Here is a 72,089-nt window from a genome sequence, read left to right on the forward strand (position 1 = left end):
GAGTACCACTAAAAACATGATAGTCACATACTGTGAAGGCCATACCACCTTGGTGAAAATGAAATTTGTATTCTTCATACAAATCCATCATGATCTCAGCTATACACTACCATTCTTGAAGCCAGAAAGGGGTTTTATTATAATCCCAAAAGCTGCTTATAGAATTATTAATTAAGCAAATACTTTAAAGCCATGCAAAATAAATTTAATTTTTATTTATTATATTTTTAAAGATTTATTGTTCTTTATTTTTTGTAAAAATATTTTTCCTACATGTGTGATTGGATCCTCTAGAACTAGAGTTACAGATGTTTGTGAGCAACCTGACTTGGGTGCTGGAAATGGAATTCAGATCCTCTGTAAGACCAGCAAGTACTCGTAACTGATGAGCATTTCCTCTAGAATAAATATTTATTTTTTTCTTATTACTTTTAAGATGAAATCTAGAACATGAGGCAGACAAAGTGATTATCTTGGTTATTATTTTAAGAAACAAGTTTGAAGAGGAAAGGTTCACTAGAAGCCTTTCTTTGTTACTGTTACCTCTCTTTGTGTGAAAGATGTAGTGGATGATGCGTATGTATAATGTGTACATGAGTGCGTGTATGTCTGTATTTGTGTGTGTGTGCGCGTGTACAAGTGTCATGGGGCAGGTGTGGAGGTCAAAGGACAATTTGGGGTTTCATATCAGTTTTCACCTTTTTGACACAGCATGTCATAACCATCATTTATCCTGCTTAGCTGATCCTTGAGCTTCTGGGTTTTCTCCTGTCTCTACCTTCCATCCCTACCTGGGATTACATACAGATGAATGCCACCATTCACAGCTTTGTGTCAATTGCTTTAACCAGTGAGCCATTTTCCCTAGAAGCATTTCATTTATTCATTCATTAGTGTTCTTTTGAACCTTCTGCTGTGCTTGGAACATTGTACTTGAGTGTATCTCGTGCTGGACAAACTTCATACACATTGCCTCAAAGCAATTTTTCCCTAAAAATTGTCATATTTAACTTAATGATGAAATAAAGGCCTTAGCTGTGGTATTCATCATGAGCAAACCCAGCACAGAGAATTTCTTTCCTTCTATATACCTTTGCTGTCTGGCTGAGGCTGAGCAGCCATGCCTGCTTCCAAGTTATTCCTGTTCTAAGATGATCCTTCCATTTCTGGAATCACCAGCTTGATAGCAATAGAGCAAAGCATAATCACTGCTAGAATGAAGGCCAAGAGCCTTTAGCAGCACTGAGGCTCGGCTTTGAAATATCCTGTAGGAAACATTCACTCCTGTAGATTTCCAAACATATAAGCACAAGTTCTCCAAAGACAGTACTGTTTGTAAAGAAGCATTTAAAGGACGTGTTGAAAATATCTTCACAGAAAAACTTAAGTTTATAACAGATTTGATGGAATATAAATGTGCTGTTTTACATATGATTGGTAATTTTCTTAGGGTGTTCACATTTTAGAGATTTATCTTTTGAGATCCCAGCTTGCTCTTACAAAAAGGACATGCTGAAAATTTTGCTGAACATGAAGTCATACACCTCAATTATTAATTATAATTATCAACAGATTATCAAATGTAACCCAATTTGTCATCATGGAACAAATGATGGAATGTTCTTGAGCAGGGACAATCTGGTAGTGTTTCTGTCATATCAAATAGGGACACATGACCTAACAAATGACACTATTTTTCACTACTAGGGACTGACTGTTTCTGTACCTTTGATTTTATATGATGTTGAACAAGTATAAAAATCTAAAGAAATTTAAAAGAATAAACTAAACCAACTCAGATCTTGAAGATTTTTGTGTATTTCATATGTAATTAAATAGAAATACATGCAAATACTTGTATGCATACACACATATTAATTATTCCTCAAAAAACCTGCAATCTATTTTTAAAGATTATTTTCAATGGTTTCTTATTATTTCTTTAGAAATCACATCTGATATTAACAACAATAATTTAAATTATTTGTAATATTATCATCTTCATTTGGGGATTTTATAATTTGTTTCCTGATTTCAATCGTATTGCTTACTTTATATTTTAATATCACCTGTCAATATAGCCTCTCACCAATATTCCAGCACTATCTTCTGGTATATTTCTACAATTAAGATTTGTTGCCTCAAACCAGACAAACACTTTAAGGCTGTTGATCACTTTGCTATTGATCTTTCTGAGGGTTCATCAGTTGATCCCACTCTGCATGTTAGAGAATGGATTCCACTGAATTCCATCAGTTGTAGATTCTAATTCCAACAAAATATTGCTGAATTAGAAGCCAGCAAGTCTTGCCACATGTTCTTTACATGCATAACACCCATCAGGTGCAAGAAAAGCAGCAAATATACACCAGAGATAAGAGCTTACAACAGATGGCAAGAGGCTGCAGTTGACCTGCTTGGGCTACAGTTACTCACTAATAAATGTATAATTAGACTTCCAGCAAGTTCGGTGAAAGAGAATCCTGGGATTTTACATTAAACATTCTCAACCCAAGCTTCTTGGAGTATACAGAAAAAAAAATTACTCAAATCATAGACCAAAACAGAAAGTTTTATTTAGTACCTTTAAAATATGGAATTCACATGAAAACATACTTCTAAATTTCTATATGAAGCAATGTCCCTACTAGGTAAGTAGGGACAACAAGAAACATCTTCTTTCATATCGGAGAAACAATTTCATATGTAACAGTGATTATTATCTTTGCATAATGATATCCAAGCCAAACAACAGTTTTCTGAGGAATTCCTGTATAATTTAGAAGGAACAGTACACAATTGTGATTGTATTTAAATTCATTTTGTCTGACTTTATGAACAGAAGCCAATTTGAATAGATAACATTCTTAATTGTCAGACTGGCAGTTATTAGTGATGCCAGCAGTAATTCACATATTTGCTTATAAGTTTGGCTATTTTTGTCTATGAATTAAATGAGTGGAGATACACTCCTGGAATGAAATTTGGTGATATTTACTAATCTAATTTTCCTGAAAGATCATCTAGACTAAATCCACCAGATGCCAAAATAAGGTACTTTACACGGATAAAAATAGAGAAAACTTGGGACCTACTAACTGCCTTGAATAGGTAATAGTGCCATTAGCTAATAATGACTGTAGGAAAAGTTAGCAAAGCTATTTGACATAGATAAAAAATATGATCAATTAGTATTTTGTAATCAATGATTACTGGAAGAATTACAACTCGTCATGTAATTGATACTAACCTAATTTTCAGAACTGCTTGATAGGAAACAGTTGGGAGTATTCTGGACATAAACTTGAACATATGGTTTTATTCTGAGTGAGATCTTCTTTATGTGTGTGTTACCTGGAAATCTGTTCTCTGGGCAAACATTTAGTGCTCACATTAACAGAATGACTATTTCCACAAATCTGTTAGTGTTCAGAATTTATTTACTAATGAATTTTGAAAATGTCTGAGAGAAGAATAATTCTCAAATGATAGATGATAAAGCGCTACTTTGCTATGCATTTTCCCTTTGGAATACAATAGAGTAACAGTGCTGAATATATTCTGTGCTTAATAATTTCTAGACATTTTCTAGAATGTTCATTTAAATTTGATGTTCTCACTAAGAGCTTTATAAATAATAAACATGAACAATATAATGAGTTAATGTTATAATTACTATCAAGAAAAATGTTCACTATGTGAGACTATCAGTAAATAATTTCATATCTCCTGAGTTTAAAAAAATGGTGAGGATATGTGTTTCCTTTGTCTTCTAAGGATGATAAATTCCCATTGTGTATTCTTCTGAAACACAAACCATCAGGTAGAACCAAGGAGCACATAACCTGAAACAAGAAGTTTCTCCAAAACTTGCCATGGTTTTTCAGGTAATGATAAACTTCAAATGTACCTCAGTGAGTTCCTCAGAAAAGATTTTGTGGTGAACAGTTACCCATAAGTCATTTCAAAGAAAGAGCTTCCGTTAAGAAATCTGAGACAAATGGTTACAGATTGGGTATTTTTCTGTAATTGTGATCCAATTTCACACTAATGTTAAGGTCACAAAAGCTCAAAGAGTTTCTGACATCCCTGATCTCAGTCTCCAACAGATGAGAAGGGCCTGTGCCAGTGCAGATTGCAGTGAGACTCTCCCAAACTGGGGGCATTATTGTTTAAGTGTCAGCAAGATAATGTCCTCCCAAAATATACAAAGATTATGAATGAAGCAGAAGAACACAGGCTTCAGTTGCCGGGCATGGGCTGCTGGCTTTGTGAAAAGACATGCACCTTCTAAACTTTTTAAAAATAAAACAGAGTTTGCTGTTTTTAATTGTCCATGGTTGGACAACTAGTTCTAAAAATTAAGAGAAGTAGAACAAATAGATTAGTTTATAGTGGGAACCATGACACCCAATGGTGGCAATAGAGCTGGTTACTCTGAAAGTCTCTTTAAGCTTATGGGCCCTCTTCACAGAAGTATAAAAAGAGAAAATGGGGTTCGGTCTTTTTGAAGACACTAAGGCTACATATAACAACTTCTAGGCAGGAAGTATTGTGAAACTCTGAATATATGAAAGGGATCTGATAAATCAATCTGTTTCTCCTTCACTCTCTTTGCATCTTTCTACCTCTTTATTGTACTCTATCACTTTAAAAACCTTAGTCTCAGAGTCGAGCTAGTTACTGTAGCAATTTTGTGTTAGAGACTGTCACTAAAATACCTAGATTAGAAGAAAATTATAAAACTTATTTTAAAATAATAAACAAAAGCACATTTAAGATGAAATAGCAAAGGGATATAGGAATGTCACTGATCTCTTCCTGAGTCAGAAATAATTACCTTACTTTGGTAAAATGTCTTAAAAATTCATCTTTCTGAGCTAGCTTTATACTGCTATAACCCTAGCACTGGGGATATAGAGGCAAGAGGATCAAGAGTCCAAGGACATCATTAGCTTTGTAGTAAGTTTAAAACCAGCCTGGGCTACATGAACAATAGATCTTAATAGCAATAATTAATAATAATATTTATTAATAATATTTAAATTAATAACACTAATAATAGCAACAACAAGAAAGAAAATCAGTCAGCTCATTGAACTCTAGTTTTCTGAGGAAACCCAAGCCCATGAGAACAGCATCACTCACCAATTGCCTTTACTTGTGCCCTGAAGCTCAAATACTTACTTCTGTTGCATCAGAAACATTGAAAATAACCTATTTAAGTCAAAGAAAAGGACATACAAGATGGAAATATCTTCTGCTAAAATTGACACTCAAGGAAATATCCAAAGCAGAACAGATAAATTTATAATACATTTAGAATTAACCCCCCTGTTCTTTATCTTTTAATTAATTATTTTTGTAAAGAAATTATAAATAAAAATCATCATACAGTGAAATCAAACAGACCCAAAGCCTATCTATCTATCTCAATGAATTTCCTTACAGTTAGAACAGCCATTCTGAAGTTGTTCAACTAACACATCGGATTTCACACTTTTATTATGAAATATATTTGTATGAGCTTTTCTCTCACCCAAACATGAAAAGTCCAGGACATAGTTAAAAACAATTACCTTTATATCCTGTGGAGGCCCACAAAGGTTTCCTAGTGAGAACTGAGCCGCTTTACCCAGCAGAGCTGCATTAGAGGATTGCTTGACCATGTGCATGGTTACTGGGTGATTGGAAGGGTCTACACTTGGCTGAGCTAGGGGGAGGTCTTTTGCTCCATCCCTTGGGATTCCTATAAATAGCCCTTTAGAAGAGACAGAAGGGACCAGTGGATAAGGATCCAGGCCCTGCTGAGGCTATCCTGTGTTTTTATCTGTTTCTCTCCCCCTCTATCATTCTATCTAAATCTCTTATCCCTCACTTCTCAAGAATACCCTGGGGTAAAATGTGGAAGCTAGTCTTCTAGATGGCCTTCCACAATATCCTTTTTCATAACTCAAATTTCTAATACCTGCATTTTTTTCTTCCTCATCACCTAATATTTAACCCTTTCTTGTTCTCCTTTTTACATGTTACACTGTGCCCACATCTGCATTTGCTTATGTACGTGTCATGTATTTATTACAGACCAGTATCCATATAGAAGGGAGAACACATTTTGTTTCGTTTTCTGAAATTGTGACCTCTATATAATACATTCATTTTTTTGCAAACTTTGTGTTTCATTTTTCTTTAGAAATGAATAGTATTCCGTTTTATATATGCCAGATCAAACACAGGCTTTCATAGTTGCTATGCCAGCTTACTCTAAAGTGTTCAAACTGGCTGCAAATGCACCAGTGACAGTGATGTCTGTAGCTGTCTGAGTTTGGGGGGTCAGACCTGGGCCCTAGACTTCCCTCACTTTCAATCATTGATAGAAGGAGTTAATGTGACATATGAATACTATTTGAAAGCCTGAGGCTGTAGTTCAGTTGGTAGCTGCTTACCTACCATGAACTACATCCAGTGTTTAGTTCCTAGCACCGCATAAGACCAGGTATATGACTATAATCCTAGTTCTTAGCAATCAGAGTCAGGAGGATCAGAAGTTCATGGTCAACCTTGAACTGCATAGTGGCTTTCAAGCTAACTTGTACTGCATGAGACCCTGTCTTAAAAAATAGACACCATTTTCAATGAATTGTGTGATGTGTAAAAACTTCAGAACTCCAGCTATGTAGTGTGCAACATTGGAGATTATCTGACATCCAATTCACCAATCAAAAATACGTTTGCCTGATACAATTATTTTCTGAAGATCCCAGGTAAATATAACAAGAACAAAAATTTTGAGACAGGGTCTCAATATATAATCTTAGCTGGCCTGGTAGTTGCTATGGAGACCAGGTTGGCCTTGAACTGATAGAGATCCATCTGTCTCTGCTTCTTGAATGATGGGTTTAAAAGTGTACACCATCACTCTAAAGAAACAATTAAAATCTTTAAATCATTTAAACACTAATAGTTTAGTAAATTCTTCATCAGTGTTTAGTAAACATTAAAATTTAGTAAAATTAAAATTAAATTAATTAAAAATTAGTTAAAATCTAGTAAACATTAGTGTTTAGTACACTCTTCATCAATCTTATAAATTAGGAAAGAAATGTTTATTTTAATATCTTGGCTTCGAACTTTTAAAGGCCAGTTGCACAATCCATGGACATTTAAACCACTGCTAATAAAAACATTTCCCTGTTGTTGTTGTTGTTGTTGTTGTTGTTGTTGTTTTCAATTATAGGTCTGTGTAGAAATTTGGACCAAAAGATAAGTCAGTCTATTTTGGAAATGCCCAGAAGCATCTATGTTTCTTAATTCACATTTAGTGACAAATATATTTTTTCTGATCTTTGGGAATATACCCACAGAAATCACAATGGCTTCTTGGCTCATAAAAATTTTTAATTTTTTAATTTTAATTAATAATTGTTCAGTTTTCCAAAATGCCTATTCTTATTTTACTGTAAATACAAACCAACAAAACGTGGCATAATTCATTCACAATATTGTTGTTTCCTTTTATACACATAGAGTATTATTGATATATAGAACTCATTTCAGTGTATTTTACTGTCCTTGGTTTTAATTAAGGTATGCTTTGTGTTTAAATGAAATTCCCTGGGAAATCTGAGCAATTTGATTTTAGATAGTTACCAGACTTTGTTCCTTAAAATGGAACTAGTAATAGAATTGAGAAACAAAAGACTTTAAGAAATGTAAGTTTTATCTACTACACTGTATTAAAAAGAAAAAAAATTCTTCTTATTTCATGTTCATCATTTTGCAGACTTATTAGATAGTGTAAAACCTTGAATATTTACACCCAAACACTTGAAAATACTTGCTTATTGCTAGAAGTCAGCTCATATACCTCAAATCTCTGTTTCTTAGTGTCCAGTAAGAGACAGATAAATTACACATAATTGTAACATAAGTATTAAGTCCCATGTGCTGGAATCTTATTTTAGATATCACTTAACTTCATGACTAATGATATAGAAGCTACTTTAATTATTTTATTACTGAGAAAACTGAGTCTTGGATAGGTTAGGTAATGTGCCCATGGTTTAACTGCTAGTAAGTATATTTCAAAGTCAGTTCACCTAATCTACAAAACATGTTTGGCTTGACCACTGTCCTTCCATAGTTTAAAATATAGATTAAGAATTTCAAAGTAAACAAAATAAATCTCCGGCATATATATATATATATATTACATTTCTACTTGAAATGATAATGATAATGATGGAGTGTTTCACCACTGAGCACTCACAGCTGGGTCTAGTAAGAACATCTTGCTCAGGCACGTACAGTTTCCATGCGGTGAGAGAAATCCTTAGAATCTGAACTTTATATCTTCAGAGGATGTGGGAGCTTTTTCAGTTTTCCATCAGACTGAAATATCTGGACATTTACTTTCAGCCAGCATGATGATAGCCCTTTAGGGATAACCATTCTCATTTTGCACCAGCACCTCATAGCTATAAAAATAATTCTTCAGCCACTGAAGAGACAAGCATAGGGAACTGCAGGAAATCAGAAGAACAAAGGCAAAAATGGGTGGGTGTCGCTACTGCTGTGCCTTTAACACCTGGAGCTGCTCCTGCCCTGTAAGAGATAGTCAATATATTATCTGATACGAATGATCTGACTTGTGAATTTGGGAAAGGCACAACTTCCTTTGGTAATGTGGAAATTTAACCATTCCTCTCAGCAGCTGGAGGACTGACTCACATCCCGTACTTTACTTCCAGGCCCTTCTGATCTTCACTCAGGTAAACCTCATGCCGTTCATCTGCTTCTGCACATCTTTAGATAGCAACCTCTGAAAATCATAGCCCCTCAGCTCAGTGAAAGGAAACAGTGTCACATTATCCAGCCCCCCATGTCACATAACCTGATGTTGACTCCTACATTTCAGAGACCTCCCTAAACCTCCCTAAGTATGAAACTCTGAGAGAACAGTTGTTTAAGAAAATAACAAATTTTCTAATCTTTGAAAATTGTGACTATAAAAACCTTCACATAAAAAATAAATAAACATGGCTCACAAATTATTTTTGGGTAAATAGTTAAGTGAGAGCTGCTTTTCCAAAGCACCCACCTCTGCTCCCAGCTTATTCTACTAGACACATCCATGCACTAACACTCTTGCCCTAACTTTGTACACATGATTCTAGGTGGCCATCTTCATTTATTTACAGCTGTAGCACTTACTCATTAATATTTAATTGGCAGATTTTTGAGGCATGGGAAACATATACAAATAATTTTTAAAAACCCTGAAGAGCTATGATTGGTAAAGTAGAGTCAGTATACACAGATTGACAGGGCTGTGGTGGGTGCTGAGGAGTGATAAGCAGGAGGGTGGGTGGCCTGATCAGATCTGAGTGTTGCCAAGATCACGATGCCAGGCATAATGTGGTGGTGACCCATCGTTCATGTCAAGTCACTGCTAGCAAGAAGGCTGTTTTTATAGCTCAACCAAGAGAGAATGAGAAAACGTCCCATCACAAAGGTCATCAGGAAAAAGCCCACAGCATATATTTCCTTTCATTCAGGTTCAGCAAATGACCATATTAGACTGAGATATTCAAATTGCAGGACATAGTTATATAATTAATAGAGCCCATAGGCATCAAGCATTATTAACTCATCTCATTCACTCCTTAGGAAGTATTAATAAACATGTACACATGTTTGGTCCTGAGTTGGTGATACAAACATATGCAGAGAGAGTACCTTGTTCTCAGGTCTGCCTTAGCAAAAGAATCAAAATGATGCGGAGATGATTACAATATTAAGATATTTAATAGAAAATCCATAATGTTGCTATTAAAAACTATCATTACATTAGCAGAACTGGTATGTTTAATGTTTTAGTAATACTTACATTGGAGTATAATGAATAAACAATTCAGAAATGACATTTCTTGCATTGTCTTTTGTAAGTTGTGGAGTGGTTTTGTACATTTATTGCCAGCCCATTATCTATTAAATGGAATGATGGCTTATTCTATGTGTCACAACAGACAGGAAACTTCTAACTCTAACAGGGGAATTAAATCCATAGAAAACAAAGAGGACTACCCAGAACATTTTTTACAAAAATCTCAACATTGCGAATCGAACGTCTGTGCAAATTGCCTTTCCATATTACCCTTTTGAAGCCTCCTGCTTAATGATATGTCTAGCAGGGAAGAATCTTGTTAGCAAGAATCTTTGAAAGTGGCAACACATTGGTGAGATGCTATTGTCAAATTCTCCTCAAGGAACAATGTGAATAGATAGGAATGCAAGAACAACATGCATCAGATTGTCAAGGCCAGATATGTATGGCTGTGTTTCCACAAACATATTCCGTAATTTGCAGTTACTTCTCAGTGAGGACTGAACTTCACTTTTGTGGTTTTTTTTTTTTTTTTTTTTTTATAAATGTTAATCCCATGTGACCCTTCATTCTGCCATTCATCTATCCCATGAATTATCCTAACTCTAGATTATGTATACATATGTATATGCACACAATCATATGGACTTGAAATAATTTAAAAATTAACTAACCCAGAAAAAAGTTAATGAAACACATTTTCCTGATAATAATCAGAATGCATTCTGAATCCAAAGAGAAGTATCTTATACTGTCTGCCTGGTTGGCTTATCCAGTGAGTGAAGGATTTTTGAGTGGCTATAGATGCAACTATTTAAGATCTGCCTACCTTGAATTGGTCACATTTGTTTCCACATCCATACTCTCACCCTTCTTGTTAGAATCTGTGTTTTGAAGGGAATAGCCTATGTTTACCCACCTTTGGACCTTAAGAAATCCCTGGCATATTTAAGGTCTCAACAATTAAATGTAGGTTAAATGCCGGGCTGAATTCTTTGTTGTCTTACTATTTTGTATCAGGACAATGCCTTTGTCATTTATATTTGTTACTCAACTTTTCAAGTATAAGACTTGATTTGAGAGTGTGTTTTAATGGACAAAACTGGCCAGGCCGTGGTAGTGCACACCTTTAATCCTAGCACTTGGGAGGCAGAGGCAGGTGGATCTCTGTGAGCTTAAGTCCAGCCTGGTCTACAGAGTGAGTTTCAGGAAAGCAGCAAAGTTACACAGAGAAACCCTATCTTGAGGGAAAAAAAAAAAGACAAAACTGTATTGGTTGAAATATTAACGCAACTCCATGTAGTTAAAAGGGAGGTTTATTTTGTGGGGTAACTTACAAGTGAAAGGATAGGTTACAGGGTCTGGGAAAGGTGAAGCACAGTCCAGTGGTGTTCTCTGGAGAACTCTGCTCATTCTACCTCCAGTTTCCAGAATCCAGGAACCAAGAGAGCAGGCACATCCGGATATCAGGTCTTCAGGGCTCCTCTCTTGGCTCTGCCTTCTAGGCGTTACCAAAGCCGCAATGGGGGTAGTACTTCCAGGTCAAAGCTGGAACAGTTACCCACTACAGAACTGGGAAACAATTCAGTTTTAGTTTTCTCTCTATCTCTCTCTCTCTTTCTTTCTTTTTTGTTTTTCGAGACAGGGTTTCTCTGTGTAGCTTTGCACCTTTCCTGGAACTCACTTTGGAGACCAGGCTGGCCTCAAACTCATAGAGATCCACCTGCCTATGCCTCCCTAGTGCTGGGATTAAAGGCGTGTGCCACCACCGCCTGGCTAGTTTTTTCCTCTTTAATAAATGAGCAAATAAATAAATAGATTCTTAGTTAATTAGTTTTTTAATGGATAGTGCATGTTATGTAATGTGATATTTCAAACAGATGATAGAGAAGATTTAGCAAATTTGGGCTTTAAATTTTGTAATCGAAAGTAAAAAGTTACCTAGAATAAAAGTATGTGCTGGCAAGGATAAAGGAAATCTATCACTGTGGCTTCCGGAAGTGATACGATTATGCATTAATCCTTTCCTAATACTTCTTCGTGTGTCTTCTCTCATGCATTGTCTCCTGATGTTCTCCAAGGGATAATTAGGTACAACCAAACGTCCTCAAAATAATAATAAAAAAGGTGTTCCAATCCTTAGGCAATACTGTTCAACAAGGGAAAGAGCACTAAAGAAAGGAAAAGTCACACCAGATCCAAGAGGGGACAAGCACAAAGGGAACAGGTAACTCAGTTCACTTAGATGTCAGAAATCAAAGAGTGAAGAGCATAATCGGGCTTTAACCTATAAATGAGAGAATGACCCTGGATAATTTGCACTGTTTTGCTGTAATTTCTGCTACTGGCACTGAAAATAGCTTCTCCTGAGACATCCTCATTGGATAAAGATGCTGCTGTTGCTCATCAGTAACATCTACAAAGCTACCTTGCTGTTGGGATGGGAATAAATCCATCTACACTCTCTCCACAGGCCCTCTTGTGAGCAATAGTGTACATTGGCAAGCTGAATTTATAGCTGCAGTCAGTCGGTGAGCCTAAAATAAAACAAAACCAAAATCCAGAGGGTGAAAGATCAATCAGATTGCAATTAGTGCACAGAGAAAACTGAATAATCAAACCAGACAGATTAGCAGCATGCTCTAACCAACTGAGCTAAACTCTCATATGTAGTCAAGTATTGAGTGAATGTTTTCAGGCTTTTTTTAATTTTAAAATTGCATTTACTTAGTCACTCTCTGTTTAGTGTATGTGTGTGTGCACATGTGTGTGTAGAAATCCAAAAGTAACTTGTGGGAGCTGGTTCTCGCTATAATGTGGGTCCCAGGGAACTAATTCAGGTCATCAGTCTTTGAAGCTATCACCTTTACCTGTTGAGACATCTTGGTGGCCCAGTTTTCCTAGTTTTAAGATAACACGTTGTCCTACCTTGACAAACTTCAGTAAGGATTCCCAGTTCCTGCTTAATGAACTGTATTCAGTATGTGTACAAATAAAATCTGTGACATCACTCAAAACTATGACAATGAGAAAAATAAAATGTTTGATATATATAATTTTTATTGGTAGAAAACCACAACCCACCTAATATGGAAGGTATTTTTCCATAACTAAGAAAATGAACCACCATTCATATGAATTCATGTAATAAGCTCAATGGCTGGCAGGAAAGTGAGTTTGATTTTCCCTTTAAAATAAAAGAAATATTGTATTAGTATTATGTAGGAGGTCAGCTCTGACCTGTTGAAGGGTTCTTGGGGGAAGGAGTAAGGAATGAGAAAGTTGTAGATAGAAATATAGACAGAGATGATGAGAAAGAGACACAGGAAAGCTCCAGGAGAGCCCTGGGTCAATGGGTCAATATCTAGTCACCTCGACTTTAGTCATGATGGGCTTTTTATACATCAGCAAGGGGAGGGGCAAAAGACCTTCCTTTTCCAAGGTCATGGTATAAATTATCAACAAGTGTAGACCCTTCAAAATACCTAGTACCCATGCCTTTGGCCAAATCATCCTATTATGCAGCCCTGCTGGGCAAAGCAAGCTCAGACTTTCTGACCTTGAGTAAGGCCTTCCTTACTAGGGAGCCTATTTGGGCCCCCACAGTATTAGTTAATTCCCTTATTGCTGAGAACAAACACCTGACAATGACTAACTTAAGAAAGGAAGGGTTTCTTTTGGCTTACAGTTCAAAACAGGATACAGTACATCATGGTGAGGAAGACATAATGGTCCCAAATGGTCCCCTTGTCTGTACAGTCAGGAAGCAAAGAATGAGCAGGAAGGGGTGCCTAGCTATAAAACCTCAAGCCGTCCCCCAGTGACCCATTTCCTTAAGTGAGCCTCCACTGAATCCTCCAAAAGACCCTGAAATATTCACACACCACTATCTGGGAACATGTGTTCAAACATGTTAGCCAATGCAGACACTTCGTATCCAAACAAACAAATACGATTGCCTAAGAAAACAATAACACCTTTGGGGAATGTCGTAAGCTGTGTCTTAATGACAGAGGCATGGTCCTGCATGGGGCTTTTGACCAAACATGGGAAGAATCTGTCTTAGGAACTCCCCCACACAAAGTGTGTGCCAGTTCCTGATAGAATGTATTGGACCCAAGCTTATAAAATAGAAGGATGAGTAAGTATCATTTTTGTTTTCTTAATGAATCTATAAATGAACAGTATAAAGTTCAATCAAATTACATAGTGTAATTTTGGATGATACATCAAGTGTGCAGCCATGAGTAGGTCTGATGTCCTCCTGCACATCCCTGAATACCTGGAAATAAATCCTCAGTTCTTCTAGGCACAAATTTATAGAAGAAGGTTACATTTAATCATGTATAGATGAAAAGGAATTATTACTCACAAGCAACAGGAGCCACCTATGGTACCCATGACAGAAGCTGAGAGGAGATGGGTTGCCTTGAATCCTAAGCAATTGTTGCATGCTGGTCCCTGGACAATAATATAAAGCTGGCAAAGTTTGTGTTCTAGATGACCTTCAACCTCTGATTTTTTAACTATTTTGACCTGATGACTCTGCTCCCAGGCATCCAGCCTTTGAGATATGCACTGACTGGGAAAAAAAAAAGAACAACTCTGATCTGAAAAATGCTTAAGCTTTTCCTCCATTCAAACCACGTAGCTAGCATGGCTAGGAGATAATTTCCCTGCACCTAGTCTCCTCGGTGTAAATTTAGAATAACAGTGACTGCTAGAGGAGTCACACAGGCCTACATGAACACATCGCTCAGCAATCTATAGAACATTCAACAGATAAATGATGTTGCTCAAAATTGCCTTAAAATTGGGGACCCTCTAAAGCCCACCCTGTCCTGAAGTGTCTATCTCACACAGCTTTTGTTTCTTTTACCCAAGTCCACATCTCTCATTGTAGTTATTGAGAACTGAACACAATCTGATTATTATCAAAATGTATTAACTTTCATATAAAATTCCTGATAAACATAAAACCACCTTACTGTTTTATCTTTCTAAGGAGGGGGTCTGTCTTTCTCTTAACAGTTAGGTCTTTCAAACTTCCACTGGAGTAGCCAATGTAGCTCTCCTAACAGTATTAGAGCCTTTCTAACACGCACCTTCAAATTGTCCTCTATTCCTCCGATAAACCATCTATAAAGGCCTAAGAACTACATGATCAGAGTTTTAACAACAATAACCCATCTCTGCTGCCAACTTTCTGTATTAGCTACTTTTCTCCTTGCTGGACAAAAGCAACTTAAGTGAGAAAGGGTTCATTTGGGATCACAGTTTGAAGGTGCTGTCAATCAAAACAGAGACGTGTGAGGTGGCCAGTCATATTGCATCTGTACTCAGAAAGCAGTGGAAAAATAAAAACAAACAAACAAACAAACAAAAAAACAAAAGCTAGTGTTCAGCTTACTGCCTTGTATTCAGCTTGGGTGTCGAATACACAGAATAACATTAATCACAGTTAAGACAGAACTTCCCACATTAATTAGCCAAGAAACTCCTTCATAGACGTAGCCTGCTCAGAAATTTGTTTCCTAGGTGAGTCTAGATTCTATCAAGTTGACAATCATTGTTGACCACCACAGTCGGGAATTATGAGCCCAGCTCTTCTGAAGGCTATCTGGAATGAGTCCTTTTATATCACTCAAATGTTAACCCCCACCAAGGAAACTCGGGGGTCAGAAAGTGTTATCCCAGGAAAAAAGTATACCTATTTCAATCTTAAGTTCCCAATATTTAAAGGACGCTAATGCAATCTATCCATAAATGTGCTAGTGTGAAAATTTAATTAAGAAGAACCAAGACACTGAAATAGCTTTATATCAAATACACAGAAAGTTAGACTGAAGTAGTAGATGACTTATGTTTCCATAGTGATTGTTAAAATTATATTTATAAAAGAAACCAAGTGTAACCATTTTAACAATTCGAGAAAGGCATACTCTAAGAGGTAAAATTAAAATTAGGGAAAATGAGACCATTTATAATGGGCCATTATGAGTCTGAATGACGATGATTATTGGTTCTGCTTAATAAAACTGTCATCTAACACAAAACAGATATTAAGCTAAATTGCATTACATTATCATTCTATCAGGCTACAAAATTCAGTGCAAAGCTTTAAAATATAAATCCATGAGAAACAGACCAATATCAACCTTTTCTGCTTCCAAATAGCTTTAATTAATGAAGGAAACTGTGAAGAATGAAAATTGCATGTTATAAAATGCAGCAGCTTTTCATTAGAGCAAATGACCAAGTGTTTTTTTTTTTTTTGTTGTTGTTTGTTTATTTGTTTTCCATTTATGTTGTAAATAGCAATGTGGCTTTACAAGGATACTTACTGAGCCAGTATGGACCTTTCTCAAACTTTCCACCTGCCTCTAGCTTTTATTCTATTATTGCAAATCTCTATACTCTAACTGGTCTCCAACATAACTGCTGCTGATCAAGCCACACAGTAGAGAAATTTCTGACTTACCTATCTCTCCAAAAAGGTGTTTCGGGAACTTGTGAAATCAAAACCATGCATTATATGATTTCATATTCGAAATAGAGATTTATAGGTAGTTCCTTAACTACACAGAGTCAGAAACCCTATGCTTAGACCCGTGACTCTATTTTGTTTTTCATCAGAAGTGTGTTTTGTTTTGTTTTGCTTTGTGTTTTATACACACCAGTTTTAGAATCAACTACATTAGATGCACTGATAATCGGTAAAGATGATTTATTCGTGAGAATGTATAGTGTGTTAAGTTAAAACTTTGCTTGGTTTATATGCAGTCCATTACTGTGAACATTTATAGAAACTATCCTATGTGCTAGCTAAAGACTAGGCAGTTGGTAGATGAGAAGGAAAACATTCTTTCTCTTATATGTCTTGTAAGAAGGAGAGTTTCTTCTTTGGAATTACTATGTCAATAATACAGCATTATTTCTGGAATATAATAGAACCCTTATTTTATTATCCCTTCCTTACTACTTTATTTATTTGAATAAATAAATAAATTTATTTTGGTTTTTCGAGACAGGGTTTCTCTGTGTAGCTTTGCACCTTTCCTGGATCTTGCTCTGTAGACCAGGCTGGCCTCGAACTCACAGAGATCCACCTGCCTCTGCCTCCCGAGTGCTGGGATTAAAGGCGTGCGCCACCACCGCCCGGCTTATTTATTTATTTTGAGGCACCATCTCATGTAGTCCATACTAAGCTTGGACTCACTATATACCTAAGGATAACAGAGAACTTTCATCCTTCTGCCTCCACCTCTTGAGGGCTGAGATTACAGGTGAGAAGCATCATACTTGATTTATGCAATAGCTGGGATGGAATTCTGGGTAGCCTAAATGCTGAACATTCAGTACACCAAATGAGCTACATCCCCAGGCCCTCCAAATAAAATTTCTACCATCATAGAAGTTGATATAGTCATTGAGATAAAACCATGATAGAAATCATATAGAGTATGTGGACAAAGGTGTAGAGAAAATGAGTGAAAGAGAAAATTGAAGTATATAAGATTCAGCAGAGAGGAAGGAAAAAATACCAGAAAGCCTACTAAAGGGAGTTCTGAAGATATGGCAAAAAAAACTAATAATAATCCAGAAGCTCTGACACATCTCACAAGAATAATGGTGAAAATGATAGCGTTGAAAGAAGAGAAAAACTTTGAGATAATGATGGAACAATTTATTCAACTGGAAACAAGTCCTCATATTTAGAAAGCTTCACAAATAAAACAAAACAAATTATGTTTAGCTGGTCATTTTGTTGTGAGAAGACAGAGTATGAAGGACTAAGAGAAGCCTCTGGAGTCAAACAGAGATAAAAGCCTATCTAAAAGGGAACAATTAAGCTGAGAGCAGCCTCATCACCATTTGAAAAGCTCAGAAGAAAGGGAAAAGTGAGTTCAAGTCACAGTTGAGAGAGAGGGGGAGGGAGAGAGAGGTGGAGCAGGATACTACATGTCCCCCTTGACCTCTGTATGAGCAAATTCTCATACCCATACACATACGGTACATGTGCAAACATAGACCTGTGAAGTTAAACATTTTCAAGAATCAAGGAGTCTGTATATAGTGAGAAAATTCCCTGCCTCGTATTTCATTAGAAAACAGAAGAAAATCAAGTGTTCAAGGACAAAGGAGAGGGCATGCAAAGTGATCAGGACATTATATGGTTAAATCAGTCCCAAATGTTAGGTAAAATAGCAATCACTCCAAGAATGCCACTCACTGTAATCAAATAAAGTCTATAGCTGGAGATTGGAGAGATGGCCTTAAGGCAGAGTGCTTGCTTGCATCATAAGCACGAGGACCTGAATTCAGATCCTAGGACGGTGTAAGGAGCTAGGAGTGGTCTGAGGTACCTGTGTAAGAAATACCAAATATGAATCTTTTCCATCAATACTATAAAACTTGTGTTTAGGATAAGGAATTCAAATCTTTTATCTCCCCCAGCTTGTGAAGACTTTCATGCACATGTTTTCACATCCCCCCCCAACACATACCTAGTAAAATCTTTATCTACACAAAGACCCCTGCTGCTTTCCAGAATTTGACATGCTGGAGCATTGACCCTTTTTTCCCTGGGAGCAAAGAGCTCTCTCCCTTTCCTCCTGTGCTTCCTGTGAGCCAATTCCATTTAGACTAGCCAACGGAATAGACTTGAGAGGTGTATGAGACCCCAGACAGTGGGGAAAGACAGGCACGACCCAGAAGAGTAAAAACCAAATACATTTCTTGTCTGTGTGTGTCTCTGTGGCATGATTTCAGCAAGCTTTCTTGATCAAGAGTTAAGTTTATGTCCTTATTTGTGATGCCTGTGACCCAGGAACTGTGGGGAGTACAGAGGATGTTTGGAGTTCACTGGCCACCAGGCTAGCTGCAGGTCCAGTGAGAGGTCCTGTCTTCAAGGAGATTGTAACACTAAGTTTGATAGAACCTGAAGTCCTCCTTTGGCTTCTGTGGTGCAAGTACCCATAGCTATGAACATATACTTACCCATGCACATACACATACCCATGTACACACACATGCACATACACGTACCCATGCACATGCACCACGTGTACAGACATACACTCTCTCACACATGCATACACATAAAACTACAACTAAATTATAGATTATGCAATTCTTTCTTGAAGAGAATTGCAAAAATAGATCGTCAAAGTGGAATTTTATTTTACAGCTTAAACTAATTTGGGAAGCTATCAAGAGGCACTTGAATTAACACTAAAGATGTAATCAAAATCAGTTCATTTTTTTCTCTATATCATCAATTTAATAGCAATTTAAATACTCGTTATCAAAACAGATCTTATGTTCTCCCAAAAGATTTACTAGTTTTTCTTATAAGGATTGTTTTTGTGTTGTTTTTAGCACCATTCAGATTTTGGTATCTGCTTTGGAACATGTAATTACTAAATCATTAGCTCTTCAAAAAGAATTGATGTCCTTATTGTACAACTTTCATTGTCAAAGATGGAGATTTTCTGAGAAATGGTTATTAGCATGTTTTGTGATAGTGTTGACAAAAAGAAGTAGCCATATGTGGCCAAACAAAAGCAACCTGTTTATTATGTATATCAGGAGACTTCTTGTGAGGTTGGACTGGTGAGTTACAGATCAATACTTCCCATTTACATTGCAGCTATACCGCTATACTTTAAAACTTCATATAGATTTTTCCGTTTTTGTTTTTCTGCTTAGTAAATCTGGATTTCCTCCAGAAGGAAAAACAAAAACAACTTTTGAGCAATCCAGCAGACCCTGAAGTATGGAGGTAAATTCATTGTTTATACCTCTCTGCAGATGTTTGGGCTACTTTGTAAGACTATTTTTAGACATCACCAAGGACATAAATGCTTTCATGTTTAATGAGAGATACACATATATGAAATGATAATCACCTCAACTAAATATTTAATTAAAAAAGTATTGCTTGTAGGGCTAGGGAGATGGCTGAGGAGATAAAACACTTGCTATAGAAGTATAAGGACAAAAAATTGAATCCCCAGAGCCAATGAAAAAGCCAGGTGGATGTGGCAGCCCACCTGTAATTCCATCTTCAGAAGCTCAAGACAGGAGCCCTAGAGCAAGATGGCTAGGGTGGCAGCATTATCAGTGAGCTCTGTGTTTGATTGAGAGACCTCCCTTAATTAGTAAGGAGGAAGCGATATTGAAGAAGTTCCCAACTTCAACACAGAACCTCTACATGCACTTTCAAATTCATGTGCTACCACACATGTGAACAGACCTATATACATAACACACACATACATGAAAAGGAGAAAAGTTATTGCTAGCACAAGTGATACCACTTTGTTGTCAAAACTACTGGGTGATTAAATACTATAGGCTGTGCCTATATCCACAAGAAAATGGTCTCAAGTTCTCAACGACACAAATAAATACGTTAAAAAAAACAAAGCACTTTGCTATAGATAGGAGTTTGAGTTATATGATTGTATGTGTGCCACACAAAAATAAACCACTTGACTTTTTTTTTGCTAATTACCAAAGAAATGTAATTAATATTCTCCTTTCACCTATACTTATATTATGATTACATTTTTCTTATGATTAAGAAAAGGATCCCCCCACTTCCCTTCTTTTCTCCAGGATCCATTAGTGCATTCTTGCCCCTAAGTTATGACAGGATATCCAAATCACAAGCATTGATCATATAACTTGTTCAAAAATAAAAATGAAAGGATCTTTGCGTAATGATATAGATGTTGGGATCACATCCAAATATTTTTGGCAGTAATATACATATATTCACTATTAATATAACTAAAATTGTCTATGATAAAGAAAAACATCTGAAGGACCAGAAAGACATTGTGGGAAATCCTCATGCACTCCATATATGTGGAGACAACAGGTGAATAGAAAGAGAATTTGTTAAGATATCATCAATGGTGCAATAGTGAAATTGTTATTAATTTAAAAATGGCAGAAGGCAATCTTGGTGGGTTGGAGCCAAGGGGCCCTAGAAAGTTATGCCACAGGACAGAACTCACGTGGAGAATTTATTGGGGGAGGGGAAGGAAGAGACACAAAGTTCCCCTCTGGAGACAATAGCTGAGGAAGAAGAGGAGGAAAAGGAAGAGAGAAAAAAGAAAGGCGAGGCCACCTCTGAAAAGGGGCTCAGCACTTACGTAGTACAGAGACTCCGTAGCCACATAGCACATGCACAGACTATTTAATGACATATGACCCTAGGACCCTGGGCTGTCTAGGTATCTGCCTGAATGCTAGCAAATGCATTGTGCCAGCTCCCCAAGGGGCAGGCCGGGTATGCTTGAATGCTAACAGAAATATCTCAGGAGTAACAAACAACCATTTAATAAAACTTAAATCCCGAGAGGAGGGGATTCATGTCTGGTTTTATAAACCCAGCCAACTGTCTGTTGCAGGAGAGGTGGGCCATAGACCCCAGATGAGAACCTAATACAGTCACTTTCTTAAATCTCTAAGAGCTTTCTAAATACCAATCCTTCCATCCACAATTAAGAGTATGTCTCACCTCTCATCAAAGAAGCGTCTTTTCGCAGCAGCTACAGAGCCCATTATAGAAATCCACAACTGATCAGAATGCAGAAAGCAACTAACTGTGCAGTGCCCGTCCTCAGTTGAATCATCTACAGTACAACAGCTAAGGCTGCAAACATCGCGTAAGAGAGGCCAAAATGATTGGAGGAGCCAGAGGACTAGGACGTGTTCGGTACGACAGGGAATCTACACCTGTGAAATCGCAAAAATATAGTTGCTTAAACATGGTCTGAAAAAAAAATCAATTGACTGCAACGTGGGTGGAGGAAATCTCCCAAGACCCCATCCTAGATGAAGAGCTGTAGGCAACAAATGGTTGCTGGGAGATGGAGATTCATTCTTCTCAAGTGAGGAGTCACCTGACAAGTTATCCAATCCCAAGCAGTCAGCCTTAAACACACACACACACACACACACACACACTCTCTCTCTATATATATATAAAAACACTAAATGGACTCAGTAAGTTGTGTTTATCCCCCTCTATCCCTCTCTCTGCATGTTTCTGTGTTTTCTTGTGTATAATAACTAAAGGGGAAAGAGGTCATGAAATTGAGAAGGATTAGGGGAGACAGCATCAGGTGAACATTTGGAGAGAGAAGAGATAGTGGTGGAAATGATGTGGATACAGTACTAATGTATGAAAACTTTAAAACAATTTTAATTAAAACGCAGCAAAAAAGTGCTAGGTCTCAAGGCTAACTGATGTGCCTATTGACATACCAAAGCAGACGCTGATGGCTAGGCATTCCCAGCATCCCTCAGTCCTTATCAGTCATAGGGTCCCCCGATGACATCCCCTGCCCCCCTCCCTGAACTCACCATCCCAGAATCTGGGCTTCCCTCTCCCCGGCTCTTCTGGCACCTATATAACTCAGCCATTTTGACTACACCCGTCTCTTAGCCAGTCTCTTGGTTCAGGCCACTTGTCTTGGCTGGTTTTTCTCTTTCTCTCCCCTCCCAGTCTGCTCACATGGCCTGGCTCAGTGTGGCCATGTTCACTCTGGACTCTCCCAGATGTCGATGTCTCTGTCTTTGCCTGTTTTCTCCCTTATATCTATAATAAAAACCTCTAACCCTAAGAAGCAATCATTGTTGGCATTCCTGGCCACTCCTCCCCACCCCCCACCCCCACACATAACTGCACATGCGCAGTTCAGTAGCCAAGTAAGGGGCCTTAACGTCCAACATAATCCGTGTGACTTGCATGATCACATAATTTGCTCACACACACAATCTATGTGGATGTGTGGATGCAAGATGCAGCTCCATAAGCCTATATGCACATGTGCAGGGGAATCCATAAGAAGCAGATCACAGACTCCTCCTCTTTCTTTTTCTTTTCCTCCTGCCTTCTCTCCCTGCACATGTCTTCCACAGGCCTGGTCATGCTCTCTTGTCCCTCTTTTCTAATAAAGCTCTGATAGTGGGTTTTGTTGTGCCTCGTGGCCTTTCTCAAACTGTAACAGCACCGCTTAATGAATAACACAGCGCCGCTGCATTAAACAGTCATGTCCTCTTTTTTTTTTTTTTTTTTCATTCAAAAAAGGAAAATAATCATGGAGAAATAATGAAATATGTTAAAAAAAATATGCAGTGATCCAGAAAGGGAACCCATAGTGACACAAAGAGTTTCTCTCAAGACAATTTATTCATTTTTAATCACTCAATCAATTAATTATTTTCTAAGCCTGATGTGGCACATATGTCTTTAATCCCAGCACTCCAGTCAGTGGCAGGCAGATCTCTGTGAGTTTGAGGCCAGCCTGGGCTACAAAGTGAGTTCCAGGACAGTCAGGGCTGTTACACAGAGAAACCCTGTCCCAAAAGAACATAAACAAACAAAACTCTCCAAAATAAATAGATATATAAAAATATTAATTTTCTTGACCCATAAAATCTAGACAATTTAAATTTTAAAAAGTTAAAATTTGGACTAAGGCTTAAAAAGCCAATTTCTTCAGATTTGAAAACAACATTGTGTGCACTGTGGTCATTTCCCTGTTACATCTTACATTTGTGCAGTCTGAGTTATCAAAAGGCCTAAATTCACCATCTAGTATGTTCGTATTGTAAAAGGAAATTTCAGCTATGATAGTCAACAGTAGATCATCAATATTTTCTGTCAGAAATTGATGGTATAACTTTCCAAACTGAAGAAAACGAGAAGAATATTCCAAATACAATCGCAAGAGCCTGTAATGTGCTGGTAAGACAGACTCCAGAGGCATGCTCTCGCAATCTTTATTAAAAACATGTTTTCTTACGAATAACTACAGTCAAACTCAGCAGTATGTCACTGTTTAGAGTTAAATTTTCAGTTTCATAATTAAGTATTGAATTTGCTCAGTTGAAACCTCATAGCATTCTCATTAAGATGCAGTTCTTTCTAATAATTTTGAAGCAAATGTTTCACTTATATATCTAATTTTAGATTAAATGTATTTTAAGCAGTTATCTTTATCATATGCAAAAAAATGCTGAACTGAGAGCAAGATAGAGTATGTTTGGACTCTAAGGAGTAGATATGCAGTGTGTTTACCACGCAACCCTAAGGAACATTCACAAAACAAATTTTACAGATAAAAGATAAAAGTATTTATTACAAACTTTCTCAGAAGACAGTATCATGGATTGTTCCAAAAAATAATTTTATAGTGAAAATTTGTCTGTTTATGAACAGAAAGTGTCTTGAAAATACACATATTTGGTAGGTTGAGTTGTGCCTTTCCAATTCATGTATCAGAGCATGAATGTACAATGTGATGATGTTTGGAGAGGGGTTTCTTAAGAGATCATTAGGACTAGTTGTGCTTATGAAGGAAGGGTCATCATGATGCAACTGGTGACCGTCAAACAGAGACACTTCAGACCCTGCACACTCTTTACAGCCATGTTTATATAAAAAAGTGTCCGCGTGCAGTGAGGGAAGCAGCTTTATGAGGAAAAGAAGGGGTCTCAGAATGACATCTACTTTGCTTGAACCTTAATCATGGTGTCTCAGCCTGTAGAACTTACAGGAAATAAGTTTATGCTATTTAGATAATTTTTAAATCTGACCAATAAGAAAATGAAATAGATATGGATAAGGAATGGGATGATGCTGTGACACATACCTCAAAATGAAGAGGAAGATTTGCAATTTGGTGATGTGTAAGAGGCTAGAAGAATTTTGACATATACACTAGAAATGTTATATGTGATTTTAGTGAGGCCTGGGGTGGAAGGGGCACATTTGTAGGCAGATGGGGACTTTGTCACCGAGGGGTAAAGAGTTTGGCAGATCTGTGTTCTGGTGTTTTGTCATTGGAAGATGTTGAGTGGATTCGACTGAATATTTCATGGAGGAAATCTGTAAGCAATGTATTAAAGGAGCAGTGTAGTTCTTTCTACCTGATAATTGGAAAATGTGATAGGTTACAGATGAACTGAAGGGGGGCTGGTTAAGGGAAAATGAACCACAACATGAAGATTTGGTAAATTCTCAAGTTATTCATATTACCAAAGAGAAGATGGAAATAGAGACAGAAGAAGAGGGATAGGAAGAGGAAGAAAAAGATAGGAAGAGAGAGAGAGGGAGGGGGAGGGAGGAAGGAAGGAAGGAGAAAGAAATAAAAGAAAGGTAAATGGATATTTTTTTTTTGATGAAAGTAATGTTATGTGGCTGAAATATTTGGTAAACATTTCTGGCCTATGTGAAGAGAAATTCTGACTCGCTAATCAAAATGGAACAAAATGGAACAAAAAAGAAAGAAGGTTATCAGCTTAGATTTAAGATCGTAGAGCTGGCTGAATGTGGACATCCATGACTTTTTTGGGGAGAAAGAAAGCATTCCCAGCTGCAGTTCAGAGATCCTAGGGGCCACACTCGGTGTCACTGTCTGGATCATCTCCACTGGTTTTTGTTGGACCTAGACCTCCCCCCACAGCCTCCATCCATGGCACAGGTGGCAAGCCCACAGGATAGTGCTGAGTATGGATGGGGGCAGGGTTTGCAGAGAGTGCTGTGGAAGAACTGTGTTCCCATTCCATTACTTCCAATGTGATGTATTCGGAGATAAATCTTTTTAGGATATTTTAGGTTTAGTTGAGATCAGGAAGGTGATGTCCTCATCTTTACAAGTGCTCTCTCCCTCTTCCTCCTACGCCTTTATTCATCATTGTTGTCACCTTCTTCCTAGACCCTCCTCCTCCTCTCTGTCCATCCCTCCCCCCCCCCCGCCGCCCCAGAAAACAGTCATCTACAGTCTCTTAAGACAGGCCTCACCAGAACCCAAATCATGCTAACACTCGGACTTTGAATGTCTAACATCTAGCACTTGGAAAATGTTAATTCTGTTGCCTGGGCCACCTAGACTATGATATTTTGTTTTGTCCAACACGGCTATCTTTGTAAAGTCACAGATATGCCATAGGATTTTGTAGTTGGCAAACGTTGTGAGTCTAATTGTTCGGTTGTCTGCCCATAGAAACACTAGGGATATTCTCATAGAATCAATAAAGAAAATTTAAAGAATAAATGATTATCAAGAGTGTCTATAGCTTATTGAATTATATTATGTATATTATTATACATTATAGGTAGGTAATTCATGGTTACTAATATTTATGGGGCTAAATAAACCCATTGGATGGAAAGAAAAATCTCAGCCAGGTATAATTTGATTGCTTTAATAATGCTTTGGAGATATTTTATACCTAGTTACATTATTGGTATCAATGCATGCCTTATTTAAATGTCAATTTCATCCTTAATTCTAGTGTTCCATTTCTGAAGTCACCAATTATAGTTTCATATTAACTCAATAGCGTCTATGATAAATCGTTAGATTGATATTTGACAATAAATGTTATTTCAAGGTAAACTCTGCCAACCCCACCTACCTGGTAATAGATTGAAAGGAACATGAGCATGTAAATAATTAAGCTAAAAAGGGATAAGTAACATTTGATTTCACAGACCAGCAGCCAAAGAGAAGCAGGAGGCAAGTTGAAATGTGTGGTCACCGAGGATCAAACCCAATCGAGATCAACTTCAGATTGAAGGTAGTGACTGCAGAGCAAACCTTGACAATGAGCTCTTCCACAATAACAAAAGTCAGATTAAATAGAGACAGTTGTAGAAATGCTGAATTAATTCCCTGAATTGCTGCCCAATTTTGATATCCTTCAACTGCCAACACCTCATCTGTGCTTCAAAAATACACCACATCTCCTTCTAAGCATTTGCTACTTTATTTTGAAATACATTTCTTATCTATATTTATCCTGTAGCTGATTAAATTGTTTAGTTGTGAAACACTCTCCCTCAACACCTGTTGGTTATCCCGATATCTCTAGTCCCAGATCAAATAGGCTGAGCTTTACATTGCTTGCTTTGTCATATTGTCCATAATCCCTCTTTTGTTTCTATTAATATGATATAAAACACATGTCTAGCAATGCTCTTTGCAGCGTTTGAATCTCCTATTGATGTAGATTGGAAGATCACTGAGGGTAGAGATTCATCAATGTTGTGTTTGGCACGTAAATGGCTACTTTAGCACACAATAGGACTACTTTAGCACTGTTTAATATGTGTGAATGAAAATCACTATGTCATCATATCTACAACTGAGCTGTCTGCTTGAGTTGGTACAAGAGGCAGGAAGAGGAAAAAAATAGAAAGCTGTGAGTGAAATAGGGAGAAACTTCTTGTTGGGGGTAATCTAATAACCAAAAGAAAATCTTGGAAAGACCCCTGAACTTGGTGGGGCAATGACGTTCATCAGTACACTAGTACAGCTGAACTGTACTAGAATAATAGACTGGGAAGACATTACTGAATTAATATGTTTATGGAACATGTAGGCATCAAGCAGATTTGGGTGACTAGATATGGAACAGAAGAACCGGGAGCCAAGAAAGAGATGGAGAGGTGCTATACAGTAGTCATTAGTAGCAACCACTCACACTAAAACACCTTCTGACTGCTGGGTATAGTGTCACCTGCGTGTCAGCATACCTAATACGTCAGGTATGTGAAGTAACCGTAATTGTTCCTATTTTATAAACTGGAAAACAATGCACAGATCTTTCTGTGGTTTACTCCAGGCCATGTGATTCCTGCAGAAAGCAGGATTCAGGCTTAGACAGTACAGCTGTAAATCCTTACTTAGTGCCAACCCAATAAAGAGACTGGACTCTGTCTTTGTCATTGATGTTCTGTGTGACTTCGGTTCTGTTAGTCAGCCCTTCTGTGCCATTGAACTCCTCATTAGCATAATGAGGACACCATTGACACCGATCTCAAAATTGTGTTTGACACAGAGTAACACTCAAAATCATTGTTTTAATTAAACCATAGAAGAAAAGATCTCTTGGGTAAGTGTGAGAAGATAAAACAGGGGCTGGGAGATGCTTCTGTGGTTGAGGAACTTACTGTTTGTGCACAAGTATGAGGAGCTGAGTCCATATCCCCAGAACTCATACAAATGCTGAGAGCACGCAGGAAACTGTAATTTCCCAGAGCAGGCTGGCTAGCAAGACTAGCTGTGTCAGCAAGTTTGGGTATTGGCTGAGTGACCTTGTCTTGATGAATAAAGTGGAAAAGCAAAGATCAAAAATGATTATGGAAATCGACCTCTGGCTTACTCCCCTACATGTCAGATACCTGCACACATATGAATGTGCATCCACACATGCAAGCAAGCATACACATAGATCCATGCTATAAACCCACATGAAATGGGAAAAGAACAATAGAAAGAAAATAGGAGAATCCATGATCTTTTAAGGGGCAGGGGAGATTTACTATCAAGTGTGAACATTCCCAAGGAGTAAAGTGAAGCTTCTAGGCATGGAGTTTTGGCCGAATCTTGACAACTTGTCCACAGCAGGGGGCAGAAGCATTTTACCATGTTCCTAGAAGCCACTGAAGTTATGGTAAAACAACACAATGGAAGCGAAGATATGAAATGTGAAGCCTGGTAGGTCATCCAAGACTAGGGTTCATCATAAACAATGAAAGTAAAGAGACTCTGCTTAGATGTTAGGAGGTAAATCTTGGAGTAGTTTCCTAAACAAATAAAAGAAGCTTTCTATCCCAGGATGTCAGAGGTGGATTTAAACCCACAGACAGATTCTGTTAGCTTGTAATCCACTGTTTCTCTTCCTCCTGTCTTTATGATTTCTATTGGCCCCCGAATACTGTTTCTATGCATGGTGCACATGGAGACTCCCTGTCTGTGTAACTTTCTCAGGAATCCTAGGCTGAAGTAGTGATAAAAGGTTTTCCCTCAAATTATTTTCTAAATGCTGAACGCTCTCCATTCCGCACAGGTTCCAGGTTTCTGGGTTTGGTTTTGTTGTCGTTATTGTTACTGTTTTTAAGGCAGATTCTCACTTATCCCAGGCTGGTCTAGAACTCACTATGAAGCCAAGGTTGAACTCTTTCTTGATCCTTCTGTGTCTATACACTTAGTGCTACAATTACAGATGTGAACTACCCAGCCTGTTATTGTGAATTGATGTAGATCTAAGCCAGGGCCACTCACATACATTCTACCAACTGAGCTATGGCCCCAGCCTCAGTTTTCTGTGCTCAACTTCAAAAGAACTGAGGATTCTTTGTTCACTCACCTGCCTATCCCTCTGAGAGATCAAGTGTGAAGAATGCATTTCTGACACTCTGTGTAAAGGAGGAGAAGGGATGACAAACGAAGAATTTACCAACACACACACTCACACACACACTAACACACACATTTAAATTTTAAAAATGATTAATATTTCATAACTAGAACATAGCTGAATCTGCAATGATGGTTTTGAAAAGTCGACTGTTTTCTAAAATACAGATTAGACAGTACACATTTATTTTTTGGTTAGAATTAAACTTTACAAAAATTTCTAAGTACATGTTGTATCTGCCTATAAAGACAATGTCAAATTAAAAGAAACCGTGAACTTAGAAGAGTCTTCAGAGTAAAGGCAGTGTGGGGCCTTTGAAGCTTAGAGGAAACAAAACCTGTAGGGAGCTTGAAGATCTTACCAGAGTCTGTGACTCTAAAGATGATCAATACTGTGAATGGTCACACAAGACATATGAAAGTTCAATAACCTCTAAAATTTAAAATAGCCTGACTTGGACTTAATTCAATCCTAATTAAAACCGCAAGTATAAACAATCAAAATGTGATGGAATGTTGCTTAAACGAATAGGTAAGAAAAGGCCTACATGTGTGCCTTGAATGTTTTCTTTCTGGTCCTATGACATGTTCATTTAAATATTCTAACCTAATTATGTATAGATTCCAAAGGCTAAATTTTGTGTTAAAATGAGTACTTTTTTCTGCATACATTTCCCGTTAGTGGTAGATCTAATTAAGTATCAAATTCTCTTGCATGGGGAAGGGCTAAATGATTCGTTTGGGTGGATTTGATTGTTAAGGTAAATATAGTACATGAAAATTAATCTTAAACTAGATTCAAAATTCAAGTTTCCACAGCCTACACTTTACTCTCTATCTCAAAAGTTAACTTTGGGCGTACTTCAGATTGTCTGGGGAACGTTTAAAAATACCGTTTACTGAATCCCACCCAAGGCAATTAAATTGGAATCTCTGTAGGCGGAGGCTGAGTATTTCTCAGAATCTCCCCAGTGATTCCAGGGAACACATAGACCGAAATCTTGTACGTAGGGGTGTGGCAGTGCCAGGGATGGTGGAATGGTGACCAAAGCTACTGCATTCATTTATTTTTCTTCAGCATTATGAAACATTCTAGGGTATGCAGATAAATAGCACAAAGTTCTCATTCTCTGGATGCTGAGACTGTAATATTGGGTGAAAGGCTGAGGGACACACTGTCTTTAAAGATGTAGAATAATGGGGGATGAGATGTCTCAATGGGTAATGGCAATTGCCACCAAGCCTGAGGACCCGAGTTCCATGCCCAGAATCCACATGGTGCAAAGAGAGAACTGACTCATTCAAATTGTCTTCTTCTCAGCATATATACACTATAGCACACCACACACAATAACAAATAAAGATAAATTAACAAATAAATGTTAAAAAAAAATTAAAAAAAAAAAACAAGATGTAGAATCCAAAGAAAGTAGGCTAGGCAAGTATATTTGGCTACATGATTGAAATGTTTAACATAGTTGAGAAATCTTACTAAAAGTCATTGAGGGTTATGGACAGAAACAGGTTTTTCAAAATGGATGTAAGTTGGCTTAGAGAAAAATTTCATATTTTAGTTTCAAGTTGAATTAAAGATTAATGGCGAGAGAGAGAGAGAGAGAGAGAGAGAGAGAGAGAGAGAGAGAGAGAGAGAGAGAGAGAGAGAGAGAGAGAGAATATTCAGAGGAGAGAGCAGACACCAAAATAAAGCTGAAGCAAAATTCGGAACATTTAAAAATGCAAACCCTATGGTGATATGTCCATGGATTAAGGATTGCTTTAGTACATTTTTAGCAATCTAAGTGAAATACTTGAAGTGACTAATGGCATGGTGTTTTCCTTTCTTAAGAAATGTTGACTGGCTCATGGTTTAAGAGCATGCTTAAGGCTGTGGGGGAAGGAGAGGATCCTTCTGCTCATAGCTGCATCGCGGCAAATGACAGTGAGGAAGGAGGTTGTGTGTGGAAGAAGGAATTCACCCCATCACAGGGAAAGCCAGGCAGTCTGAGTAGGGTCAACTTCAAACCTGTAAAATAACCTACTTTTTTTTTTTTTTTTTTTTCTTCGAGACAGGGTTTCTCTGTGTAGCTTTGCGCCTTTCCTGGAGCTCACTTGGTAGCCCAGGCTGGCCTCGAACTCACAGAGATCTGCCTGGCTCTGCCTCCCGAGTGCTGGGATTAAAGGCGTGCGCCACCACCGCCAGGCCAAAATAACCTACTTTTAAAAAACTCTCCAGGTTCGAAGTTTGAGGAGATAGTCCGGACAGGTAAAAGGGGAGGATCCCGGCATAGGGACGGATAGTGGCAGGTTCTTGGGCAAACCTCGACATGCCCTCAGAAGAGAATGGAACATTTCTACAGGGATTCAAACTTCGAACCTGGAGAGCAAATCTCCAGCATATGAACCTTTGGGGAGATGTAAACCAAACCAAGACAGGAGCCTGGTTCTCAGAGGAAAGGACCGGGAAAGAGTGTGGTAAGAAGCATTTGAATGTATGGAGTTTGAGGTGCCTGTGTCTAGACATCAAGTAGATGTCAGCATGGTGTGAGGTAATGCTTTGGGAAATGCCTGGCTGAGATACAAGTGGAGTGTTGCAGGAACGGAGCTTTATCGTCAGAATGATAAGGAAAGTGGGGGGTGGGAAGCTGATCTTTAGGAAAGCTGCACATTCCCAAACAAAGCGTGAAGATGGGGTTAAAAAGACATACCAAGGAAGTTGATCAATAATGTCAAGGCTCAAAGGGAGTTTTATAATTGATTCTGAGGGCAGCCCCTGAGTTTGAGATCCAAAGTGTTCTTAACAGAAACATTTGGAAACCAAACTGAACCTAGGCAGAGGAGATGACTAATATTTAAAGAAACATGAGCCTGCCCAGGCGGTGGTGGCCCACGACTTTAATCCCAGCACTTGGGAGGCAGAGCCAGGAGGATCTCTGTGAGTTCGGGGCCAGCCTGGTCTACAGAGCAAGATCCAGGACAGGAACCAAAACTACACAGAGAAACCCTGTCTCAAAACACCAAAGAAGAAGAAGAAAGAGGAGGAGGAGGAGGAGAGGAAGAAAGAGAGAAAGAGAAAGAAAGAGAGAGAGAAAGAAAGAAAGAAAGGAAGGAAGGAAGGAAGGAAGGAAGGAAGAAAGAAAGAAAGAAAGAAAGAAAGAAAGAAAGAAAGAAAGAAAGAAAGAAAGAAAGAAAGAAAGAAAGAAAGAAAGAAAGAAAGAAAGAAAGAAAGGAAGAAAGAAACTTGAGCCTTAAAAGTAAATGAACAGTCCTGGGCATGCAAGATGGCTCATGGAACAAAGCTGCTTGCTGCAAAGCCCAAGGGACCTGAGTTCAATTCCTGGAACCCTTATAGTGAAAGGGAAGATCCAACTCTTGAAAGTTGTTGTCTAACCTCTGTCGGGGACCCTGAACATACAAATAAACAGATAGATGTAAAAGGAAGAAACGTAAAGGCTAACTAGAAAATGATGACAACAGAACCAATTTGTCTTTTCTAACAGGGGAAAGGAGATGAATTGCCTCTTTTTTACAAAGGAGCTTCTCAGGAGAAGAACTGGGTCTTTCTTTGGTTTGAGTTGCATTTGCCTAATTAACTAATCTATTAATGTCAATAATTAATGTCAAAATTAATTAATTTTACATAAAAGGAGAGGTTAGAAAAATTACTACTGAAAAACTACCTTCTCTGCCTTTTCCTTAGGAGCCCTTAAGTGTCCAACTAATACAGCTTTCTTCAGCATAGAGCTTGAATCAGAGGCCAGGAGTGGCAGGCCGCTCTCTATAAAAGAAAACAAGACTAATGCCTTATGTGACTACTGTAAAGAAATCATCAAATGAGAAACAAAATTAACTGTTTCATACATGTGAAGAAGAAACATCCACAGACATACTACAGACCAAAATATGAAATGAAAAATGTGAAGTATTCAGACATCATCCATCAATGCAATATATTTACGATTCCAATACTAAAATTATGGTCTTCAGTAACTAAACCACTAGCAAAGACAAAGAATATTAATTGGCAAATACCATGGAAATGACAATCTTTGATTTTAAAACATTCAAGCCTGGGGAAGAAAGCTCCAATCAATTGTGTTGTCCTTTTGTAAGTGTTCAATAAGCTCTTCTTTGCATGTGCCCTGGGCACAGAAAAACTTCAGAGGAGGCTGTAAGCCAATTCTAGATGGTCTCGATGTGTTTTCATCATCTCCACATTAATTCCTTCTTGTTTGGTAATTCTGATACACTTTTATTGCCCTTCTTCCCCTGCTCTCCCCCCCAAGAACTGAGGTTTTTGCTTTGTTTTGTTTTTTCGAGTGAATTAGACATGTAGCTTCTATTCCAATTTTATGAAAACATCTCTCATTTTCAGTTTCACTTTGTGTACATGAAGATCGCTGTGTGGAGTTACCTCTCTGACTTTTAAAACTGTCTTAGTCCCCAAATTCCAGGCTGGGATTAGTCCACCCTATGTGTTTGTAGCACTACAGTATGCTTGCTTAGCCTGCCAGTGACCTCGTTAAACTGGCATGCTTTGTCAGCTTCTGGAATAATCAGATCATTGATTTCAACCCTATCTGTAAAGCAACTTCATGTGGTTAGAAGAACGTTACCACCACTTTGTACTTAGACTCTGTGCCACAGTTGAATGCTGAAAGGCCACAAGCTTGCATGGGATTCGTTGTTTCATTATTAACTATATTGTAGTTTTAAATTATTAAATTAATGAATGACATTCTTACCAAGTAGATGTTTCTAAGTAAGGTACTATATGTGTACAGTAGTCCAAAGTTTCTTAATACTCTGTGATAATTCTGTAATTTAATTAGAATGTCTGTATTGCAAATTAATAAAACTGTTGAGGTTATAAAGTTGCTCATTAAGGAAGCAATTCTCCTGCCATTTAGTTTGTTTGTTCTCTGCACTAAACTGAGACGCCAGATGGCCACAGAAAAACATGTTAATATTATTTAAATAGTGCTTTTATTCCTTGAAATGTTCAAGAGGTTTAAGAAACTTCCATTAACAATGTTGCATTGCATTGTATTTGGAAGAAATAATTTTTTTTTTGAGCACTTTACTCCTGTAATGTGCCTTTGGTATACATGATGGGAAGTGATATATTGTAAAAGCAGTTCTATTTCATTTTCTATATTTATTTAGTGCTGTGCATGTGTGTATGCATGTGTTTTTGTTTGTTGGTATAGAGATACATGTGTGTGGGCCTGTGTGTCACCACAGAACACTTGGAATTCAGAGGAAAACTGTTAGAGGAAGTTCTCCCCTTTGACCATTGGCTTCCAAGAGTCAAACTCAGGTCTTTAGGCTGAGTGGGAAGCACCTACCTTTACCTGCTGAACCAGCACACTGGTCCAGCAACTCCATTTCTAGATGTCCAGTTTTAAAAATCTAATATTATTCAATAGGTGCTGGATACTACAAAACTCTCTTGCAGTTTCCAGTTTATTTGTAGACTTTTAAATTTTATTGGTTTTGTGTTTCTGACTGCCTTTATTTTCTCACATTTCTGCATGTATATATCAGTGGACATGTATACATAAATGAGCTGAATCTATGATTTTCATTGGAGGGTTTATTATGCCCGAAATAAGGTAGTTTCTTCCGCAGCTTTCAAAATATAATCTATTATTCTAAACTCTGCATGGATTCCACCTGCAATATGAACTTCCCTCAACTGTATTATCATGAAACCCTCTCTCCCACTTTTGGATATTTTTAGCCTTTAATATATTTTCATTAATTTATTAAATATGTACTTCCTCTTGGTAGTTTTTAAAGTATTATACTGCTTAAATATTTTTAAATAACATTCATAATCAAGTTAGCTTCAGACCTCAAGAACAGGATGTTTCCTGAAGCAAGCTTTGCAAATTTAGTATCTAGTTGCTGTTTGGAAAAAAAACAATAGCAGTAAATACAACAGAAATAAGCAATATGATCTAAAACAGCCATATCACATGGGGGATCTATAATAATATGGATAATAATATTCAAATAATAACTATTAACTATAACTATTATAAAAATGTTGATTTTTCCAGGAGGTAGAGAGATGGTAGATAGGTAGTTAGATAGATAGATAGATAGATAGATAGATAGATAGATAGATAGATAGATAGATAGATAGATAGATGATGGATAAATTTCTTAATCTTAGTTCTTAGTATGTACGTGATTTGCATATACTTGTATGTATATGTATATGCATGTGATGTGTGTGTGTGTGTGTGTGTGTGTGTGTGTGTGTGTGTGTGTTACTATGTGTAAGTGCCACAGCACAAGGACAGCCTCCGGTGTTGATCCTCATCTTCCACCTTGAGACCGGTTCTCTTTGTTGTTTTTTTGTCTGTTGAACCACAAGCTTCCAAGGAATCCTCTGTCTCCACTTCCTATCATACTGCAGGGGTGCTATGAGTACAGATTCACACTACTGTGTCTGGCTTTACACAGGATCTGGGGATCCTCAAGCTTGCATAACAAACACTTTACCCACTGAGTTACCTCTTAAACCCCCAAGAGTGAGTTGAAAAAGAGAAAAATATAATGACTTAATTTTGATTAGTCTATTACTAGTTTTTAAAATTCACTCTATTTTTGTCTTCTTATTACAATGATAATGTGAGCTAGTGAGTTGCCATTACAGTGTCTGCTTTCTGAGGAGGAACCCAGTGCTCAGAGAATTAGAATTTGATCATAAAGATCTGATCTTTATATATTAATCATCTAGAGGGGCAGCCTAAAACCATCTGAGTCTTCTAATCCTGCAAAATTCTGGATTCTTACTCACCACTAATATATTAGTGATCATTACCACTTAAAAAAAATCAACATGGATAATTGAGTTATTATAAAAATTTAAGAAACAAGTTAGGGAAAAAAGTAGTCTGAGATTTGATTGTTAGACTCAGAAGCTGTCAAATGTCCTTAGCAGAGAGCTGAAAGGTTTCCTAAACTGCAGTCTTTAGTGTGTTCATTGCTCTGGGTGGGTAATGAGCAACACCAGGAACACTTCCCATGCCTGGACTACATTCTGAGTATTGTTCAACCCATCAAGACAAATCTCTAAGAGGATCAGCATCATCAAGAATGCACACCAACCAAGTTGCCATGTTCACACATACTTTCCTTTCTCTGGCCCTCTACCCAGCTGATTGAACCAAGGCCACAGTGTGGCTAGTAACCTGTAAACTTGGTAATTATGCTTTAAAACTTGAGCTGGGTGTATTATTGTTGTTGCTGCTTTGTCTCTGGATTTATATTTAACACATAAAGAAAGGATTTTTTATAGCATACCAAGATACATCAGAGGCATCGGGACCTCAGAGTGACCTGTGAAATCTGGGAAGTGTCCGGGCAAAAAGAGGAATATGTGCAGTAGAGCTGAGTCATGTTAATAAGGGATCAGTAAAGCTTACAGAACTGCTGACTCTGCAGAGGTGCATGAAGCTGCCATCGTTCTATAATTACCTTGACTCCAATAGCCCTTAGCCCCAGGCATGAAACAGCATTTTCTTTGACTGTTGTAAGATATAGATCCCATACTTCTTTCAGTGTACATATATATCCTGGCTGGCATAAATGGGCCTCTAAATTATTAAGAAACTTAGCTTAACCAAGACTTGGTCCCAGGCTTTTTACATTTTATCAAATAAGCTTATTCCAGAACTAACAGATGCCACTGAGGAAGACAAATTACACATTTCGGCAGTGATATTTCAAAGCGAACTGGTCTGAGCTAGTGGAATACTCTATGTGCTTCTAAAATTCTATCTCTTATCTACATATCTAGTTTTCTGTTTCTTTGTTTCCAAATTCCACCCCTCAAAGATTGATTACAGCATTTTCTGTAATTCGTTATAGTCTGCTTTTGCTTAAGGAGACAATCTCTGGAAATTTATACCAAATTACCCCAGTAATAGATGTGCTCTCGTAATTCACCTGTCTTCTGCATGTTCACTGATTTGTGAAACTCTTTAGAGCCAAACCTCACTCTTTAATGGACCAGACATGTGCTTTTAGCTGCGCTAACCAGGACACATAACATGTGACAATGGTTTCTGGAATCCCCCCAGAAACTGAAGGTGCAAGTAGGAGATTGTGTGTGCTGTGATTTACAACACATGATTATCGCCTTGATGGTTCGTTGTCTTTTGAAATGTAAGTGTTCCTGTTGTTTTTAACTCACAAGCTACAGTAACATGCACATTTTCTTTGTGGGCAAAAAGTATCATTTAGCACAAAAGTCAAAACATAGCTTCTTTAAAAAAAAATCTCCAATTAATTCTGAATTTTAAGTGACTACTAAATTAAACGTTTCCTGTCACATGTTAACAATATGGGGCCTTCGACTGAATGGAGCTCCGTGTAATCTTATTGAGCCAGTAGGTCACAGGAATAAGAGAAAACGTGTTTGAATCACAGGAGAGAGCGGATGTTGGATGGATCTGTGAAATACTCTCTGTTGTGGTATCAGCTGACTGATGGCTGTGATTCTCAGAAGGACTCCAACATTATGCCTCCTAAAAGCTGGAGATTAATGTGACCATGGTGAACCACACAGCGATACTCTGGCAAAGAAAAAGGGTCAGGACTGGCAAGATGTGGCAGGTGTCAAAATAAAAGGTTAGGCTCTGTGCCTGGGGACCCATCTGTCAGATAAAACTATGATAAGGCAATTAATGTATTTGTTTATGTTGCTCATGTCACACCATGCATATTCCATAAAAATGATCAGTTTAAACACTCTCAATTGCTTTCTGGAAATTAGACTATATGTAAAAAGAAAATACTCAAGATTTTAAAAAAAGATTTATTAAATGGAGAGGTTACACAGCCAAATCAAGTTAACTTGAAGAACTTCTAGTCTCTTTACTAAAGAACTAAAGCTATTAACTATAACATCTTCATAATGTAGAGTTTATATTAGGGACATTTGAAGCGGATGTTTATGCTGCAATATAATTGGTATATCACCTCAAAATTTCACCATGCTTTACATTCATGATACTAGATTCTAAGTTTGGAATAAAATACATCCCAGAGAATGTATAAGAAACTGAGAACTTCCAACCATAAGCTATGTATCCTGCATTTTCTTCAAATGTTTTGTTCACAACGTTGTCATTATTAGGGCTTTCATTTTCACTCTGTGAGTAATCCTGACTCCTCTCATTGTATTTATTATTTATTTAGCTTTCTCACGACATCTGTTTTACAATCTGTTTAAACTAGAACATGTTTAGGTTTAATATTCATCGGTGATGTATTTCTTGCAGACAAAATAAATTATCATATGCTTTAAAACTGCCTTATTATTTTACAGGTCAAAAAATATAAAAGAATTTACCCAGAATTATGAAAGAAATAAGATTTTTTTCCCAGCTCAAAATTTCAGGTAAAAGTTGATTTTCTCATTACTTTCTACTGTGGAGTTAAAAAAAGCTCCCAGTTATTGTTTTAATACATTATTCTTACAATAATGTTACATTTTGAAGAGAAGAAACTGGTTCATCAATTGCATAATGTGCTATGCAGAAGGAATAGTCAAGGCCTTCAATTTCTGAGGAAAAGCCAGATACGACTATTTTGTTCTCAAGCTGCACTTTCTGACAGAGTGATGGTGTTCGCATTCATTGTGACAACAGAGAGAAGCATTTGAAAAACAGAGCTCCCATATTCAATGGATTTATTCTCATTTTGTTGAGACAGGATTTACCCCCACTACTTCCCATCTATTAGAAGGGTTTTGATTAAACTTTAAGTCAATGATTTTTTTTTCACCAGGACAACTTCCCAGCTCAAAGCATGTCACAATCTTTAATTTTCATCCATCTCTCATGGAAGCATGGCTTCAGTGGACCAACAGATATTATGGTATGCTGAGGAAGTAAAGGTCAGTGGAGATTCAAGACACAGATTTTATTATAGGGTTCTTCCTGAGGTCTGATGCACGACTTACAAATTATGTTTGCAGTCTGACTACAACTAACTACTATTTGAAATTGAATTCACTCCTGCCTGCATTTCCTGTCTCAGAGGTTTATACTGTTGCTTTAATTTTATTTGAATTTCAGTCTTCTGAATTAGCTCTGTTTTCTATCTCTTTATCTTCATTTACCTGGATGTAGTTGAAAATACACGAGGGCAAAATAAAATTCTTAGTCACCATTCTGTATGACTCTTCAAAATTCTAAGATGTGTAACATTACCAGGCTGTGATCAGTTCAGCTAACTGGACACTTTCTCTGTACCTTAGAGTAAAAGTAATAATCTCAACAGAAAGTTGGGATCTCACTTATTTTTTTCACAGATCCATTAAAAGATCCATCAAACAAAAGGTAAGATGATTTTTAACTTCTTCACAGTAGGGACTGTCCGTTATAAATGACCAATTTCACAGCACATATTCTATCTTTACATGGGAAGAAAATAAACAGCGAGGTTCCTTTTATTTTAAAATGATTTAATTTCTACTTTCACTTTTCTACAGAAGTGTGAAAGAGCAATTTTGCTGGATATCCACTTATTTCAATTCAGCCATGTGATGGTATTATGAGAACTCTGGTGGGGTGGTTGACCCCTCTTTCCTCTGGGACTGTGCAAACCTCCCTCTGTTTTAACCATAGGTAAGTTTTTGTGAGTTGTTCCCTGACAGATCAGCTAGACAAACTAAATCACAAAACTGCTTCTCTTATTTTTTTAAGCTAAATACATGCATACATGGTTATTTGGGAAAATTAATTACTAATCAGCCATTCCTTCAATCCATGGTAATGGTAAACAGTGCCTATGTGTATTTTGGTTATTTTAACAAATAATTAAAATTCTCAGTGTAAACTGTGTTATGTAAGAGAGTATTCACAACCAGTTTTATTTCTTATTCTGAAAAAAAAATGTTATTTCTTTCAGAAAAACTTACTTCAAATGACTAGCGTGTGCCTGCCTGCATCGGATGTGCCTTTTCCTTAGCCTCACACGCTTCTGGACCGCTTCTGTCTCAGGCATCACTTTTCTTACCAGATCCTTGTATTTGTTTGTACTATCATTTATGGTTTCAGGGATTTATTTTAATACATTGAGCATTTGCTCAATATTAGGTAAGTAATATTTTACCTCCATTTCCAGATGATGAAACTCTGGTATACTGAGGGTAATCCTTCTTAAAATATGGACCTATCTTCTTTTAGTAATGGGGATTCTATGCATCTACTTACTGCTAAATTGCTGAGGAACCAGGATGAAAGTCTGAGAATTGTGTGGCAGGTAAGAAAAATAAGCAAGTGAGTGTACAGAGAAAATTAGAGAAGGGGAAGCAAGGAGATTGGTAGGAGAACAAGCACAGCAGGTTTTTTGTTCCTTTTCTTATTTTAAAAAGTTGGGTTCTTATTTATTTATTTTTTGTCATTTTACATACTATTCTCGGTTGTCCCTCCTTCCCCTTCTCCTGCACCCTCTCCCCCTCTCCCGTCTCACTCCTCATCCTCTGCTCAGAGAGGGTAAGTCCTCTCCCTTGGGGATTCCACAAAGTCTGGCATACTAAGTTGAAGCAGGACCAAGTCCCTCCCCACTGTGTCAAGGCTGAGCAAGGTATCCCATACTGAAAAGAGGGAGGAGCGATCACAGGAGCAAGTGAGGTCAAGATCATGATGGGGAAAACCATGAAGACAGCTGATCCAAGCTGGTAGGAGCTCATGGACTCTGGACTGTAAGCTGAGGAACATGCATGGGACTGAACTGAATGTGGGTGACAGTTATGGGGCTAGATCTGTCTGGGGAGTCCCTGGCAGTGGGACCAGGACTTATCCCAGGTTAATGAAGCATAATGATTTTGAGATAAAGCGTGATAACAAAGCATGGGTAAGATATAACACTAGGTGGCTCAGTGGTGTTTCTTGTTGCTCTGTTAAAATACCCTTTCTCCCTTAAGGGAGAAAGCCTGTCTAATGCTCACAGTTCAAGGCATAGGCCATCTGGGTCGGGGAGTCAGACAGCAGGGACCTGAACACACCACATTTACATGTAGAAGAGAGCAATGAGTCCATGTGCACCAACGCTCAGCTCACTTTCTCCAAAACCCTGCCTAAGAATGGTACCACCCACAGAGGGTAGGTCTTACCTTCTAATTAACTTAATCAAGATAATCCCCTACAGAGGTCAGTCTCCCAGGTGATTCAAGACTTTTATCAACATGATTTAGAGCATTATGTGGACCATCCTAGATTAGGCAAATCAGGGCTTTAGTCCTCTTGTGTTATTTCAGGAGGCCGACAACATCCCTAACCCTTACAAGTCTTCCTTCTTGATTTTCACTGGAAAAGAAACAAATAAAATGGAAGTACTCTCTGCATAAGATTCTGAAGACCTTTCAATAGATGGTAGATTTCAGGTTGCCTGTATGTAGCAAACATCAATATTATAACTCTTGTAATTTAATTCAGCATGTTCTACAGAACAGTGAACACTTTTGCAATTCTAATGCACTAGAAAGCATTTCAATTAGTTCATCATAATTCCAGGGGAAGAGGATTTGTAAAAATCCTTTTACTGGCTTTACAGGTGAGATGTTTTCCTTTAAGTATTATTATGAGGTTCCAAAGATAACATACAATTATTAATATCTGTCTATTAAATTCATATATATATATACACACACAACTAGGATAGATATATATTCTATATATGTGTGTATGTATGTATATAGAAACAGAAATTAAAGTAGAGACCATGGAGAAATGCTGTCTACTAGTTTGCTCTCCACGGCCTGCTTTTTTAAGCAACCCAAGACCAACTTATTCTGGGTGGCACTGCCATGATGTGAACTGTCTCACATCAATCATTCATCAAGAAAATGCCCCTCCCGCACATGTTCCTATGAGCAATCTGATGGACACAATTCCTCTTTTCCCAGTTAACTCAAGTTTGTGGAAAGTTGAAAGAAATTAACTATCAACACATGTGCACATGCACACACACACACACACACACACACACACACACCTCTTGGTATTTTAAGCACTCTTCAGAATTAGAGTAAATCTGTGGCTTCAGTTCTTCACTACACTCCTGGATAAGTTACTATGAGGTCTGGTGCTGGCTGTATGCCCTGCTTTTCTGGAAACTCTAATAGAATATTCTAAGCCAGAGGCCACTGTGTCTATCATGATGACAGGCAGTGTGTACAATGTAAACCATTAAAGGTAGGCTCTGCAGGGTATCAGAAATTTAAGTAAAGATTAAACCATCAGTAAATCAGCCTACTGACTTGCCTAGCTAAAACCTCTTTCATCTAGGTAGTCTTCAACATGGATTATTTGTTCTTTGGATCCTTCCTTTTTATTTCTGCTCTAAGAATATAATTTTTACAATATGTAAAAATAACTTATGCATACACATTTTATTGCAAAGTAGTTTATAAACTGTGAAGGTAATTTTACTGTCAAAAATATTTTTAAAACTTATGGAATTGTGTAGTATTGAGAATACTGAAGTGAAATTGTTATTACTTAACAAACTGTGTGATTGTTTACAAAGTGAGAAGAACTCCTCTGTCTCCGTGTGTGTGCACTTTTGCCATATGCTACTCCATACCCCACCCCTCCACCCCAACTGCCACTTCAATCTGGGCTTTCCTAATTGCCACACTTTGTTCAACATCACTTTAGGCAGCATGACTAAGGGAGAGATTTATCAAGGTTGCCATATCTGCTGTCCTGAGGTCACCACTTCAAAGAAGCTTGAGTTACCTTCCAGGAAGCAGAAAGGAGCTCACAGGAGAGAGATGTTAGATCAGCTAAGGGCCCTGGACACAATACTAGCTACGTGACAGTGGCTGTAGTATACTAAGATGACCTGCCTAGTGTTAGATAGCCGCACATCACCCAAAGACTCATGAGAATAGGTAATACAATTGTTTTAAGCCAGGAAAGGCATGTAGCTCATGGAACAAATCCTAGAATCAGCTATTTTTAAAAATGCAGAATCTGGGGTATCACAGCAACATATATTTACTTACATGTTATCTAAGATTAGCTTCATAGTGCACAAAAGTGTTAGAATTGAATAATCAGAGAGTCTATGGCGTGATGAGCCTAAAAATATAACATCTTTCTTTTTTCAGGGGAAACTTCATGAACGCTTGCTTTAAGTCTAGGAGGCAGGGTGATTTGTTGGGCAGCAATAAATTACACAGACATTTGCCCAAAGCGAACATGCCTCATTCCTTATTAAACCAATAAATTCCCATGCTCCTGAAAAACTACACATGCATTGGCAGAGCCAATAACCCATTCCATGGGTAAAGCTTATTGTTCAGCTTGCATTTCTAAAGGACGGTAATGCAGATGGCTGGTTAGACACCAGCATCTGCTACTTATTCACCACAGCAGTGGAGCTGGGCATAAGGCTACTCTCCCAGAAGTGGATTTCTGAGTCCCTGTGTTATATGTGACCCTGAGTTTGTATTTCCCTTTCTGAAATAAGAAGAGAACAGATGACAGTATTTCCTTGGGTTCCTCCTTTCTCACTCTTCCAACTAACAGGAACCTATAGCTACTTGATTTACCTACCTAATAAGTATAATAGGCTAGAGAAGGAGGAAGGAATGAAAACTAGTCAAATAATTTCAGCCAACTTTTTCACTTTCTAGAACTCCATGGAGCAGGAGTTCTAACAACTTAGAATATTCATATTGCTCTACATATTAGAGAGAAGTAAAGTTGAGTCTTCTCTAATGTACCAAATGGCCATTGGTTATCATATTTCAGCAGACTGACCATCTCCTAACAAAGGTAACAGTTTTATTCAAAAAGTTTTGGCACCAAAATGATTTAGCTGATAAAACATTGGATAGTTGGCTCCAAACTCTAAGTGACTTTGATAAACTTTGCCCCAATTTTGTTAGTTGGCCAGAGGCGAACCATTTACAGTAACCAAACTTTTCTCTTCCTAGGTAAAAATATACAACTCCAGACAGATGAAGCAGGAATTCTGAACACTGATCTTTCTAATTCCTGTTTCTCCCAAGTCAGAGGGTTGCAGTAACTGGCGATTGCCCTAGGCATGTGTCATTTTGGTTCCCAGAAATGCTTGTGCACCAACATAGTGCCTTAGGTGATGCGATAGGGCTTAATCAAGGTGAGCCTTTGCCATGTGGCTGAAAAGTACATACAGAGAATATTTTTTAGGCAATTAGCAGAAAATTAGGGAGGAGAATTTTAGTCGCACTGGGAATCCGTAAACTATGATGGCAGTCAATATGGGTTAATGAGGGCAACTTAGAAGTATGCACACTTGACATGGTTCCCATTTCCCCAATGGTTGTCTCCCTAAGACTGGGGTGAAGCCTACCAACTCATAGAGGACACTAACCTAAGCAATTCTGGGCGTGACCCATTCTTAGAAAACCAAGTCTATAGCAGACTTAATATCCAGAAGTTAAGACCCTGTTATAGAAATTCTGGAAATCTAAATGCAGCAAATGTGTTCTGGAGCAAAAACAAAACAAAACAACAAAACAAAAAACAAACAACTAGCCAACAAAAAAACAAAATAATAACAACAAAACCTTTAGTTTTATTTCCAAATGAAATGCATTTAAAAAATATTTTTCCCAGAGTAATTTTGTTGAAAGTAAAGAAGAATTCCCAAACACAACTGTAAAAAATGGAAGCTGGCTTGTGGTGCTTGGGGACATCCTACTCATCTGGCAATGCCCTCGTAAGTGTAACTTTTGTTGGAAACTATATCAGCTGTTCTTGTTATGGACCATCTCAGATTCTGTAATTTCTGGATGAGGATGAGCGTAATAGTCTTAGTTATCTAAGTACCTGCTTTCCCTGCTGGACTCAGTGCCATGTCAGGAAAGAAAAACATATTTTTTCTTGCTCACCAAAATATTCCCATGGCTGGTAAAGATGGTAATAAGAGCCCAGGTCCTTAACAAATACTTGCTGAAGAAATAGATCTCTAAAGGGAAAACGACTGATTGAATTTTACCAGCATCGGAAACAGGCATGAACAGTGATGAGCCCTCTGCAAGATGAACTTGCATGGAGTAGATAATGGCTTAAGCAACAGTGAGCAAGGGATGTTTTCAAAAGACAGTATTGGGTCATGCCCATTATGACTATTATAGCCAGAAGACACATGAGGGAAATGTAGATTTTGGTGCAAGGCCAAGGACTGGCAAGGAAAATTCAATTCAGACCAATCTTCCTATAAGGACATACTTAGCTTTGGGAAAGGAAATTGGAACCCATTTGGGTTTTCTATCTCACAATATAATTACTATGGTTATTCTTCAGGATGTGTATTCACTACAAGAGAGCTGGTGTTTAGATACCCTCCTTATGAGGGTAGTAATCTTCCCAGGTGCTGAAGTCCAAAATGGGAAAAATAAAATAGTCAAATGAAAATAGAATACCAAGTTCTCCACGATTATGTTGAAAATTTAAGTAAAATGCATTGTTGGGGGGCTGGTGCACTCCAGAAGTGAGGAAAGATAACCAAAGCAAAGACAAGACCCACCACACTGGAGGGAAATTAGAGGAAATATGGGAGAAAATGGTCTTGTGTGCTCTGTGCCACATAGGAACACATCTGTGTCACTCAGCAATATCAGAACTTACTGAATAACAATAAATTTGCAAGGCTTGGTAGTTTCAACTACAGTAATTTGCTAGATAACCTTTGGTAATCTGTCTAAGGCAAATGAAAGTTCTTTTATTTCAACCTTAATTATTAACGTTAAATCTTAGACCATGCATCACACAGCCCACAGCGAGTTTGACAATATATCTTTAGACAGAATGAATATAAGTTAAAGAAGCTGCATCAGCATTCAAAAGGTCCTAGAAGTAGGCTGATGGAAATGTTAATAGAGTCTGTATTGATAAGATAACTAAGAATTCGGGCCAGGGTAACAGATGATAGATTGGTGGGAGGACCTGCCATCATAGTGCTAGACGCCCATCCTTTTACAGGGTTCATGTGAAGGAGATACAGCTTTTCCTTGGTCTAATGAGTCTTATGCATTCTTGTGTCTAGTTTCCCTGCTATGATTTTCAAAATGCCCAGGTGCCCTCAAAGTCTCAGTTCACACCAACAAACTTAAAAGGTGGCATTGTTTCTACTACAAGGAACTGGTCATCTATCGGTTGGAACTAGATGGGTGGTACCCAATGAATACTGTGGGTTATGGGTACACCAGGGGCCACAGTCATCTCCCTCTAGAATGGAACAAAAAGCTGTTTGTAAAATAGAGTGTCCTAGGTCAAAGCACAGTCTGAAAAGCCCTTGTTTTACATAATAGGAAGTAACTAAGTAAGAGTGGGGTAAAACCAGATCTCAACCAAACCAAAAGGGGCGAGAGTCAACCTGACTGGGAACAATCACTTACCCTCTCTACCTGTATCTCATTAGTAAAATTAGGATGAAATAATTTATAAGGTTGCTATTAACGTTCAAATTTTTATGAGCAGCGAGGCTTTCAGAACATGATGTCTTCAGCAGAAAACACCACCATTTTTCAATATTCCTTTTACATGTAATGGAAACAAGTTAAAATAATAGGTCTGATGTTCACAAAGCCATTAAATATTTACTGTTCACTCTCTTGATGACCATTTTGATTCATTACATAGTGTATATAAATCATCGATATTTTCAAATTACAAGCAGCTCAGGAAGAAATTTTGCATCTCCTGCTGTGGCCTTGAACTAAAATATGAATTACCTCCTTCTTTGTGTGGATGTTTTTAAGCTTATCATTTGTAAAGAGCGCTAAAAATCTAAGCAAAATACTACATATGTATGATAAGTGCATATGTATGATAGGTTTATTATGATAATTTTCCTTGAATTGTAAATTGTGTCATTTAGATCATTTTACCGTTTCTGGGAGTCTCTTTGTTTATTTTTAAAATATTAGTATCCACTAACAACCAAATTTAAACAGAAAGAGATGTGTCACACAATATAGCATTAATGAAACTAAAATATTGTGTTATTTCTCTCAAGGGAAATATAATTAAAGATAAAGGGAGATGTGGGTAGGATGGCACTGATTTATAAATATCATAGTGCTATTTTATGATTCTATACATTCTTCTTTTTTTCATTTAATTATATTTCCCTACTACTGCCTTTTCTGTTTCCTAAAGTGTTTATTTTTCTATCTACTGGGGTGCAACCTTCATATTTTGTAATTTCTCCAAATACTCCAATGATAATTGTCTGTACTAGGTGTTGCACAGCAAAAAACCACCCATCAATAACTCAGTCAATGTTCATTCCAACACTCCCTTTCCAAACTTGTTCTCAAACCCTGTCACAGATCCTTGCCCTCCTAAAATTACCATTACCTACCCTAACCCATCCCCACTCCCTCTTTCTTACGTAAATGAACGTGCCTTGGCCTCCTGCCTTGAGACTCTAGTCAACTTCCTGAAAGCTTCCCCCACCCCCAAATTCTTTCTTTTCATCCTGTTTTTGAAACTATGTCTGTTTTTGAAATTCAGAAAATGTGCCAGTCACGTAATAAGCAAATCTGTAAGGGTCCCCAAACTGATACACGATGAATGAAGTCAGGGTCTGTTTGGAAGCCACTAATAATGGTTCTGTTGTGTCTTACTGTGTGTGTACAATTGAAATACAGATGGTGTGTGTGTACAGCCAGAAGTAGCATTAAAATAAGTTGCACACCATCCTTTAGTTCTCTAAGTTTGCCAATTATCTTAGAGCTCTGATGACAAACTATACAAGTAGTGTATAGTAGTGGGAGTGGAGTTATTTTCAGGTGCTAGCAAGTAGTCCAAATAAAAATATTCAGATGACATCTAGTGATGCAGGCACTCCTAGGCACTGAGAATACCTACCACTACATTCACCAGATGCTGAAACTTACCTCTGCACTGCTGAACACTATCTCTAGACAATATTACTATTCAAATTTATTCAATTTAAGATAAAGTTCCTGGTATGCATAAAACTACCTTAATTTGTTGTGTGAAATAGGTAAACTAGTTCTGATTTTAGTTTCTGAGACAACTCCATACTGATTTCCATTGTAGCTGAGTGAATTGCATTACAACACCTCTTTTTTTTCATTTCTACTGTTTTATTTGTGTTTTTATTTATGTTCGTATGTATGTATGTGTGAATACATGCCACATTCTGCTGGTGCTTTGGGAGGCCAGAAGAGGGTGTCAGATCACCCTGGAGCTTGAGTTATGCATGGATATGAGCTGCCCAACTTTGTAATTCAGCAGACCAGCAACTGGGAAAAACTCTTCATTTTCTGCCCTGGGAAGTAGTAGCTTCCAGATACTGTCCCTCTTAGAAGCAAAGAGAAGTTTACTTGTTTTAACTGTTTATAATTATGCACTACTGATTGTTTTGAATGGCTTCTTCTATAACATATCTATCTTTAGTTATTATCCATTTTGGTGAAGATAAACACTGGTTTGTTTATTTTCAGAATTTATAAAAATACACTTCATTATTAAATTTCTGCCATTGAATCCCTCCTATTATCTATGAAAATTTGCTCTCCCATAGCCTTTCCCCCACCCCATCCCAGTTTTTGGTTAAAATGAATACCATTGTTACAATAATAAATTCATGTGTGTATACATGCATATGAGTACATGTATTAATTTCTGCTGAATATGTACTGAATGCAATTGTTCATGTGTTGCTTTAATAAGCCTGTGCAGCTTTTCTCCAAACGTCTCTCTCCAGTTTGTATTCTGTCAGCACTGGGCTGGGTTCAGCTGCACCACGGCCTCACCAGTACTGGAGTTGTCTGCCACCTCTTTCCTCTATTCTGGTAGGTTAGCAGAGGCCTTAATCAGTTTCTGACTTACATGAAGTTGATGAACAAAGTAACCAGTAGGAATTTATCACAGCTGTTGGTCTTTCGGACACGCACATTTTTCAACAGTCTATTGAAGTCCTTTCCCAAGTTTTCTACTAGACTGTATCATTTTCATATTGATTCAAAAATGTTCTTAATATAGCCCAGATGAATTTGGATACTATCAATTTACACATGGGTGTATGCCATTTACCAATATGTTTTTATTTTAATTCTATCTATGATATCTTTAGTCACCAAATATTCTTTTTTTAAAAATTTTATTCATTAGTATTGCAGACTTCTGTGATGTGTGTGTGTGTGTCCTTGTGCAAGCCACATGTGTGTAGATCAGAGGACAATATTCAGGAGTGGATTCTGTAAACTATGCATCCCAGAGACTGAACTTATGTTGTCAGGCTTGTGCAGAGCACTAATATTCCACTGAGCCCCTTTCACATCCAAACATTCTTCAAATTAGTATAGTAAAGCTCACTAACTGGACTGTAATGCTGTTTAACTTAACATTTTCTCCTTAATGTAATGTTAATGATATGTACTGATTAATAAATCATCGACTCTTTCTAGAATATTTAATTTCCTTATTGATTTTTATTGTTTTGCAGCCTTGTTCTTTGCTACTAGGAATTTTAATTGTGTGTGTGTGTGTGTGTGTGTGTGTGTGTGTGTGTGTGTGTGTGTGTATCCAATGGAATCAATTCCCTGCATTCCCATAGCCTGTGGCACCTCCTTAGTCATATGAATGTTGGATATTATTGAGTTCACATTGATTCTTCTGGCATATTACATTGTCAAAACTATACCGTTTTTATGATCATATCTTGACAATAACTGATAGAAAGCCATTCTTCCTTACTCTTCTTTATAAGACTCTTGACTATTTTTTAAACACATTTAAAATTAAATTTATTTATTGATTCATTGTGTGATGAGGACATTTGTGTCACAGTACATGTGAGAAGAACATAGGGTATCTTGTGGCTCGCCTTTTATCATGTGTGTCCTGCAAATCAAATCCATGTCCACAAGCATGGTAACAAGTGCCTCTACCCACTGGGTCATCTTGTTGACCTTATGCTCTTGACTATTCTTAAACCTCTGCAATTATGTATAATATTTTAATAAACTGATCAATTTTCAAATGAAGACCTCATCTGTTCTCTGAATACTAAGAGGTTTCATGATTGGTTTTTGAGCTTTTTAATTTGTTCATGTGACAAGTTTTCATTCATGTAATATTATTCTTTTTAATGTTAATGTTAGCTATTTGTATTCTTTTATTGCTAAAATCCTGTTATAATTCACAGACTAAAACTGATCCATCCATTTTAATGTACTGCTCTATTTATTTTGCTAATATTTTGGTCAGTACACTTCTATCTGTATTCATGAAAGTGGTTCATTTGTGATTTTAAATTTTTGTAATATTTTTACCAGATTTTACATAAACCAATCGTTGAATAGAAATTGTTTCCTCTAATCATTGTCATCATTTTGTGGTGGGATTTGTGTAGAAATGCTGTTATTTGTTCCTAAGTACTTAAAAAAGTTTCTTGATGGATTCAGTTGAAATAGTGTTTCCTTACAAAATTAAAAAAAATATTTTTAAAGCCAATATGATATTCAAATATCTATATATTTTTGAAACTTTTGTATTTTTAAATAGTTCATTTTACCTTATTTATTAAGGACATTTACATGAAGTAATTAAATATATATATATATATATATATTTTATTTTTAGCTATCAGTAGGACTAAGAGTGATGTTCTTATTTTTGTTTCTTCTTTTTTTTTTTTTTTTTTTTTTTTTTTTTTTTTTTTTTGGTTTTCCAAGACAGGGTTTCTCTGTGTAGCTTTGCGCCTTTCCTGGGACTCACTTGGTAGTCCAGGCTGGCCTCGAACTCACAGAGATCCACCTGGCTCTGCCTCCCGAGTGCTGGGATTAAAGGCGTGCGCCACCACCGCCCGACTTTATTTTTGTTTCTTATATTGATAAGCAGGTTTTATTTTATTTATTTGGTTAATCATGTAGGTTGTTAGCAATTTTATTATCCAAAACCAGAAAAGAACTTTGCACATTGTTGATTGTATATTTAATGTATGTGCTTAGTATTTCATTTATTTATGCCCTTTATTTTTTACATCAATCTATTTTGCATAAGTATTTAATGTGCTGTTCATTTTGCTAGGAGAATTCTTGAAATGGGATCTTAGATGTTGATTATCAACACCTTTCTTCTCTAACATGAGAATTTAAAACTCTCTAAAGAACATGACTTCATTTTTATTCCTTTTTTTTTAAAATCTGCTCCATTGATGCTTCATAGATAGGCCACCGAACCTCCACTGACTTTTTCTCATGTTATTGAAGAGTAAATGGCTTAAATTTCAAAAGTTAGAGATTTTTAGTTATTTATCCTGTTTTGTTTTGTTTTTTAATTTGAATCAGTAGTAATTAGAAGCCTAGTCTCTGTATTATTATTTGGAATCTGTTAAGATTCATTTTTGGTATGGATTCATTGTATATCTAAAGATACTATGTATTTAATCCCATTTGTATGAGAATGTATGCCAGTAAGTCATTGGTTGTGTTGTTTAGATCCTGCATATAGAATTTTTGTCTTGTCTATTTACTCTATTTACCCTCAATAGTAATTAGTTGAATTTTCTGCAATATATTTGGAAGTATTTATCTTTTTTGTTACATTTTCATCTACCATTGAACTATATTATTCTATGTATACGTTATCTCTAATCTACATATTTATGTTATTTATTTACTATTTATTTATATTCTATTTATCATTGATTTATACCTCTATCATCTATCATTCTAGCATGGATATTACAAGTTATTGGATAAGCACAATCTTTAAACTGTATATGCTGTTGTTGGTTTGATCTTTTATTAATGTGAAATATTGTTACTTACAGAAATTTTCTAGTTTTACAACCCAACTCTATTTTAAAATAATCTAATAACTTCTTTTTGAATGTGTTTATATGGAATTTCCTTTCATATTTCCCTATGGTAACACATGTATGTGCATGCACACATACAAGCACATATACACACTAAGTAAATGAATTTAAAAAAGAAAAAGTACTAAATAAAGCAAATTGTATATAGAATATAATAGAAAAATATTAACATCCTTCTTTCTTTTGTAGTTTCTTTGTTGATTTGCTTGGTATTTGAGAAAAGATAGTGCCCTAAATGATCTTAAAGTCAACATGAAGTTCAGCGTAGCCTTGAACTTACGATTTTCCTGTCTCAGCCTTCAGAATGGTGAAATATACCAGCATGCCCAGCTCTTATCTACTCCATTTCCAAGTTTGTTTTAGGTCGAATTTGATGTTGTTACTATAACAGATTAACATATATATTACTGTATTGACAGGTGTCTTTTGTGGGCTGAGCTCCTTTAAGTACTAACAATGAGGGGCCTGGTCCAGGGGAGGTACTCTGACAGACACTGCTGGTTTCTTGTGTAAGTACAGGATTGTTTTTCTTGTAGTGATTATAGTGATTATATCCTCTTTTCATACATAATGCCAAGGATTAGCATCTTTCTTTTTTATTGGTTTGCCTTTTCTGCAGTTTATCTCTTTTAACGATCTTTTGGAGAGCTAGCATTTAAATTTATCACTCAACTGTTCTCTCACTTATAAATTATTGATCTCCAATCGTATCTTTATTAATTCATCCCTGCCATTTTATACTCATTTAGAAAATTATTCCTTTCTTTTTACTGGAATGTTTAATTAATCTATTTTCATTCTTTCTTGTTTAACATGAAAAACATTAAAGCATTATATTTTCTTTTGAGTACTGGTCTGGCAGAATCCTACCGTGTTTAGTTCTTCTATGAATATTTTTGATTTTTAACCTTGCCATGAGTAGGGAATCACCCCCCACCCTTACCCAAATTCCTAAGATTGACCCACAGCTCCAACATTGCTACCATCTTCTGATATGGTGGCATATATTTTAACTGAGTGCTTCTTCTCACCTGCTTTTGTAACTGTCTGTAGCCATCTCACCAAGAGCCAAGAGGAAAACTGAGTGATGATTCTAGGATGGTAGGGGATGTGAACAGTGACAGTAAAAGGAAGTCTTTGTCTTTTTCCTGATTCTGCAAATGCAGATCTGAAGAAGGAAGGATCTGGACCTTCCTGGATCCCAGGTGAAAACAGCAGCTTCTGGAATGAGCAAGCAGAAGACCCAGTCTCCAAGGAGCTACTTTATCGGACCTGAAAATGTACAAAATTATTGTTGTAAGAGATAAATTAACATCTATCCCTTTAGGGACCATTATTTCAAGACCCCACTTCAGCAGCTGCAATGATATAATAACTGATACAGTTACTAATTACTAGTTGAATTGCATTGCTACCAAGGAATAGGAAATATATAAAATGTATGTTCTAGTTCTATATAGAATATGTATGCTAAGATATTTTAGCTGTTTAAGAAGTAATCAAGTTTTGTAAGTATTTACTACTGTTTTTTATGAATTTTCTATTACATAACTGTATGATGTCTTAGCTTATATATATACATATATACATACACACACACACATATATATATGCTATTCAACCCACATTATTAGTTGTGTTACTATTTTCCATATCATGCTCTATATAACAGCATTGCATAGAAGACTGATGAGTTTCCATCAAAATAAAAATGTTTCCTGGTCTTTTTAATTCTCTGCTTCCTGTTTTTATTGACAAGGTTAGTAACACAGACTACGGACCGGGAACGAATCCTATCTCTAATTTGCCAGCTGTTTCAATATTAAAACACACTGTTTCATCTTGCTGTTTTTCAGTTCCCTTGTCAATGTAAAGAGCAGGGGGCAGGGGCAATAGCACACATCCCTCAGGATTCATAGCATCATAAAATGAATACATGTTGACTAATGTCAATCATGCTTAGCTGATGAGGGACATGATCTTACATTGCATGTAAAAGGCCGTGAGAAGTAATGACATTTTGGCATCTGCTTAGGCTTTAGTGTGCTGGACTTTCGCAAGTTTATTTTACTGGGGATGTTTGGTTCCAGCAAAATGAAAAAAAGAAATGTTCCATACAATGTTGATTTGAAGAATGCTGCTCTATATCCCTGTGTTATGCTGTAGACTTGGAACTGCACCTCAACACAGAATGTACAAATGCTATTTAGGAGACCTTTGAACTTCTTGACATGGATCCACATTCTATGTGCATATATGTATGTATTTCTGAGGAGATGTGCACAGACTGGAGCTGATTTCAAAATTTCACCACATGTAGTTTGTTTTTTACAAGTATTTATTTATTCAATTTATTTATTTGCATGGGTGTGGAAACTTATGTTCCATAACAACACACAAATGGATGCTGAGGATGCAGTGTGCTGGCTTTGATTTTATCCTCCTATCACATGGGTAACAACAATCAAACTTGGGTCATCACTCTTGGTTGCAAGCACCTTTACCTACTGAACCATTCACAGCTCCCTACCCCAGATGTGTTTTTATGCTAAGTGGAAAACTGTGACTAAATTTCTTAAATATATCATTCTTTTCCTCTGTTCCTGGTTGATTAAGGTTTTTCCTGCTTGTCACCATCAGACATTTCCTAGCATCAAAGCATTTTATCCACCTTTGGTAACTTGTTTCCTTCCGTTTTCCCTTCTTTGAAGTCATCTTTATTTTTCCATTTAAACAGTGTTTTTCCACGGAGCTTTCTTCTTCTCTTTTACAGGAAGGAGTGCTTCCTTGCAGACTTTTGTGAATATTAATTGATTCCTAGCATTTATGTCTGGTTTCTACAGCCTCTTGTTTTGCAAAGAAAAATTTGCTGCTATCTGAATCAGCTGCTGAATCCATTCCATCTGTTTGGTTGATATTTCATACATCAATGCTGGCCTTTACTTTGTATTATTTTAATTATTTATTTAGAGTTTTGGCAGGGGATTTTTGTTTTTGTTGTTTATTTGTTTGATTTGGGTTTTTATTTGTTTTGAGACAGAGTTCCATTGTGGAGCTCAGGATAGCACAGGACAGAACAGGACTCACCATCCTATCTCAGCCTCATGATTGCTGGATTTGCATCTATATTCTACTAGGTCTGGGCTCACTTTGTTTATTTTTCTCATTGTTTCCCAGAACACTATCTAACCACATGCCCAAGTGTCAGTTTAAATGGTGAGCATACTGTCTGGTCACAGCACATCTTTCAAAAGCAATTTTTAATAACTTTTCCAATATAAATTTGATGATGAGGCCCATTTATATATTTCCCATTTTCTGTCAAGTTTTGTTTCTTATTCCTCTCTTTAAATTCTAGGAATATTTTATATAGATATTATTAACACTTTGATACTCTCAAATCATGCAAATGCTATTTCATATGCTATGATTGGTTATAAATCACAGTTTTCGAAGACTTTCTAAATTCCACAGCTGGCAGCCAGGATCTACTTACAGAGCTGATTCCTCTGAGATCTACATTCTAGGGCCCCCAACCCACTCTTTTCTTTGTTCCCTGTTGCTTTCTTAGATTGGACATGTCTGCCTGAATATGGAAGAGTCTAATCGAAAGTAAATGAAGCCATATTTAGCCCAATTCCGCTACAGTGGCTGGAAACAGAAAAGAATAGATGATTTTCCCCCAGATGAAACAGCATTTAGGGGCGTATTTCAGGGTGTTTAAGGAACAAAACTAAGAAGATACCACCTGATCCCCTTCACCAGCAGCACCATGGTGAAAAAAACCAAAACCACCTCTCTTGTAAAGAGGTTTTTCTTCTCTTCCTGCTATGGGGCCGCCAGAATATAAAATCAAAACTCAGCTGGCTACAACAAAGCCACTACCTGAAGGGATCCAGGAATTCCTTCAGATGAAGCCAAATCCTAAGGGGTATTTGGTGCTCTTTGGGTTTTAATATATCAGCTGTCTTCTGCTATGAATATCAAGTGTGTCTTCATAGTTTTTCTAATTGATTTTTTCCCTAAGAATTGCTAACAGTGTGGACTGATCACTCTTTGGACATAGACATTTGAGGTATTTGGAGAACAGCCTCAGGCCCTTCTGGTTTCTCCCTTTTTTAGCACAAGAATCAGCTATCTCCCTTAGCTACATCCAAGGACAAACAGAAATAACATTTCAGACCACCACATGCTAGTCTGCCGAATTAAGGTAAATTCCATACAGAGACACTGCCTAGGTCAGGTGGAACCCTCCTTTCTTATACAGTCTTAGTGGTATTTATACTAACACTATAGACTCCTAACATTTTACCTAACTACCTCTAAGAATGTAGATTGAGCACATAAATTCTCTTTTTGATATATTAACCAATATTAACTCTCAGTTGACCTCCTCCTTGAACCACTCCGTTTTCAGGTTGTAAAAGAAAGCCTGACAGTCACTGCCTGAGGAAAATTCTTACCTGCCTTTATGACCCTGTAAGAATTCAAGCCTGGTGGCCTGGCTGGAGGAAGAGGATTGAAATTGCTTGGGCTTATAACTGTAAACCTCAAAAACTTACGGGAACAGAGAAGAATAAATCTATGGACGAAGAGCTTGGTGTACTTAGATTCTTTTCCTGAAAATCATTAGTGCCGTTCGTAGCTTCTCTTCTGGGCCCCTGGGAAGAAGATTATTAAGGCTGGACCAAAATAATTTTTGATATCTTCCTATATCCAAAATGTTGTCTGATTATGAATTTCTTCTACTTTTCAACATCTGATAACTTGTGAAGTAGCCCAAGAATCCATATGGCGCTGTGGGAAGAGCAAGATATTTAAAAGCAAACTCGAGTTTCAGGTCCCATCCTGAGCCTTCAGTTTGTCTGTCTTCATTTCTTCACTTCCAAATATGCTCAGGCCATAGCTTCCCCACTTGACATTTTCACGAGAGTTAATTAGGAACATAAAACCTTCTGAAGTTGTTCACAACCAAAGTATCCATACCAAATTCAGAGTGCATCCCAATCGCTCAGAAAGAAATGGATGCACTCAGTTTTCATTATAAAAAGAAACAGCTCCAATCAAAGTTCTAAGTTTCCAATTTAATCAGTCAAAAAAAATATAATTTACCCACACAGCAAAGAAAAACTTAAAAAAAATGTCAGTAGAAGTATGCATCACAGAAAACCAGTGTTTGGAAACCAAAGCTGAAACTTTGGTAAGATCAATAGACTTGGGAAAGTCTGTTGTCAAGTTGATGAAGAAAGAAAACAGAAACACAGATGGTGGCTTGTGCTAGAAATTGAAAGAGGATATCAGGGTGGGTACTGTAACATCAAGGAACAATGTAAGGACATTCTAAATCACTTCAGCCAAAATTTGGTAAGTTCAGTAAAACATGCAAATTCTTCCAAACATGTAACCAGAGACCTTATTTGAAAAAAAAATAGACAGCTCACATAACTGTGTATCTAGCAAATGCTAAGATTCTTGGCTTCACTTGGAAAGCCAACCAAATATTCAAAGAAGAATTGCTTATTCTGTGTAAACTCTTCACGAATATAGAGGAAGCAGGAAATAATCTCAGCCCAAAGTTTCAGCCTAGCTTATTAGACTGGTGGTGTTCAGATACTCGCATCAAACAATGAAACAGAATGAAAGAAAATTTCATTCCGTAGGTCACCTAGAACAGTGGTACTTGCCTTAAGTCCCAGGGACTTGGAGACATAAAGATCCCCGAAGCCCCCGAGTTCAATGACAGCCTGGGAAGCAGTACAAAGCCTCAAAGGGAGAAAACAGACAGAAGGAGGGAGGGAAGGAGGAAAGGAGGGGGGCATAAAACCTTTAGGCAATACTAGTCATGAGGAAGGAAGCAAAAAGTATCTGAAAAAAAATGATAGATACCAATGACTTCAGCTTGTTTTACCTGTGTGAAAATGTATTTACCTATACAATATTGTATTTCATTTCTGACAGCATCTTGCTTTCCACTCTTTCTGCTCTTCCTGACTCAATATTCTTACTTAACACTCAACATTTGGATATGTGTGTATGTATTTATGTATTATTGCTGTATGTATATGTATTTTTGCTGTGTGTTATTGTTGTGTGTATATGTATTTTTGCTGTGTGCGTATTATTACTATGTATGTATACATTATCGCTATGTGTGTGTATATGTATTATTGCTGTGTGTGTGTGTGTGTGTATGTGTGTGTGTGCCTATTCATGATGCATATGTGAGGTGTGTATGCCAAAGTACATGTGTGTGGATCAAAGGTAACTTTATGGAGTCACTTCTCTCCTTCTACCTTTATGTCTGTTCCAGAGATCAGACTCAGCTTGTCTGGCTGACAGCAACACCTCTACCTTCTGAGCATCTCATTGGCCTCACTGTCTGGATTATCATAGCAACCTTCCCTTAGTAGCTTACTTTCCAAAGACCTCCATCAAAGTCTCCTTCCTCAAATGTACCAGTTTACCATATCACTCCATGGGTTAGAGCACTGACAGACTTTTGTTAACTTTGTGAGTTTATTTAATACTGTTAGGACCCCTTAACCCAACATTTGAAAATTCCAACACATGCACACATTCTACTTAACTTTTATGTTTTCTTTCATCATACATATTGTGTGCCCATAATCCTATCCTAGCTAACACAAGAGACATAATTATATAGTTTTCCATGAAACCTTAATATCATGCTTCTTCCCTAATTTTCGTCTCTTTACCTTTAGTCTCCATGTTATGTGGTTCTTTTGAAATTTATTTTGGACTTTTTAACAATGGAGTTAAGCCAGAGGTATCGGCTGTTCTCCTAGACGTGAGCTTTGCTTGGAAACACCTGACTTCCTTCCTTCCTTTCTATCAGCATCTTCAAAACGGACATTAACCACAGATAGGAAAACGTGTGACTTTCCCACATTTCTCATTCCGCAGCTTGTGCAGCGAGTGATGCTCTCTTCACACTGCTGGTAAGCACGTGACTGTCCCAAGCACCAGCTTACCTGTGTCTCTCCATTTCTGATCACCTTCTCCCCCTCCACACCTAGCCTGGCTATTGCTATGTTTCTCTTATACATTGGAGGAACCTCTGCTTGTGTAGAACCACAAAACTGATTTTGATACCATTTAAAACATTCTGTCATCTGATATATTCACAACTAGGAACACGAAAATTTCTAGTTACTCAAGAGAAATATGATTCATTTTCACATCTTCATGAAGCACATACAACAGTAATGCAGATATATGCTCACCATACATGCAGAAATAACTTGTTTTAGCATAATTTCTTATCCTGCCCAGAAATTTTATACCTTCCTTTAGAGTGGAATTAGAATTAAGAAATACTTCACTAGGCATTTTATTTAATATTTAAGCAATTTTACTGTTTCATATGTGTGTATATATATGCACATGTGTGCATGTGTGTATGTGTACATGGATAAGTACATGTGTACGTGTGTGCTCATATGGAAGCTAGAAGCCAGTGCCAGATATTTTCCTCAATATCTTGCCACCCTACTTTTTGTTTGTTTGTTTTCATTAAGAAAAAAAATTATTCATTTTACATACCAAAGATCTCCCTCTTCCCTCCTCCTGCCCTTCCAGCCTCCTCCCCCACTCCATCCCCTATTCTCTCCTGCAAGAAGATAAGGCCTCCTATGGGGAGGTACATTTAGTAGAGGCAGGTCCAAGCCCCTCCCCCTGCCTCAAGGCTGTGTGAGGTGTCCCATCATAGAAGTGGGCTCCAAAAGGCCTGCTCATGCACCAGATATGGATTCTGATCCTACTGCCAGGGGGCCCCTTAAGCAGATCATGCTACACAATTCTCTCTCTTATGCACAGGGCCTAGTCCAGTCCCATGTAGACTCCATAGCCTTTGATCTAAATTTCACCAGTTCCCACTACATGTTTGGTTGTCTCTATAGGTTTCCCCATCATGATCTGCGGTGGGTAGCCTAACTGTCATTATAGAGCCTTTCTCCAGTAACTGATGGAAACAGATGCAGAGATCCACAGCCAAACACCAGGCTGAACTCCAGGAGTCCAGTCGAGGAGAGAGAAGAGGGATTCTGTGAGCAAGAACCACCCTACATTTTGAGACAAGTCTTTCACTAACCTGGGACTTACCAGTTCAGCCAGACTGAAGGGCATACAGGTCACAGGGCTCTTCCTGTCTCTGCCTCCCCTTTCATCCTTTGATTTTCAGGTTTATAGTTTAAAATATGTTTAAAGAAACATTATAAAAAGATCTAATTGTTTCAGATACAGCAAATCACAATCATTATCTCCTAGAAATCAGATTTTTAAATATATACTAAAAACAGTAATGTTGGCTCAAAATGTCAAAAATTTTTTTCCTTCATAAAACAAATAATGAATTCATCTTCATATTTTCTGACTATGGTTAATTTGTAAGAAAAAATATGAAGAACCATAATTTTCATTTAGTTCAAATGAGCAACAAGTCTAAGAGATTCATAATTAAAGGACATATTTGCACTTAGAATTAATTTTTAAACATTTCCTAAGTGCTATGTGATGAGCATTTTTTGAGAGAAGATCAGCATTTCCTTCGTCAAAGATACCAACAAAATCAGTTTTAATTTTAAAGAGAATGCCTTCCTGGGAAAAATGTAATCAATAATTTGTCTTTCATTCTCAGAACAATTAAGTTGTCCCTGTTTCCAAATACTCACTTGGAGATTTTCCAACTCTCTTACATCTCCATTGTATTAGAAAGAATGTTTCTAGCTCACTAATTTTGCTGCTAATCAAACACTTAAAAGAGATTCTTTATATGTTCAGTTATGCTTTGAGAAAAAAAAAACTCCCATCATACGCACAAGGGAATTATGACTTCATTAGTATACAGTTTTTCACATCTTAGATTCATGGTTCATTATGTTACCTTAGAGATAAAAATACAATTTTACACTTATATGAAAGTGAAAATAATTAGAATTAACATCTGATTATGAGTTTTAATTTTGAAATTAATCTACAGACATCCTTAATTTAAATATTTCAAATCAAAAGCTACCTTTAATATTTTACTGCAAACAATACTTAAAGCCTAAATTGCATCCATTTAGAGTAATGCTTTCACAAAAAAACATGAAGCATTTTTGCATTTTAAAAGAACTTCCATATTTTATACTAGAAACTCTAAAAAAGACAAACCTAAAAATATAGAGATTCTACATGCTTATTATTTGACTTTTTTTTTTTTAGCAAAAATGATTAATATATTTAACTTGCCATGTCATCTTGGGTAACCAAATATATAGCTGAAACATTCTGTATACAATGTAAATTCTGAAAATTTCAGTGAAAATAGGCATGTCACGTTGTAGCTCCAAACCTGAAAGTCACACCTATATCATTCCTTTCACATATATTCTTTGTATTTCCTTGGCAAATTATTTAGGGTTGGGAACATAATAGGTTCTTGGTTTCCTTATTCGTTTTTCAAAACTAAACCAACAATCAAAAGCATACTGGTTTGAAGTAACAGCTGCTTATTTTGACTGCAGTTTTGTGGTCTGGTCTGGGCTCAGCCACTGATTCAGTTTGTTTTGCTTGTGTATACCTTAATGGGTAAATTCAGTTGTTAAGTCAGCTGCAGGCAGGAAAGACGTTCAGAAAAACATCAACCCTCTCGTTCCATGGAATCTCCGAATCCCACTTTCCTTGTTGTTTCTCATGGAGGATCATTCAAGGTGCAGCCAGGCTTCTGACCTGGAGATGACAGGCTCCTGTGAGAGCAAATGTGTAAACTCACAGAACTGGAGAGCTGATAGCATGGTACTCGGACATCTGCCTTTGACACTTGCATCAGGTCTTCAGTCAGGATCTGAAGGGTGATTACCATGAAACTTGTTCATTGAGGGCCACCAGTGGAGCACACTGTCCCAGGGGGAGTTGGCTGGCTGCCTGAAACATCGATGAATGGGTGCTAATCTCTTAATTGCTGGGGGACAGGAAAGGAAGTTGGCAGTTGGGCAACATGCAAAATCCACTGAGGTGTGAATTAAATATTTTTGGGTAAGTATCGAGTGTGACTTGATTATTGACTTATTTATCTACCTTTACTTTTGCTGTTTTTTGTTTATTTATTTCTGTTTGTTTTGTTTGGAGTTGGTGTCTTATGCTATTGCCTAGGCTGTACTGGAATTCACTGTGTTATCCAATCTAGCCTCAAACTGAGAATTCTCCACTCTCCCTCACCCTCCCTCACTCTCCCATGTGCTGAGGATACAGCTACAAACTACCATGCCTAGCTCAAGTTAGAGTCAATCTATAATTCTTACCAAGGAGAGTAAAACGGAGTTTTCATTTGTTTTTTTTTTGGGGGGGGGGGAGGAAATTTTCTGAAAATTTCGATGAAAATACACACGTCATATTGTTGCTCCAAACCTGGAAGTCAACCATACATCTCTCATTTCGCATATACTCTTTGTGTTTCTTTGGTAAATTATACCAAGTTGGGAACCTAGTAGGTTCGTTGTTTCGTTATTCATTTTTCAAAACTAAACCAACGTTCAAAAGCATACAGGTTTGACATAACAGCTGCTTACTTTGTCTTCAGTTTTATGGTCTGGTCTGGGTTCAACCTCTGAGTCAGTTTGTTTTGTTTATGGGTCAAACAAGATTTGTAATGTCATATTGCCATATAAAATATAGCTCACATGCTTTGAATGAGCACACAAAGCACTGGCTTACACTTCAAACTTTGTTTTATGTTAGTAGCTTGAAATAGCTGTTAATGAACCTCAAATAGAAACACACACACACACACACACACACACACACACACACACACACTTACATATTTGAAGCACATCAAATTATAAGCTGGACAAGTTAATGTTTAAAGATACTACAATTGCTTGTCACATTTTATCCATATTGTAAATATTAGTCCTAATAGCTAATAATTAATAACTTCAGAGAGTAAAGTGGAATTTAATTTATCCCTACCCAGATATTTCTTCCACCATTACCCACACACCAGAAAAAGTATACTGCTTAGAATTTCTTGATTGAAAAGAGCAGACATTGACTCTTATAACCCAGATAATACTGGACAGTTAGGGTGAAGGCAGGCAATAATCAATAAAGGAAAGAGACTCTCAAAGCAAGGTTGGTTATAAAGAGAGGGTAAAACACACATGTCCCAGGGACTGAAAGAGGTTTTATCACCAGTCCACTCGATGAAGCCTCAGTTAACCACTAGTTTTCTTCTTTCACTGACATTCATCAGATCAGTTATAAATCTCATGTTCTCTTTTACCATTTTATACAAATGTCTGACTATAATTTCCTGTCAGTCAGGGGCATTTGAAATGAGACATATCATAAATGTGCACAATTTTCCCACACAGTGCTTTATATTGATATGTCCTCAGACCATAAATGCTTAGACCATATACAGTTATTTTGACAACTTAAAGTATTCCAACACATGCCCCACTGTCCTAGATGATGGATCTTCTGACTGAGGAAAGAATTAAACAAAGCAATGTAGACCTTTTCTTATACCTAATATCCACTTACCAGTCATTAGGTCCACATATGTACTTGTTTGACTGTATGAAATTAAAAAATCATCATTTTGACAAATTCTCGCAAAAGTATTTCTAGCAGTTTCCAGAGCTAATTTGAGACCTTAGCTCTATACAAGCATATATAAGTCACACAAATAGAAAGATCACACTTTGAACCATGGCAGACATGCTAATCTAAACTTCAACAAAGGTACCAGTTCCTGCAGACTAATTAGGTGGAGATAATATAAAGATGGGCATTTGCAAGATTTTATGAGAATAGGACAGTTTGAAACCCATGAACACTGCTGTAAGAAATATAAAACATACAACTATTATGGAAAGCACTTTGGAAATTTCAAAAGTTAAACAAGGAGAGAAAATATGACACAGGAATTCCACTTCTAGGTATATACTCAAGAGACACCAAAATACAAACTCATGTAAAATGTGCACTTGAATGTTGAAAGTACAATTGCGCTTATCAGTTAAAGAGTGGATATAATTCAAATGTGTACCAGGTGAGAAAAGACAGATGGGCTATCCTGGAGCCAGGCAATAGAATCGTGTTCAGATATATAAAGGGCAATTAATGGTTTGTATTGATTGATGAATATTTGAACATGGACACACTTAAAAAACACTGTTAAGATAAAGAAGCCAAATAGCAAAGGATGACATAGTATATAATTCTGTTTATAAGGAATATTCAAATATAGAGACAAAAAGTAGCTTAATTGTTCTCACAGTTAGAGACACAAGGAAATGTGAAATAACTCCTAGTAAATGCAGGGCTTCATTCTGGAGTGCAAAAAACTATTCTGAACTTAGTAAGGATACTTGTACCATGTTAAAAATGTAACAACACATTAAAATATACATTTACAAGGGCGAATTAGGACATAAAACTTATATCTTAACACAATCATTTTTTAAATTACAAAGTCATAATCAACTATATGTATGAAAGTTTGTAGTAGTATAACATATAATTGCCTCAAACGGAAAGCATTCAAAATATCTTTAATAAATGAAAGGTTAACTAATCTGTCATATATTTTTGTAATGGGATACTATACAGTGATTAAAAAAATAAGTTATTAAGATATGTAAAATGTAAATATTAATAGATGAATGAAGTCAGCCTGGTAAGCTACACATTATATGATTTTATTCATATGACATTATGTGAAACATAAACCAATAGAATTAGTAAATAGGTCATACTTGATAAGAATTCCAAGAGATGCCAGGATTGAATAAATTATTTTTACATTTTTATCTTATTTTTATTTATGTATATTTGTATGTTGATGTCCAGAGAGACCAGAAGAGGGCATCGCATCCCTTGCAGCTGAATTTGTAGTTGGATGTGAGCCACCGAATCTATGTGCTAAGAACCAAATTCAGGTCCTCAGCAGCAAGTACTCTTAACCACTGAGTTATTGCTTCAACCCCTTTTAATGATTCCCAGGGGATATTTTAGGGTGAGAAAACTATCCTATAAGATTGAAAAGTGATAAAGTTTAATATGTTATGCATTTGTCAAAATCCATAAAACTTCACCACACAAAGAAAGATTTTAAGTATGCAAACTAAAACAATCCTAGAGATTCAGGAATACCAGGGTAGAATGCAAACTGTGACAAAAGAATCTAACACTATTATAAAAGGGCATATTAACCTCATTGAAGGGAGTGAGAGGAAAATGCTAGCTGAAGCAACTTTGGAAAACAGAATGCAAAACTAATGCAAAAGGCGTTGCATATAAGCATTTTAGTGTAGCTGTGAAAGTTGCTTTTCACAGCATATGGGCTAATAATTCTGATACTGGTCTATATAGAGTTGAATGATTAAGCACAGAGATAGTGATTAGTGTTGAAGTGGATGGTCATGAAAAGCAAGGTAAAGATTAAGATAATCAGTGTGGTAATGGATTAGAGCTGGAGACACAGAAATGCAGTATTGTTTATTTTAACATACAGGTTAGTTAATCTAATGTACATAATAGATATGCATAGATATGAAAATATTTATAGATATGGATATAGGATTGAGTTGATGTGCACTCCTATTCCTTGATTTATAACCACAGAAGGCCTACACATGGCATTTACTTACTAATAAGTGCATCCAGGTGTACCGACAGGGATTTTTAATACTAACATTGACTGAAAGATCTAAGACTCCTTATAGACTGATTAGATGGGGAGCAAGGAAACATCCAAGATTATCTTTGACACAATGTAATTCCAAGAAATGAGTTTCAATACACACACACACACACACACACACACACACACAAGAGGTGGGTGGATTTGATGCAGTGCATCAAAGGGAAAGAGACACAGGAGACTACTAAAGGGCTCCCCAAGTCCAAGGCCGAACCTATTTGAGACAGATCATCAAACAGTATCTCTTTTTTTTTAAATCATAAAACACAAATTTACATGAACTCCATAGTGATTTAATTAACTGAACAAATAAGACAAATGGAGCAGAAGAAGCAAAGCTTCCATGTGAAAAAGTTACAAGTAACGTTTGTAGGTACTCAGCCCTCCGTAAAGAGCATATTTTCTCATCCTCTGTCATTTCTGCCTCTGGAAGCCTGCCTCCTATTCATAGCACAGAGCAAACTTCACTTCTTTACAGCCTTCTGTCACCCGTTGACCTCTCTCTTGATCACCATTGATCCTTCTCTCTTCTAAACATTGCATGTGGGATTTGCAGTCAGTTCACTCTAAAGAGCACTGTATGGGAAAAGAAAGAGAAACAAGGAGATTCACAGTGGAGGCGCTGGCTAGCTCTATGGGCAGAGCAGTTGAGTTCAAGGTCCACAGTGAGTCCTGTCCATGGTGTTTCCTCTTGCTGTGAAGTCATGAGAAGAGGAGATGACCCGGGTGGTCTTCCCTGTCACAGTCCTTAAACTGAGAATCATACTGGCAACCAGGAGTCACCTCCCCATTACAGATGAAATGCTTGAAGAAGCAACTAAGCCCAGGATTAAATAAATGACAAAAATCCCACTAGCACCCCTTAAAAAATTCTGGGAATACCCAAATCTTCAAGTGGATTTCTAAGTTTGAGAATATGATTGATATGTACGTTTTCCCTAGAGAATTTTGATTCTCAGATCCTAAAGAAAACACTGGATGGTCAGGTTTTGTTAGGTGATAAAGTTGACTAGGGCCTCCATATTGTATTGTGACCTAGTGACCAGCACAGTGACTTCAGCAGCAGGTATTCTGAGGGGAAATTTCTTTCAGAGGGCACTTCATATTTTCATAGGCTAAATTATTTCTTCCAATGTGAACAATGATAAACATGCAAACACACATAAGTAGAAAACAATAACAGGTAGATAGAAAATCTGTAGTCACATAGTATTTTTGACAAATGGTTATAAATTTTTGTCCTCTTTCCTCACGAATTTGCTTTTCCTGTGTCGATAGGACTACTTCTTCCATGGAGGATTCTTGAAAGCATGACAATTGTTTGCTAGCTTCCCATCACAAATACTCGAAAGAAATCCACTTGCAAAAAGAAAGGGCTAAGTCCATGATGTAATGGCCTCGTTGCTCTGAGTGAGTCAGCACATGAGGCTGAGTATAACTGCTCACCTCATGGCCAGGGAGCAGGAGAACAAAGAAGAGATCAGTTCTGACATTTTTTTCAAGGGTACACGCCTAGTGCCACGAGGAATCCCTCAGTCCCATCTGGTCAACTTTTTACCACCTCCTAAGATTATGAAGCTGAGATTGAGTCTTTAACTGACACATTGGCTTCTCAATAACAGTCCCTAGCAAAACTTGAGCAACTGGTTAGAAAAAAAATTACTGAAATTTGTGCTTCTTCGTTTTAAACACTAGGGTTATATGTCATTGTAAACTGTGGGAGAGGATATGCTGAGTTGTTTTTACACTCCCTGTCCTCTTCACCAAGAACCTGAGCCTGGTTTGTTTCATGTTCTATTCTCAGTCTCCCTTGACATATTCTCTGTACTGCCAGGGGAAGGAGCAGGACTTTGTGTTTGGTCTGGTTCGCCGGGAGCTGAGACACTTGGGGAGTCTTGCCTTAGAAATAGAAGTGTACTGTGCTGGCGTATACAGAGCAGTAAACAGAATGGAGAATGCTCTTCTAATCACTTATCCATCTTCCTCGAAAATGGTGGAGGCCAGCTAGCCTTACCCTCCTTCTTCTTGAGACACGGGGCCTTTCTCAACAGCCCAGCACTAGAAACAACTCCACATGGAAACAAAAAGAGCAAGAGTGTCAACAATGTTTCACTCTCTCTTTCAATTGATTAAAAAAATCAAACTAAAAATTATTTTCCATGGTAAAACAAAGTTACATTTTGATGGCTATAAGTCCAAGAATATGTCTAAGAACTATCACATGTTAAAAAACAAACAAAAGAGCTGGTGAGTTGTTTAGAGGATAAATGTACTAACTGTTAAGTCTGACCTTAAATTTGATCCTCCGAGTCCATGTGGTAGAAGGAGAAAATTGATGAAATGGATTATTGTAAATTATTCTCTGACCTCCACACATGCCCACTTGTATATGAATACATTCACACAAACATGTGCACGCACACACACATGCATACATGCACACACAGAGCACACAAATAAGTGTAATTAATATAAACACTTGAATAAGAGGAGGTTTATTGTGCTGCTGAATAGTGAAAGAACCGTTAAATACACAGTTGAAGAAGGCATTATATTAAAGGACACTGAGAATGGGTGCTGTGGATATCGCTCTATATAAATAAAACACTGATGGCCAGTGACAAGGCAGGAAGTATAGGCGGGACAAGGAGAGAGGAGAATTGGGGGAACAGGAAGAAGGAGGGAGACACACTGCCAGCCACCGCCAGGACAAGCAACATGTAAAGATGACGGTAAGCCAAGAGCCACATGACAAGGTATAGATTTATAGAAATGGGTTAATTTAAGATATAAGAACAGTTAACAAGAAGCCTGCCACGATCATACAGTTTGTAAACAGTATAAGCATCTGTGTGTTTATTTTATATGTGGATTGTGGGACTGCAGGGCTTGGTGGGGCCTGGAGAGAAGCTCTCCAGCAACAAATGGGCTATGTGGAATTACCCATGCCATACTCTTTCATCTATATTATAATCCAGTAGTGGGATAACATGTTCTAGCTGTGATTATAAACTTGAAGGGGCATGTGTTGTTTCTGCTATCAATATTTAAATATTGGGGTAGAAAGTCCTGCATTGTGATAACCTGCTTCAGCACCTGAGAAGACATGCTGCCAAAGTAAAAAGCCTAAGTCTCTGAGTGTATTGGATCGCTCTAGTCCCCGTGGGATATGTCACATGAAACAGACACAAATGTTCCTGGGCATTCAGCCTTTCAATCATCTGCAGCAATTTGTTACTGCAGCAGAAGCTAGCTTATACATACAAACATATTAAGAAAACCCAAAACTAAGAATAATGCAAGTCTACTACAATAGCATTTCATGCCAAGCAAAACAAACACCAGACTAAATATTGGATTATTAAAATCACCCCTACTGTGTAAAGAAAGAAATTATATAAATTGACATAGATTAAAACACTGACAGCAGACCATTAACTCAACCTCAAATATTTTTGAGTACTTATTTCATATACAATAGCGTGAAATATAATATCAAGATAGAAATACAATTCAATTACTGTGAAATTACACTAAAAATCTAAGCTAGTAATAAAAATACTATCTATAGTAGCATCTAAACATAGTTCCCCATTCCACTCTATGTATTAAAATACACCTGCGTGAGAACACAAACGCAATATTTCTTATGGCGACTTGGTGCATCACACTGGGAGCTTGAGTAGCTCACCAGGTGATTCAATGGGGTGAAGAGTTCACAGAGTATTAGAAGATGACTGACGGGGTTGCTTTTAGACTTGGTTAAGGAAAGAAGCTGTGCGGTTGGAGAGTTCAGCTTGAAACCTTCACATTTGGGGGCAGTGAAATTTAGATCAAGGAACATCCGTTCTTGAAGGTCTAATTTCCTCTATTTTCTTTGTAATACAGGCATACTACTACTATCTTCTGGGACTGATTTAAGCATTGAATGAGAAAAAATGTTTACAATACAATTAAAACAGTGTGTGGCATAATATAATTTCTTAAAAAGTGTGGCTGTTTTTACTACCCAGTATCCCCATTCAGGTTTACTCCTGGGAAAACATTCAAGTACAGGGTTGGTACTCACCTACTGTCATGAAGCTCCCACAGTGTGCTTGAAAATTGTGTTGAATGCACTATGTACCCCAAGAGACATATAAATAAATTATATAAGAAAACATTATGAAAAGCAATTTTTATTTTAATTTGTTTAAACATTTCATACACAAATACTATATTTACATCATTTCTACTTTTCCTTTTACCCCATTAAAAGCCTCCAGTGTCTTTCCCATTCCTTCTTATATCCACAACCTCTTTTTAAATTATCATTGTTTCATGTATACAACCTATTGAGTCCATTTAATGTTGGTTGTGTGTACATGTGTTTAAGGACAACTTGGAATTGGAATCTGTAACCTATCACAGAGCCTTCCTGAAGTAAATGGATTCTCCTTCTTCTGCAGCCATTGAAAGGTCATATTTGGTCTCTTTAGCTAATAATTCTCAGAATACCCCTGTCATAGTTTGGGTTTCTATTGCTGTGAAGAGACACCATGACCATGGCAACTCTTATAATGGGGTGACTTACAGTTTCACAGGTTTAGTCCATTATCATCCTGGTGGGATATGGCCATATGCAGGCAGACATGGTGCTGGAATTAAGAGTCCTACATCTTGATTGACAGGGAACAGGAAGTGTTCTGAGATACTGGGTATAGCTTGAGCATATATGAAACATCAATGCCTGCCTCCACAGTGACCACCTTCCTCCAACAATACCACACCTACTCCAACGAAGCCACACTTACTAATAGTTCTACTCCCTTTCAGGGTTATTTTCTTTCAAACTACTACATTCCACTCCCTGGCTCCCAAAGGCTTATAACCATATCATAATGCAAAAATGCCTTCAGTCCAGCTTCAAAGTCCCATAGTCTATAACAGTCTCAAACTTATTAAAAGTAAAAGTTGAAAGTCTTTTCTGAGATTTGTGCAATCTCTTAACTGTAAGCCCCTGTCAAATGAAAATAAAAAGGAAGATCATATACTTCCAACATATAAGGGCATAGGACATACATTACCATTCTAAAACATGGGAACGAGAGCATAGTGAGGAAATACTGGACCAAAGCAAGACTGAAAACCACCTGGACAAGCTCCAAATTCTGCATCTCCATATCTGATGTCAAAGCTGTCTTCAGCTCTCCAACTCCTTTCAGCTTTGTTGACTGCAACACACTTCTTTGTCTTGGTCTGGTTCGACCCACTGTTAGTAGTTTTCCTCAGCAGGTATCTCATCACTATGGCATCTCCAACATCTTAGGGTCTCCAAAGCAATCCAGGCTTCAACTTCACGGCTTTACACAATGGCCCCTCTAGGCCATCCAGGGACACTCCTGACACATTTCTGGCCTCAGTGGCTTTCCTTAGTCATGAGGCAAATTCTGTAGCCCCTTTCTGCTATCCTTAACACCAGAACCATGTGGCTGAAGCTGACAAGTTCTGCTGCTTACTGGGGTGGGAACATGGCCCCCTCATTCAGTTACATCTTCACCAACTTTCTGGTTTTGATGGTTTCCTTCACTGCCTAAGACTGATTGTCCTGAAATTGGATCTGTAGAACAGGCTGACCTTGAGCTCAGAGATCTTTTAATTATGTCTTCACAAGTTTTCTGTTTTCTATGGTTTCCTTCACTGCCTAAGCTTGGCTGTTGTGGAAATTGCTCTGTAGACCACACTGACCTCAAACTAAGAGATCCACCAGCCTCTGCCATTCGAGTGCTGGGATTAAAGGCATGTACCACCACACCCAGCACTAAGTTTTTCTTTAATTCCTTTTCATAAGTTAGAAACTTAGCTGGGTGGGACCTTGCCCTGAGGTCACCCCTCCCTTTATTTCATTTCTTAATCTGCTTATCTCCTTGAATATAAAACTTAACTTCATTCCACTTCCTGATGCTCCTTTTCTTCTTTTCTCCTCAAATTTTACATTTTGTAATTTGCTCTGCTCAGCTTGCTCCTTTTCATTATAATCTACATTAGAGTTACTATTAAAAACCACAGGGCAGTCTACACTAAACTGTTTTGAGATATCCTCTGCCAACAGAATTAATTCAAAACTCTTTACTTTAGACTCAGGTAGACTCTTAGGACAAGGACAAAAGGCAACCACATTCTTCACCAAAATGTCTCAAGAACTATCTCTAAGACACATACTAATATTCTGCTCCTCTACAACCTCTTGAGTCCACCCCACCTGTTCAAATATTTCTCAGCACCATAGTCTTCCATGTTCCTACTAATATGGCCCATTAAGTAGTGCTTAAAGCATTCCATTGCTTTTCTAACCCAAAGTACCAAACTCTAAATTCCTCCAACCTAAAACATGGCCAGACCT

The 72,089-nt window shown here is 37.2% G+C and overlaps 1 long non-coding RNA gene across 3 annotated transcripts; it reads left to right on the plus strand.

Annotated features, from left to right (window-relative positions):
- Positions 1–31,188: 31,188 nt before the first annotated feature.
- On the plus strand, positions 31,189–56,394 carry LOC121830307 (uncharacterized). Of its 3 annotated transcripts, XR_013052329.1 has the most exons (8): positions 31,189–38,530; positions 38,920–39,028; positions 39,446–39,473; positions 39,626–39,761; positions 40,045–40,398; positions 44,084–48,961; positions 52,413–52,502; positions 53,160–56,394. It is a non-coding gene; the product is annotated as an uncharacterized LOC121830307 (long non-coding RNA). The 3 variants fall into 3 exon arrangements; XR_013052328.1 differs by lacking the exon at positions 44,084–48,961 and having other exon boundaries at positions 38,920–39,761; positions 40,045–40,232; positions 40,323–40,398; XR_013052327.1 differs by lacking the exon at positions 44,084–48,961 and having other exon boundaries at positions 38,920–39,761.
- Positions 56,395–72,089: the final 15,695 nt, after the last annotated feature.

Source organism: Peromyscus maniculatus, chromosome 6, assembly GCF_049852395.1.
Source record: "Peromyscus maniculatus bairdii isolate BWxNUB_F1_BW_parent chromosome 6, HU_Pman_BW_mat_3.1, whole genome shotgun sequence".
Taxonomy (NCBI): domain Eukaryota; kingdom Metazoa; phylum Chordata; class Mammalia; order Rodentia; family Cricetidae; genus Peromyscus; species Peromyscus maniculatus.